We start from the raw sequence: 72,089 nt of genomic DNA, 5'->3' as shown, positions 1-72,089 counted from the left end.
GACGTAACTTGACAACATTTTGCGTAAAAGGCAATTGACTCATTATACAATTACGATTCCTTTATCAAGTTAATTATAACTATCCATTTCTAGATTAGCAACTATCCTGTGCCAAACATGTGGTATATCAATTTAAAAGCATATAATAGTAACCATAGCAGGTATTGTACTACCATATTCATCCGAACCATCATGTTCCATAACACAGTTACTACGATGTTGGGACTAGCCAAGTTTCTCACTATCCGGGAGAGACGGCGATTCGAATCGATTTCAACCAGCTGGGAATTTATTCCTAACACAAACCTAGGTCTACCAGCCACGATAGCCTTAGGTCACCTTTGGTACAACTCAGGTACACATTTCGTGGGTCCATACCACACCGCACAATCTGGAACACCAGATGCCAGGACATTCAGGCCTAGCCTGCCCTTGGGCTCAGTCTGATCGTTTCTCGGAAGGAGCACACAACAGAACGATTCCTGGCCTGAGTTGAATTACTCGGCTTCACGGTCGGAACGAGTTATCCGGCCAGCTAAGTGAGAGGCATGCGTTCAATCTTGTTAGAAGTGCCAACAACGGTACGGTCCTTAATCGACACAGACGGGGATAGATCCACACCCAAGACCTCCATGTCTTGTTGCTTCTCTATCGACTTCCTGTCCGGTCTCGATTTTCTTTTACCCCATGGTTCTGTTCCATGATAGCAAATATAGCCAACCGTGCTCAGATATCCACCTATATCTCGTAGGTGACAGGACATCACCCGACTTCTACTGGTCTAAGCATGGCTAAGCATATATTCGATCAAAGACCTATACCGGTTAAAGGTGTAATATCTGGACAAGGAATTTATATGCATCAAGTGGTTCCATTCAACTCTTATAACCTAATGCATCAATCATAAGTACTTAAGTAAACATTTGTAAATTACTAGGAGACTTAGAATGCTCCAGGGCTTGCCTCGCAGAAAGGAAGTAGGGCAGTGGTCAGGACACTCCGAAAGCTCTTCAGGAATCTACTCCACGCCTTCAGGAGCTGCGGCTTGCGGATTCTCCTGCTGGTTCCCTTCCTCTGCTTCTTTGAATTCCAGCAACATTATCTCTCCCTCCGATCCTAGATGCATGAATATGGCATAAGTATTACGAATGCATATATGTTAACAAGTGCATCACGTTTATTGAGTAGGTGCATATCTCTTCTCGATTATTTAATTAACTACTTCTACAATGCATCTACTATATCACAAAACAGCAGCAATTGGTTTCACTCATAACTGGAGTTCTACTAATCCAAATGCAGTGATCCTAGACTTTCTGGAAAGCTTATCAAATTATCTACAAATTTGTTATAAACCATTTTTACAGCAAACCTCATCCCTATCATGCAACTTATCAAACTACAGATTCTGTCCGGAATCCTTTTAAATTTGCATTTTAAAGCAACGATACTTCTACTTCATGTAATCACTCAAAATTTGACAACATAAAGCCTACCAACAGTTTAAGCATACCAAATACATTTAAGATAATATAATGGTGAAGCCCAAACTATTTCTTTATATGCCTTTATTATTTTATTTGGATACATAGGTTAAATAATAAATATATATCAAATGTGCATAAAATATTCTTAAAAATTTACAGTGCCTTACTAATGCTATCAAAGGACTACTGTAAAAGTTTCATGCCATTTTGCCAAATAGAACATCCTATACAAAAATGGCAAGGCAGCAAGGCTTGAAATAGCATAAATGGAAAACCCTATTGAAAAGTGTCAAGCAACAGATTTCCTATTTTTCTTAGCATCCATATGGTACTAGGATTATCTCCAACAATTTTCATGAATTTTGGATTCATAAATAATTTATAAAAATTCATGCAAGGATTAACTATTCATAAAAGAAAAATCTATAACTATAAATCTACACATGCACTGGTCCTCAAATTTTTACCAGAGTTCATATATGACAAGAATAGCTTACCACAAAAAATTCATAATTTTTGGAGCATAGAAACTCTAGATATAAAATAAACAAATTTGCATGCATTCAAAAGCACATTTCAAATTTCTATTTAAATCTCCAAAAATTTCTACTGCAAATGTTAAGAACATATTTTTCCTAAATACTACACTTCCTAAGGAACACTAACAAATTTATTTCACAATTTTTGAAGCTACCAAACTGAAGATACAAAAATTACAAAACAACACCAGATCTGGATTTAAATGAACTAGCCTATTCTACTCCTGTCGCTGACCGATGGGACCCGCCTGATAGGGGACCCCACATGTCATCGACTCGAAACAGGGCAGTGGCACTGCTTCGACGCTGCGCGGCCACGGCTCATCGCCGGTGAGTTCTCCGGCAAAACCACGGGCACCATCGTGACCTACTACTCAAGACACATCGGATGGTCTAGGTGGTGACAGTGCTAGTGCGGCGGAGCATGCTCGTCACCGGCCATGGCGGCATGGCGGCGCTGCTCAACTCTGTGCCGGCCATCTTCGGCCATGGGAAAGCTAGGAGAGGCACGCAATAGTACAACGGTGTCCTAGTGACTTTATTTCAGCAACAAACGCTTCACGCAAAGCTCCAACGATGCTTGACCACGGCGCGGTGGTGCGGAGGTTAGAACGCGGTGGCACGGGTTGTCGCGTTCCACGCCGGCGGGATCACTAACGAAGGTAACGTCCTAGCACCGACTAATACACGTCCTGACAAAATGCTAACGCTCAAAATCGAAAGAAAAGCGCAGACGAGCCAAGCTGTGGCGAGCTTTCCGTGGAGGTGGCTATGGCGGCCGAGGTTCCGGCGAGAGGGGAAAAAGGAAATACGCCCTCACCAAGGCACAACTGAAGCAACCAACACATCGAGGCAGTGGAGGTGGATGAGGCGCAATGACTGGCTAGATGGGGATGGCGGTGGTGCGGTGTAGCGCACGTGAGGCGACGGCGGAGGCAGTGCTGTGCTCGGCGGCGTTGCTTGGTTCCGCGGCGAGAGCAAGGGAGGGTGCTGGAGAGGGAGAGAGCTGGCGGGAGTGAGTGGAAATGGAGCGGGTGCACGTGGGGTGTTAATGGCATGCTCAGGCCTAGCGCTGCCCGGCGGATCAGAGCAGCGGCGATGCGCGGCCTTCATCGCGTCCACGTGGCGTTTGTGTTCTGGCGCCGGTCGGCCACCGAGCGCTAGTTCAGTTCGTCAATCTACCACGAAGCCGAGCCTGGCAGCGGGTTTTGCAATCGAAATAACTCCCTATGCAAAGCGATTCAGTGAATTCTTTCAGAACAAAAGTCATAGTCCTAAGTACCATCTCCAAAGGTTGTTCAATGATCTCGTGCTAATTCACAACATAAACTGAGTTACATCGTACCAAAGGTCGGGTTGATAGCACTGTCAGGGCATGACTTAGAACAAAAACGGCTAAGTGTTGCAATGAGTGTTTTATTCCTTTTTGTGAGCTCCAAAAGAATAAGCTATGCACATTATTAGTTCATGACCCAAAAATAAAAGTTGTTCCTTATGTCAAATACTACAACTTTGCTTTAGTGACCACCTCCATGCAAGGTCTCTAACACCTAGTTCAAACTTGGTCAAACATGTCACATTTAAATGATGATACACATCAAAGCATGGCTTAATGACCTATTTACCCCTAACCATGAATATCAAAGTTGTTCATAATGATACTCTAAACATGTTTAAGCCATTTGCAAGGTCATTCAATCATTTCATGTAGTAGTCACTCATAGGGCTAGCTAGTGTAATCACATGAAGCTTAAGTGTTGGTTCATGAAATGTGACCATTAACAAAGTCCTATTTGCTTAACCTAGGTGTTGCTATATGTTTGTGTGACTCACATCCACCAAGTACATGTGTCCACTCATGATCATATGCATAGATACATGGAGACATGAAATAACGAGAAAAATTTCATATGTTTAAGAAACATGCGATAACAAGCAAACATTGTAGATGTTTCAATCCAATGTTTTAGTTGTAAATGCTTGTTTATGAATGCTTGATGATCATGCTCATGTTATGCAAGTCAAGTTATGCAAGGCTAACACCCGAGGTGTTACAAAAACAGACTTGGAGGGACTTTGTAAAGTCCTTGTAGTGTGACCCCACTAAGCACCTAGGTAGTGTGAAGCATGATGGGGAAACATGACTCGTGGTGAAAGTGTGCAACCTCTGCAGAGTGTAAAACTGATATATCAGCCATGCTCATGGTCAAGAGTGGCCTGGACTTCTTCTTGATTAGATGGCTCTAGTTTAGTTGGGAGGCTTGGATGGAATCCAAGTGTTGGTTTGCTTGGATGGAATCCAGGTGGGGTGCTCGGATGGGATCTAAGTGTTGGTTTCAGTGGTTCTCTGAGGAGAAGGAAGATCTCACCTAGTTAAATAGGTGCTTAAGGTTTAAGGTATTAGGTGTGTTTCTTAAGTGCTGGTCTTAACCTCTGTAAGCCTATCCTTATTATAAGCCTCATGTCATACTTTCCTACACTTGCGGAGTACATTTTGATGTGCTCACCCTTCTCTTTGTACCCTTTGCTACCCCACCCAGTGATTCGGACTAGAAGATGGAGTTTCTAGAAGATGGCATTTCCTGAATATGGTGTCGATGCTAGGCTAGTGTACCCCTAGTCAACTGCCTAAAGGGATGGAGACCCTGCTCTGCTGGAACTCTAATGTAATTTTGTGTTTAGACCCTCTGGTCATTTTTGATATATGTAATCGCTTTTGTAATAAACATTGTAATGTATCATTTTGTCATCGCATGTATGAATAAACAGATCCTGGCATACATGTGATGTGCATTTGGTTTTGTTTTATGAAACTGGGTATGACAAGGTGGATCTGTTTATTCATACATGCGACGACAAAATGATACATTGCAATGTTTATTATAAAAGCAATTACATATATAAAAAATGACTAGAGGGTCTAAACACAAAATTACATCAGAGTTCTAGTAGAGCAGGGCCTCCATCCCTTCAGGTAGCTGACCAGGGGTACACCAGCCTAGCATCGACACCGTCTTCAGGAAAACACCATCTTCTAGAAACTCCATCTTCCAGTCTGAACCGCTGGGTGGGGTAGCAAAGGGGACAAAGAGAAGGGTGAGCACATCGAAATGTACTCCGCAAGTGTAGGAAAGTATGACATGCGGGCCAACACAAGGAAAGGCTAACAGGGTTTGACATAAGCACTTAAGCAACACACCTATTACCTTAAACCTTAAGCACCTATTTAACTAGTTGCATTTTGTGTTTATGAGTGCAAATAGTTTTGAAATATGATAGAGCGACGTTTGTCTCTCTAGGAATTTTTTTGACCTTTTCTGGAATTAAATTTCTTTTTCCTTGGGCTTAATATTTTTCCTTGATCTTTGCAACATTCTTTTCATGAGCTCAAATAACTTTAGTTGAGTTCCTCATCCTTCAATCTATCTCCAGGATTTTCTCGAGGATTTTTTTGAGCTCCGGACTATTTTTCGTGGCTTAAAAAGCAATTCTGGATGGGATTATTTTAATTTCGTGAATTAAAATAATTCCAGAAAATCCAGAATTGCTTTTTAAGCCACAAAAAATAGCCTGGAGCTCAGAAAAATCCTGGAGATAGATTGAAGGATGAGGAACTCAACCAAAAGTTGTTTGAGCTCACGAAAAGATTGTTGCAAAGATCAAGGAAAAATATTAAGCTCAAGGAAAAAGGAATTTAATTCTAGAAAAGGTTGGAAAATTTTTCAGAGAACGAGAAACATTGCTCTATTGTATTTCAAAACCATTTGCACTCATAAACACCGAATGCAACTGGCATGAATGCAACACCCTTCATATTATATTATAAAAGTTATTTAAAAATCAACATTTTTCACATTATAAATTGCAAGAACCCTAATTAAATCTTGGAAACTTTAAAAAATGATAAAAGCATTAATTTTATTCAGTGAAAACTATTCACAACTGTTTTGAAGTTATTTTAGTAAAAACAAAGTCTACTCTCTTGTTGTCTTTCTTCTTGATGCTTTGTTTCAAAGTAAAACTCTTCAACGTAACCCCTCGTGTCTCCAAGACCGATGGAATGGAGCTAGAGATTCTACATCGAGAATTGAAGATGTTATGAGGATGAAGATTCTACGCCAACATGAAGAATCATCACACTAAAGAAGATCAAAGATTTCAAGATCGTTCTACCCAATGCCCTTTATAGGAAGGCTTTCACCCTGAGCGCTTTTAATGATAGCACATTGCTAAGTTGTGTGCTAGTGTGTTTTCACCTAAGGACATTATCATGTTAGTGTGTCTTTGTGCGGTTGAATGTTTTGTCATTATGAACTTGAGTGGTTTGGTTCTTTGTAATGACTGTAGCTTCAGCGAATCTCGGGGCGAGATTCCTGTTAAGGGGGGTAGTCTGTCACACCCCAAAAATTCCATTTTGGGTTATGAATAGTTTTCACTGAATAAAATTAATGCCTTTATCATTTTTCTAAAGTTTCCAAGATTTAATTAGGGTTCTTGCAATTTATAATATGAAAAATGTTGATTTTTAAATAACTTTTGTAATATAATGTGAAGGGAGTTGCATTCATGCCGGTTGCATTTGGTGTTTATGAGTGCAAATAGTTTTGAAATATGATAGAGCGACGTTTCTTTCTCTTCGGGAATTTTTCTGACCTTTTTTGAGAATTAAATTCGTTTTTCCCACATGTTAATCTTTTTATTGAAACCTTCCAATAACCTTTTCATGAGCTCCAAACTCCACATTTTGATCCATCATGTTCATATCTACCTCTAGAAATTTTCTCAGAATTTTCTCTAATTTCTATGATTTTTCGTGGCTTAAATATGATTTCAGGAATTTCCTGTAATTATTTTTAAACAGGAAATAAATCCTGAAATTTAGAAATTCTGAAACTTTTCCAAACCCTAGGACTATATATATGCCAGTGTTCCTCTCGACGCAAGGGTTTCAGAAGTACGACCCGTTTCCGCAGCCGCCACTCGTAGCCTCCTAGATCGGACACCGAAGTTCAGAAGAGTCTAGGTTTCCGGTGAACTTCCGGCAAGCTTTTCCGAGAAAACCGTCATGTTCTGGCGACAACCACCACCACCCAGAGGTAGATCTCTTCGTTGTCTACGCCGTGGTATATCCTTTTGCATGAATCCATCACCGTTCGACCCGTTTCTCATCTCATCTTCATTCTCTGGCGAGTATCACCATGGCTATCTCTCTTTTCTGTGTTCTGCTGGCCGCCGCCGTCGCTCTCTGGCCGGCCATGCCAACCCACCATCCGGCCCAACCTTTTCCCTTAGCCGGCCGCCTAGTTTCCCCTGCATCCAAGTCCCTACACCTAGCCCCTGCATGTTTCTGCCTGCCTCCTAGCCTACAGTACCCGACCAAAGGAAGAAGAAGGACCTGATTGCAAATAAATATTTCTGGTTTCGCAGATTAGTCCCTGATTTCTCAACAGATTAGTCCCTGGTCTTCGGAAGGCCGTAACTTCTTTGTTTCAACTCCGTTTTTTGCATTCTTTTTATCCGCACGATCGTAGCAACGAGTACTACTATTTAGTATAGGTTTTATAAACTTTTAATGTGCTATGGTATACTGTTATTTAATTATTTTGTGGGCCCATGCTTGTTGTTTGTGCGCAGAAGGTGCCGACACCGTGAACTTCTACGACCAGGAATTCAACACCTTTGATCCGAACCAGTTCAAAGGCAAGTGTCCTTGACCATACTTGCTCCTACCTTTGTTTTGATTTGAGTTAGTTTAGTTAGACCATTAGTTGCATGCTGAGTCATAATTTGAATCCTATGTTAGGGTTTACTAGAACTTGATGTTATCATCCTTGTAACCTGGGTTGGTTGGGTAGCTGTCTTGCTTAGCTTGCAGTCTTGGGTTGGAAAGGTTATCATTTAATATTGATTAATGATTTATGCAACTTGGGTTGGTAATGTTTATAGCAACATGGTGAATAGGAATCTGGTAGGATGGTTGGTTTTGGCGGAGGTGTGTGCCAGATTTTGGGTAAATGTTTTCTAGTGGATTGTTGGAATTGGTGGAATGGATTGTGCTCGTTCCTGCTTAGATTCTAAGGATCGGTTCATGGACAAGTAACCCAGCTTAACAGCGCAACCTCGAGGGCTATATGGCTCTGGCCCTGGCCAAGTAATTAGTTTCCTCCAAGTTATGCTACATCGGGTTGGTTTGTGTGGCACAAGAGGGGGCTTCTGCAGTGGTGTTGGTACCCACTGTTAGTGGTTAGAAACCTTAGTGAAGGTGTAAAACAGACTTGGAGGGACTTTGTAAAGGTCTTGTAGTGTGACCCCACTGAGCACCTAGGTAGTGTGAAGCATGATGGGGAAACATGACTCGTGGTGAAAGTGTGCAACCTCTGTAGAGTGTAAAACTGATATATCAGCTGTGCTCATGGTCAAGAGCAGTTTGGACTTCTTCTTGATTAGATGGCTCTAGTTTAGTTGGGAGGCTTGGATGGAATCCAAGTGTTGGTTTGGTTGGATGGAATCCAAGTGGGGTGCTCGGATGGGATCCGAGTGTTGGTTTCAGTGGTTCTCTGAGGAGAAGGAAGATCTCACCTAGTTAAATAGGTGCTTAAGGTTTAAGGTAATAGTTGTGTTGCTTAAGTGCTGGTCTTAACCTTCGTAAGCCTATCCTTGTTATAAGCCTCATACCATATTTTCCCACACTTGTGGAGTACATTTTGATGTACTCACCCTTCCTCTTTGTCCCCCTGCTACCCCACCCAGGTGCTGGAGACGGTGAAGAGGAGTACATTGAAGATGGTGCCTTCGACCCTGATGATGTGTACTAGGCTGGTGCTGCCCCCGGTTGACATTCCTGTGAGGATGGAGTCCTTTCCACTGGAGTTTGAATAAAGTTTATATAATTTTCTTTCAGACCCATGGGTCATTTTGTAATGAAGTTTAAGTTTTAAGTTTCGAACAATGCAGTGATAGTATCATGACGTTGTTATATGTATGAATAATTGATCCTGGCATACATATGATGTGCACTCGATTTTGTCCTTAAAATTGGGTGTGACAGATGCTCAGATCTCAGATCCTCCTCTCTTTCCCATGTTGCCTCATCCTCGGAATGTTTGTTCTACTGAACTTTACACATTCTTATAACCTTACTCCTTGTAACTCTCTCAGCTGTTTCCAAAATTTTCACTGGGTGTTCTTTATAAGAAAGGTCCTTCTAGATATCAAGCTCATCCAAAGGTAACTATTCCTCAGGTACCCTTAAATTTTTCTTAAGCTGTGACACATGGAAGACGTCATGAACACTTGAGAGCTGCTCAGGTAACTCTAGCTGATAATCAACTTCTCTTCTATCAATGATCTTGAAAGGTCCCACATACCTAGGAGACAACTTTCCCTTAGTATGAAACCTCTTAACTCCTCTCATAGGTGAAACTTTGAGATAAACAAAATCACTGATCTCAAACACCAAATCCCTTCTTCTAGTGTCAGCATAACTCTTCTATCGAGACTGTGCAACCTTCAAATTCTACCTCACTGTTTGTACCTATTTTTCTACCTCTTGAAAATCTTCTGGCCCAAAAACTTGACTTTCCCCTGTTTGGTTCCAAAACAGTGGTGTCCTGCATTTTCTGCCACACAACACTTCAAATGGTGCCATTTTGAGACTTTTCTAGTAACTATTAATATAAGAGAATTCAGCATACGGCAAACTCTTATCCTAGCTTGTCCCATACTATAGAGCACAAGCTCTTAACATATCCTCTAAAATCTAATTCGTTCTTTCAGTCTACCCATCTATCTATGGATGATACGCTGAACTAAAGTTCAACTTTGTGTCCATAGACTCATGCAACTTCTGCCAGAAATGAGATGTGAACTGTGTACCTCTATCAGAAATAATCTTCTTCAGTACCCCATGCAAACATACAATCCTTTCCATGTATATCTCTGCTAACTTTGCACCTGAATAAGTAGTCTTGACAGGAATAAAATGTGCCACTTTGGTCAACTGATCTACGATTACCCAGATTGAGTCATATCCCTTTTGTGTATGGGGTAAGCCCACTATAAAGTCCATTCCAACTTCCTCCCATTTCCACTCGGGTATTTTCATAGGTTGAAGTAAACTTGCTAGCCTCTGATGCTCTGCCTTTACTCTCTGGCATGTATCACATATGGCCACATATTCAGCTACATCTCTCTTTAGTCCGTACCACCAATATCTCTCTCTAAGATCAAGATACATGTTAGTACTTCCCGGGTGTATAGAATAAGCTGAGTCATGAGCTTCCCTCAAGATAGACTCCCTAATAGATTTTACTTCTAGCACATAAATCCTTTTACCAAACCACACTATTCCCTAATCATCCATATGGAATCCTAGTGCTTTACCAATCACTATATGCTCAGCAATGTCCTTGATTTTCTCATCATCTAACTGCCCCTTACGAATCTCTCATTCTAAGGTAGGTTCCACCTCTAATTCCATACTATTAGCCACAATACTAAAATTCAAGTGTTCAAACACTTCACATAACTCCCTAGGTAATTGAGTTGCATAGGCCATGTTGACATAACTCTTCCTACTCAGAGCATCTGCTACTATGTTAGCTTTACCCGGATGATAGTGTATCTCCAAATCATAAACCTTGATTAACTCTAGCCATCTGTGCTACCTCAAATTTAGATCTGACTGTGTGAATATATACTTCAAACTCTTATGATCCGTATAAATCTCACACTTATGACCAATCAGGTAATGCCTCCAAATCTTGAAAGCATGTACTATAGCTGCTAACTCTAGATCATGGGTTGGATAATTTAACTCATGTTTTCTCAGCTGTCTGGATGCATAATCAACAACTCTACCCTCTTGCATAAGAACACAACCAAGACCTCACCGTGAGGCATCACAATAGATAGAGAAGCTTTTAGTAAGATCAGGTAAGATGAGCACTGGGGCAGAAGTCAGTCTCTTCTTCAACTCTTCAAAACTAGCCTGACACTCTTTAGACCACACAAACTTAGCATTCTTCTCCAATAGAGTAGTCATAGGTTTTGCTATCTTGGAAAACCCCTTGATAAATCTCCTATAATACCCAGCCATACCAAGGAAACTATGTATCTCACTAACATCCTAAGGCGGATTCCAACTCAACACATCTCTAACTTTCTTGGGATCTACTACTACTCCTCCATTAGAGATGATGTGGCCAAGGAAAGATACTTCTTTTAGCTAGAACTCACATTTACTAAACTTAGCATAGAGCTGATGTTCTCTAAGCTTTTGCAAGACTAGCCTCAAATGATCCTCATGCTCTTCCTCATTCTTAGAAAAGACTAATATATCATCAATAAACACAACTACGAACTTATTGAGATACTCCATGAATACTTTGTTCATCAAATACATGAAGTATGCAGGTGCATTTGTCAGACCAAAAGACATAACTATGAACTCATATAGTCCATATTGGGTCACAAAAGCAGTTTTGGGAATGTCTGAACATCTTATTCTTAGCTGATGGTATCCAGATCAGAGGTCAATCTTGGAAAACACACAAGCTCCTTTCAACTGGTCAAACAAGTTATCGATTCTAGGTAGTGGATACTTGTTCTTAATTGTTACCTCATTAAGTGATCTATAATCTATACACATTCTTTGTGTCCCATCCTTCTTTTCTACAAACAACACTGGTGCTCCCCAAGGTGAAGAACTAGGTCATACATAACCCTTATCTAGCAGTTCCCTTAATTGTTTCTTAAGTTTCGCTAGTTCATTCACTCCCATTCTATACGGTCTCTTAGCTGTGGGTATAGTTCCAAATAAAAGTTCAATTATAAACTCAATATCTCATTCAGGTGGCATACCTGGTAACTCATCAAGGAAGACATCTGGATACTCATTTACTATTCGTATATCCTCTTTGGATGTTCCCTTCAATTGATTAACCCAACTGATTTCTGAAGCTGGCTATGTTGCTACATACTCAACTTTCTCCCCAGATGGAGAGGTTAGAATCACAGAACTATTCTCACAATGTATAACTGCCTGTCGTGGCCTCAACCAGTCCATACCCAAGATGACATCAATTCTAGATGAGTCTATGACTACAAGGTTGGCTTGAAATTCTACCCCCTTATGATGAGACTAGTAGCTAAACATACCCAATTTGCTTTCATGTCCCCTCCAGGTGAGTTTACTAACATGGGTTTCTTCATAACACATACGAGGATGCCATGCTTCTTTATGAAAGTATATGCTATGAAAGAATGCGAAGCACTAGAATCAAAAAGAACTGTAGCTAAGTTTGAGTTGACCAGAAATGTACCGATCACCACATCAGGTGCCTCTTGAGCTGTCTCTGTGGTCACATGATTGATCTTTCCATGGACATAATTCTACTGCATATTAGCCAACTTCTTAGGACATCTATTGGAGTAATGTCCTGGTTCACCACAGCTGAAACATTTGTTGTCATTGATAGCATTTGGCGCCTTTGGTGTGCCATTCTTTGGTGGAGCATTAGGAACATTGCCCTTCATAGGAACATTGTTAGCTTGCTGCTGACACTGAACTAGTGCCTTGTACTGATGCTGCTGCTGTGCACACTGTGGCTGCTTGCTATGGTTGATCAGGCTTGACTGACCTTGATAGCACTGCTGTGGGTAAGCTTGCTGAGGAACAGTGCAGACACGAGTGTTGCTCCCAGACTGTTGCCCCTAAGATTTCCCCATTTGACGGTGCTTGTTCTCTACAACTAAGGCCTTGTCCACTAGCTGCTGGAAACTAGCACAGGTATGGGATAACAGTTGGTACTGGAGACCATCATTCAGACCTTCCATGAACAGCTCCTGCCTCTTATCATTATCTTCCACTTCAGTAGGTGCGTACCATGACAATTGTATGAATTTGTCATGATACTCAACCATGGTCATGCCTCCCTGTTTGAGAGCAAGGAATTCCTTCTTTTTCAGCTTCATCAACCCAGCAGGAACATGGTGAGAGCAGAAAGCATTGTGAAATTCTTGCCAAGTTATGGGGTTAGCTTCAGTACGGCCAAAGCAGAATGACTCCCACCAGTCAAGTGCAGCCCCCTGTAGTTGCCCAGCTACATACAACACTTTCTCCCTATCATCACATTGTGCAATCTCAAGTTGCCTCTCAACTGCATGTAACCAGTCATCAGCTTGGAGAGGGTCAATGGAATGCTTGAAGATAGGCGGATGTCCCTTCAGAAACTCTCCTCTCTTGTCTCTAACTTGAGGGGGGTGCATTCCCATTTCCATTCCCATTGTTCTGCATATTCTGAGCCATCTGCTGCAACAGTTCAGTTTGCATCATCATCAGTTGCTCCATAGTGACAGGGGGTGGTGGCGGCAAGTTCTCGCCCCCTTGGTTGTTCCTCCTGGTGTTCACCATCTGTAGATACATCATATAAGTCTCATATGTCCAGGATGTGATATTTAAGAGATAACAGCATGCTAAAGGTAGATGATATAGAACCAAAGTCAAGAGATATATAACGTATACAAGAAAGATAAGCAGTCTAAACTTTTCTGGCGGGTTGTCAGACAGTAGTCCAGTAAAATGAACATATCTTGCTCTTTATTTATCGTCTGAATGTGAAGTTTACATTTATAGAAAGCTTATAAAATTCTCTAAAACCTTTATTTAGAACACATTCCCAGATTCCAACGTTTAGTTAGGAAAAAACAGATGACAATCAGTACTACTCCAGATTTCTGACAGCACAGAAACATCAATCTTGCAACAGCTATATCTCACAAACCGTAACAGGTATTGAGGTGATTCCAGAGCGAAAAGAGAGATATGGAAGTCTACTCTTATCCATTTAATTTTTATCACCATTGAACATCCAGGACATGAGATATGAACTGATAAAGGTGGACTGCTCAGAATGATATAGAACGGACAGCAGGATAAAAAGAAACCCAACTATTTATTCATATTATCCTTAAGCCGTAGTCTTAAACTAAATGACTGTGGACATGCCCACAAAATCACCACAATCATGACAAAAATCCAAATCAAACATTATCCATCATGACAATCATCCAACCACTTAAGTGACAATTGTTCAACCATTAAAAAGAAAAGAAACTAAACACACTCGTAGATCTATGCATGTTTATTACATATTTGGGGAAACCTCCTATGGGTCAATGTTGGTGCTGGTGTTGGGGTCTCCATGGCCTCCTCTGTTCCTTGGGGGTGATTCAGCAGGAATACTTAGCGCATCCTCATTAGGACCACCTTGCTGCTGCTTCAACATGGCATTCTCAAGTGGAAGCTATAGGTATGCCTTCCCCATGGCATCTAGCTCATCCAAGGTCTGGTCCAAGTCAGTGTTGGTCTAGGCCAAGTTCACTAGAGTAGGCCTAAGCCTAAAGTTCTCCTCCCCAAGTGGAGCAGCGATGTTGCAGGTGGACTGATCGCTCCAACGGCGAGCAAGATAGCGATCCTCGTCCCATGCAATGTCGTTGAAGTGGCAGTCACGATTGACCACCAACGCCTGCCTGGCAGCATCTCGGATGGCAGCTACATGTGTGAGCCATGCTGTGATAGCATGGTGGATGTAGCGCACCCGACTCCCTTCATGGAAGTACACCTCCATCTCACAGAAGCTAGTGTAGTCAGGGTGAGTCCAATGCTCCATCCGGTACTGCACGGTGCACCTAGTGTGGTAGTGGCGTACAAGGGAGAGAAGCTTTGGATGGTAGTAGGCATCACCATGTAGATCATAGTGGATCTCCACTATCCACCCCTTAGCAAGTAGCGTGGCATGGTAGTCACCCTCATCGTCACCTCCACCATCTCCTCCTTCTCCACCATCATCTCCATCACCATCATCATCTCCATTATCACCATCATCTCTATCACCATCATCTCCACCATCATAGTTAGAGTTATCAAGATCATCTCCATCATCGGGGTCACTAGCTCCATCTTGACCCCCTGCTGCTCCTCCTGTTCATCCTCCTCCATGGGCTCCTCATCCAAGTCTTCTATCTCTAGAGGCTCCTCAAACATGGGCTCCTCTCCAGCCTCCTCATCCATGGGTTCCTCCATGGGCACCTCCATGGGCTCCTCAGGCTCCTCCTCGATGTCCCTCAGTGCCTCAACTAGGTGTGGGGGAACGTTCTTGCCAAGCATGAACCTTGTCCTCCTTGTTGGCATCACAATGGCGCGCTTGTGGGCTGTCAACTTGGTGTGGGCCATCTATAAGATTGAAGAGGTTGAGTATTAGGACAAGGATAATTTTTTCAACAGAAAATAGATAGAATATAAGCAATAATTTTATATTAAATTAAAAACAACAAAATCAAGGTGATATGATCCTAAAAACATCCATTTCTAACTAGGTTGATCGCCCTACAGTCAGTTAAAGCTTTGATACCAATTTGTTGCACCCAATTTTGCATAGCAAAATCAAGTACTTATATATGTGCGCCCAGGATGTCCAAACACACATATATCCTCATATTATAATAATATCAAAGTAAATTACTTTATTACATCACATATCTCATCATATTGTTATCACATGGTCATGCTCATCAGCAACATTATTACATAAAGCGGAAAACTAAGCACAAACTGCCACAAGGACTCTAACTAGTGAACATCAATCTAGTAGTCCTGGACATCTTCAGGGAACTCCTCATATATGACATCTGTTACCCATCTGGGATTTTCATTGAATGTGAAACAAGTGTAAGCACACCATGCTTAGCAAGTATAACAAAGGGATCTATGAGGCTCAAAGGCTTGACATGGTTTGACTGTAGTAAGCAATTTTAGTTGGTCAAGTTTTATTAAACCTGTGTCACTACTTTAGGGAATAAACCCACCCAAGTTGTAATTATAATTAATTAAGATTATATCATTCCCAACCATCCTAAGTAACCACTAATCATGAAGGATCCTAGACCGCTCGTATCTGTGAGCCTGGCTATTATAACAGGTTAAAGAATTTTGTAGAATTTGTACAACTTTACCCACCTGAGCCATGATTCCCAATGCTAGGGTTTGCAAAGCCCACATCGCCTCTACCAAGGAAGCGTGGTAGGGTTTCACTACATAACCCTTCACTAGTCACACTAACAAGTTGTAGCTACTAAGGTTTCAGCCGTCTAGCCATATGCGGCCCTACTCTAGGAGTGGCACTCATGGTCGCAGCATAGTACACACCCTGGCAGCAAAAGAAACATACCAACTAGTGCCCCCCTCTTGCCCTTACAGAACGCTATAGACGAGCTAGTACAATCTAGTTACCTAGGCTAAAGTCAGAGCCATTTGACACTCGAGGTTGTACTGAAACCTCCTAGGGTGGCCGCTTCAGGATTGAGTCCTTATGGAGAGGCACTAGAGCACTCAACCCAGTACTCTAGCCCCCTAAAAGTTGCTAAAAAGTACCATTTTCACATGTTGTATATACCTTTAATCATGTTTAATATTTATTTTAGGTTATGTGCTGCAGCAACTATCCAAAATGCATCCCAAACCATAGGTAACAAGGATATGTAGTACAAGAAACAATCTAGGTAAAGTCCTTAAGGGTGATTCAATTTTAAACACATGCATATATATGAATTATAGAGTTCATAGGTACAAGAGGGCCTTTGCTACACTTGCCTTCCTCAAAGTTTCCTTCTTGGTACTACTGGTCACCCAACTGATCCTCTGCAACCTCAAACTGATCACCCTCTAAACGTGTTCCAATTCACCAATCAAGCATCTATTCTGGTCATCACATTCATACAAATATACTTCTATTAGAACAATACACCAAATAGTAAAAATAGAGATTGAAAAAGCTTATCAAACTAATCTACGTACTACTGCGAACACATGAGCGAAAGAATCACTCTAATCGGCTTTAAAATGCAAAAGTTATGTATAACACAGGTTTCAATGGCATTTCTGTAAATAAACTAAAATAAATTTTGAATTTAAACTAATTAAATCTGAATTCTATCGTGTTCTAGACGACGCGTACTATTATTCAAAAATACAGGGGCTAAAACAGATAAATACAGGACTAAAAGTAAATGCTTTTGAATTTATGCTGCGGGTTGATTTTGAGAAAACAGAAGGGCTAAAGCGCAAAGTGCGCATGACTGACCGCGTCGTCGCTGACTGGGTGCAACATGGTGCGTGCTGGTTGGTGTGGTGCACCACCATGTGCGGTGAACTGGTGATGTGGGCGTTGTGCTCCATGTCCATGGGTCCACGATGGACCGACACTTAACCTTGGAGGGGTATCTAATCCACACCGTCCGTGGGAGGGCCGATGGCACAGATGAAAGGGGGGCATTTCCCCCATCGGCTCACTGTGTAGCGGCAGCGACGCCATTGATGTCGGTGACTCGAGCTCGCCAATAATCACTAGAACTGCGGTTTTGACCACCTCAGACCAAACCAAGGGCACGGGAGTAACGAGCATGACAGCGCAAGTTCGACATAGCATAATGAAAAGGTGGGGAAGCATGATGGAACGACCGCCCCACGGCGGAGCCATGGCTGGTGAGATTCGGAGCTAACCATCATGGTGTTCCAGTGTACCATTCACAAAAGTAAAGGGGCGGGGAGCACGAGAGGTATACCGTGAGTACAGAGGAGGTGATTGCGGCATCCGAGGAGGTTCCAAAGCAGCCGGTGATGAGCGGATGTGGACTGGAAAGAGAAGCCACCGTCGGTGAGCTCAGGAACGTCAAACCCGTGACCAAATTAAGAAGAGAAAGGTACCTATGGTTGTGGTGGGGTACGGCAGAGCTCTTGAGCGCGACTGTGAGGACCGATGAGCTCCGGAGCAGTGATTTCATGGGCGGCAGTGCGAGCTTAGGCGATTTACGGAAAGAGAGAGGAAGGGGCTCAACAGCGAGCTTTATAGGGCCAGCAAGTGCGGTAGAAGAGGATATGGGCGTGACACAATTCACCCGGTGTTATTGTGGCTTGATGGAGCCCTTGATGGCTCCCTTCACTCAGCAGGTGAAGCCGCCATTGAAGGCAGGCACGGCATCTCCAGTCAGTGAGGAAGGAAGGGGAAGGCGGGCTGCTGATGAGTGGGCCCGACTGTGTAGTGGGAGAAAGGGGGAGAGTGGGTGTGGGTGTGGCTTGGATGCGGGCAGGCCGCCACTTGGGCCGAGCGAGGCACCAACACTACTAGAGAACAGACCTTAGAACGATGTCCCAATTTGGCATTAGCCTCGGCATTTTTTGCCCCCGGGACTAAAGGATCCTTTAGTCCTGGTTGGTAATACCAACCGGGACTAAAGGTTCCTACCCAACGGTCATCCGCGGGGCAGGGATCTTTAGTCCCGGCTGGTATTACCAACCGGGACTAAAGGTCAGCCGGGACTAAAGCTTTTAGTCCCGGTTTGGGTGATGCCCCGGGAATAAAGATTAATCTTTAGTCCCGGTTTGGCCCCATAACCGGGACTAATTATCCTAGCCTATAGACCAGCTTATTTCTTCCTCCCCGAGCCCGAGCCATTCCATTCAAACTCACTGCCTCTGTTCTTCAGCTTGCTGTTGTTCTTGCTCTCTCCCCCTCCATTGGTGTTGCTCTTCGATTTTGGAGGTAACAAACTTAATCCGCTTATGTTTTATCAGTAGCTTATCTCTTTTTTTGATGTAGATGCATGTGTAACTTTATATGTTGGACTTTATTATGATTTTATATGTTAGTTTTAGCTCAAAATCACATGATGATTTGCATATATGTTTGGATAAACAAAAGTTAAATTAGTTCATCAAAATCACGCCTCGCTCATCCTTGCTGGAGCACGCGCCATCCTTGTCCCCGGTGGCTTACGTGATCTTAGAATTAATTTTTCCATGAAATGAAAAACTTAGAAAATAGTTAGAAAATTGTAGAAAATTCGTACTAGTTGAACTTGTGGACCGTGTTTAGCTCGGCGAGCATGTTCTCTACTGAGCGGTAATGGACGTCAAGGAGGAGCTTTGATTTTACGAGGGAGAGCGGCAACGGTCGTGGAAGACCGTGTTCCCTTCCTCGTAGAATCGGAGCTCTTCCTTGGCCAAGTACGGTGCCGTCCGGTGGAGAAATGCTCGCCGAGATGATCACGTAAGCAAGGTCAACTAGTACGGATGGTTATTTATTGAAACATGTTTTTGAGCTATAATTTAATGGATATTTGATAACTTCAGACCTACAAATATTATCTACAAATGTTACTATCCTCGGCAACCTAAACGCTCGTGAGCTCGCCGATATCGAGCATGTCACTTAGAATTATTTTTTCCATGAAATGAAATACTTAGAAATCATGCCTTTTATTTTTTAGAATTAAATTTTCCATGAAATGAAAAACTTAGAAAATAGTTAGAAAATTATAGAAAATCCATACTAGTTGAACTTGCGGACCGTGTTCATCTCGACGAGCATGTTCTCCGCCGAGCGGTAACGGACGTCAAGGAGGAGCTTTGATTCTATGAGGGAGAGCGGCAACGGTCGTGGAAGACCGTGTTCCCTTCCTCGTAGAATCAGAGCTCTTCCTTAGCTAAGTACGGTGCTGTCCGGTGGAGAAATGCTCGCCAAGATGATCACGTAAGCAAGGTCAACTAGTACGGATGGTTATTTATTGAAACATGTTTTTGAGCTATGTGATTTCTATGTCATTTTTAGCTCAAAATCACATGATGATTTACAATAGTAAAATCACTTGATAGTTTGGTATTTTACTATTATACATAGTACATATTTCATGGTTTAGTTAGATAAATAAATAATTTTAGTTTTGTTTAAATATATTATTTTAGAAAATGTGAAATTTACACTACTTTGCAAAAATAAGTATAGAAAGTAGATGACAACTGGTATCGGATCCTCAGCCTCTCGTTCGATTGCGAAACGACTGAGGCCAGAACTCCCTCTCATTATCTGCGGCAAGTGTAAGCAGAAGATTGTGATGGAGTACTGAGTCAAGAGATAGGGACCCAACAAGGGTTGTGTTTTCTACAAGTGTCCGGATCGTGATGTGAGTTTCTTACGCATTTGATTATTATGGCTAATTGACCTGCTTTTCTTGAATATTTTTGACTAAATATTTTTTGGCTTTAATTTCAGTAGGAGGGCATTGGATGCGATGGTTGGTACTGGGAGGAGGATTATGCTACATACGTGCAGAATTCGGGTGCGCTTGAGGTAGCGGCTGCTGATGATGAGGCAGTGAGCCAGCAGGAGAAGCTTATTGATATTCAACAGAAGAATGATTTGTCTGTTTTAGTTGCGTACAGTCACGAAATAATTATGTTACTAAAGTGCATTGTAGTTTTAGTTTGTTTAGTGATAGTTGGGATTGCTTATGTTGTAGCCAGGCTTAGTTAATTAATCAGCCATGTGTGTGTCATCTATGTTGTGTAATAAAATACTTAATTATGTTCAAGGTTTTCATAATTTGTCGTGTAATGCAGATTATGTTACGCCATTGGATGTACAATGCCGATCACTGCTCCTAAGACTTTATTGAGGGCATGCACTATTTCTTAGGTGTGGCCGAGGCAAATAAGTGGGATGGTTTCATGTGCTGTCCATGTGCCATATGTAAGAATTTAAAGGAATATTCAAGCTCAATGAGTCTTCATTCACATTTGCTTAAGTTAGGTTTCATGTCAAACTATATATGTTGGACTAAGCATGGAGAAAGCGGGGTCATGATGGAAGAAGGTGAAGGAGAAGATTTAGACATTGATGACATTATTGCTCAGTATGGTGCCTTTGATGATACTACAATGGGGGAGATGAAGAAGAGGTAGCGGCAGAAGATGATCTCGGTGATGCTCTTGGCGATGCCATTCGTGATGCACAACAAGAATGCGAAAGTGAAAAAGAGAAAGTTAAGTTCGAGCGCATGCTTGAGGATCATAGGAAGTTCCTATACCCGACGGCTGAAGAGGGGCAAAAAAAAGTTGGGTACAACACTGGAATTGCTACAGTGGAAGGCAAAGAATGGTGTATCCAACAAGGCATTTGGGAATTTATTGAACCTCATAAAGAAGATGCTTCTGAAGCCAAATGAATTGCTCACCACTACGTACAAAGCAAAAAAGGTTGTCTACCCTTTGGGATTAAAAATCCAGAAGATACATGCATGTCCTAATGACTGCATCCTCTACCATGGCAATGAATACGAGAATTTGGATGAATGCCTGGTATGTAAAGCAGTGCGGTATAAGATCAGGCGCGATGATCCTAGTGACGTCGAGGGTGAACAACGTCCTAGAAAGAAAATCCCTACCAAGGTTATGTGGTATGCTCCTATAATACCATGCTTAAAACATTTATTCAAAAATAAAGACTATGCAAAGTTATTGCGGTGGCATAAAGAAGACCGTAAGGTAGACAATATGCTGAGACACCTAGCTGATGGGTCCCAGTGGAGAGCGATAGACAGGGAATTTCTAGAGTTTGCAAATGAGGCTAGAAACTTAAGGTTCGCCTTAAGTACAGATGGTATGAATCCTTTTGGGGAGTAGAGCACTAGTCATAGCACTTGGCCACTTACTCTATGTATCTACAACCTTCCTCCATGGTTATGCATGAAGCGGAAGTTCATTGTGATGTCGATCCTCATCCAAGGTCTGAGGCAACCTAGCAACGACATTGATGTCTATCTGAAGCCATTAGTTGAAGAACTTCTAGTTTTATGGAACAAACCAGGTGTACATGTCTGGGATGAGTACAAACAAGAATACTTTGACCTACGAGCAATGTTGTTCATAACAATCAATGATTCGCCTGCTTTAAGTAATCTTTTAGGTCAGACAAACAAAGGATATAATGCATGCACACATTGTTTTGATGACCTTGACAATATATATTTGAAAAGATGTCGAAAGGTCATGTACCTTGGCCATCGTCGATTCCTTCCTTTGAATCACCAAGTAAGAAAGAAAGGTAAGCATTTTAAAGGTAAGCTAGACCACCGGAAGAAGCCTCATAACCGAACCAGGGAAGATATACTCGCAATGGTCAAGGATGTGAAAGTAGTATTTAGAAAGGGACAAGGCAGCAAATCTATTCCCAAAGATGCTAAGGGACACGCACCCATGTGGAAGAAGAAGTCCATCTTTTGGGAGCTACCCTATTGGCAAGTCCTAGAGGTCTGCAACGCAATCGACATGATGCACCTAACAAAGAATCTTTGTGTGAACCTATTAGGATTCATGGGTGTGTACGGGAAGCCAAAGGATTCGCTTGAAGCACACCAGGACTTGCAGGGCATGAAAGAACGAGACAACCTTCATCCAGAGAAGACAGATGATGGACATCATTACTTAAGTCCTGCTAGCTATATGCTTAGCAAAGAAGAGAGGGACAGCATGTTCGAATCTCTAAGCAGCATCAAGGTCCCATCAGGATTCTCCTCCAATATAAAGGGTATAATAAATGTGCCAGAGAAGAAATTCCTAGACTTAAAGTCCCACGACTGCCATGTGCTTATGACACAATTGCTTCCAGTTGCTTTAAGAGGAATTCTACCTCCACATGTACGTCTAGCCACCGTGAAGCTATGTGCATTCCTCAATGCAATTTCTCAGAAGGCAATCAATCCAGTGGAACTAGCTACTCTATAGAATGATGTGGTTCAATGTCTTGTCAGCTTTGAGTTGGTGTTCCCTCCATCCTTCTTTAATATCATGACACACCTCCTAGTTCATTTGGTGAAGGAGATTAGTATTCTTGGACCTGTGTTCTTACATAACATGTTCCCCTTCGAGAGGTTTATGGGAGTCTTGAAGAAATATGTGAGAGTCTGTTCTAAGCCTGAAGGAAGCATCGCCCAGGGCTATGGAACAGAGGAGGTCATTGAGTTTTGTGTTGACTTTATTCCTGACCTTGCCTCGATTGGCGTTCCCGAATCATGACACGAGGGGAGACTCAGTGGTAAAGGAACTTTAGGGAAGAAAACATATATTGGCATGGAAGACGATTATTTTAATAAAGCACACTACACAGTTCTTCAGAACTCGTCATTGGTGCATCCATACATCGAGATACATAAGGAGTTCTTACGATCCAAGTTTCCAGGGAAGACTGAAGCTTGGATTAGGCATTAGCACATGGAAAGTTTCAGTGGTTGGTTACGAAAAGAATGTCAAGGCGATGACAATATTGATGAGCAATTGTATTTGTTGGCTAGGCAACATCATGGCATATCCTCACATACCAAGGGTATGAGATAAATGGGAATACATTTTACACAGTTTCCCAAGATAAAAGGAGCACCAATCAAAATAGTGGTGTTCGCATAGATGGCACAGATCCAAATGGGAATATACAAACATATTATGGCCGCATAGAAGATATATGGGAACTAGACTACGCACCTAATTTTAAAGTCCCTTTGTTCCGGTGCCAATGGGTGAAGCTGATCGGAGGAGGGGTAACAGTCGACAAAGAGTATGAAATGACAACAGCGGACCTCAACAATATTGGGTACAAAGACGAACCATTCGTCCTTGCTGCCGATGTGAGTCAGATGTTCTATGTGAAAGACATGTCTACAAAATCAAAGAGAGGAAAAAACGAAGACATCAACTCAATGATCAATGAGCCAAAGCGCCACATAGTTCTTTCTGGGAAAATAAATATAGTGGGAATTGAAGACAAGTCAGACATGTCAGAAGATTATGAAAGAAATGTCCGAATTCCACCCTTCATAGTGAAGAAAGATCCAAGCATCATGTTAAATGATGAATATACTCCATGGTTATGACAAGATCATAACCAAGGGTCATACGTCAAGAAGAAATTCACTGTTGTGCCCGCATGATATAACGATGCACTGTTGTGATATAGTTTTAGAAAGTCTATATGAGATTCAAGAATTTATGACTAGTGTTTGATAAAACTTTCTCAAATGGGAAAATAAGCTATGTAACAATTGTAGATCTTGCTGAGATGATCAAACTTGGTATTCAGAGATTTTTCATCTGAGGTCATTTAGTGTCTCATTTGAGCAAGTTTGACCAAGTCAAATTTGGTCAAATGAAAAAACAACACTTTGACTCTAGTATTATGAACTCTAAATGATTTCAAATTGAAAAGTTTTGAATACCAAGTTTGTTAAAATCATCAAGATCTACAATTGTTGTTTTGGTCAACTTTCCATTTGAGATAGTTTGGACGGTTCAAATTTGTGATTTTTAAATTTCAATGCCTACAAACTAGTTTTCGGAACCCTAGATTGTCTCAAATTGAAAAGTTTTGAATACAAAGTTTGTTCAGCTCATCAAGATCTACAATCCTTATATAGGCCATTTTTTCATTTGAGAAAGTTTGAATAAAATATAGTTCAAATTTCACAAGTGTGTGACATAGTTTTAGAAAGTCTATATGACATTCAAGAATTTGTGACTATTGTTTGATAAAACTTTTTCAAATGAGAAAATAAGCTATGTAACAATTGTAGATCTTGCTAAGATGATCAAACTTGGTATTAAGAGATTTTTCATCTGAGGTCATTTAGTGTCTCATTTGAGCAAGTTTGACCAAGTCAAATTTGGTCAAATGAAAAAACAACACTTTGACTCTAGTATTATGGACTCTAAATGACTTCAAATTAAAAAGTTTTGAATACCAAGTTTGTTAAAATCATCAAGATCTACAATTGTTGTTTTGGTCAACTTTCCATTTGAGATAATTTGGATGGTTCAAATTTGTGATTTTTAAACTTTGACGCCTACAAACTAGTTTTCGAAACCCTAGATTGTCTCAAACTGAAACATTTTGAATACTAAGTTTGTTCAGCTCATCAAGATATACAATTGTTGTTTTGGTCAACTTTCCATTTGAGAAAGTTTAGACGATTCAAATTTGTGATTTTTAAATTTCAACGCCTACAAACTAGATTTCGGAACCCTAGATTGTCTCAAATTGAAAAGTTTTGAATATTAAGTTTGTTCAACTCATCAAGATCTACAATCCTTATATAGGCCATTTTTTCATTTGAAAAAGTTGTAGAATAAAAATACTACATTTTCTTTATTTTTATAGGTTCAACAAAAATTTCTTGTCATTTTGGTCAAAAAACTGAGAAAAAATTGAAACATTGACGTTACAATAATGTGATAATAAATTTCCTATTGAATAATATTAGTTTTATTAATTTTAAGTTACAAATATATTTTTGCATTAACAAAATACTTAGGATTAGTAACATTTATATTCTATATTCATAAAAGAAATTAAAAACTTTAGGTTACAAAATTTTCCTATTTACAATAAATAATTATTTAATCAATAGTATTTTTTAAAATAAATATTGCAAAGTATTGAAGTTGCTATAGAATTAATTAGTAGTAAACAAGGAGAACAAAATCAAAATCCTAGGCATTTCCAATTACTTTGGCGGGCTGCCAAAATTTTTAGGCCTTCAGTCCCGGCCCAGGCCAGGAACCGGGACTAAAGATCCTTTAGTCTCGGCTGGTAAGCCGAGCCGGGACTAAAGGGTTGGGCGGACTTGCCCGCCCAAAAATACCTTTAGTCCCGGCTGGTAACACCAACCGGGACTAAAGATCCTTTAGTCCCAGCTGGTAAGCAGAGCCGGGACTAAAGGGTTGGACGTTTAGTCCCGGTTCGGCTTACCAGCCGGAACTAAAGGATCTTTAGTCCTGGTTGGTGTTACCAGCCAGGACTAAAGGGTCCTAGCCTATATATATCGAACGGTTCCTCTGTTCATCTTCTACTTTTCGATCTACAACATCGATCTCGTCTCTGCCGCGCCCGGTCGCGTCGAGCTCTGCCGCGTCGCCGTCGTTGTCTACCCCCGCCCGGCCTCGTTGTCGAGCCCCGCCCGGCGGCCGTCGAGATCGTCACCGCCGTACGTCGTCCTCGCGCGGCTCAGCTCGGCCCCGTGGCCGACCAGCATGCCCGCCATGGCCATCCGCCCCTAGCCTGCTAGCTATAGCGCTCGGCCATATTTTTTAGATACTTTTTTAGATAGTTTTTTTAGGTAGTGTTTGATATATATGTTAGATTAAAATGTATTAAAATTTAATTAGTAGTTTATTCTTAGTTTTTGATATGAACCCGCAAGGGTTTGTGGTCGATCTTTCGATGAGAGGCGTGAGATAACTCGATTGGTGGATGGAGATGACGTTCACGGCCGACTACAGCCTTCCAAGACCGCGCCTTAGCGACCGATACACCACTTCCCAAGGTCGTCACGATCTTGTGGAGCACGACAACCAGCCCCTAGGGCTCCCGTCCTGTAAGCAATCAAAGAACTAGCAAGAACGAGGAAACAAGCACTGAAATTGCAAGATAAAATGAGTGGGGTTCCGAAGACAAGGAGACGGGCGACTGGATCAGCACGTGCGCCTACAAGCAAGTAGCGATGGCTAAACTTGATCTAAACAAAACCCAAGTGTTCCTGGTGGTGGCTAAGGGGTATATGACGTGTGGAGGACGACCACAAGAGAGTTTGGGTCGTGCTCTAACCCTAGGACGCGTCCCTACTAGACTCTAAACGATACAAGCCCATTGGGATAACTTAAGGTGGCGCAGCACCCTGGACAGAATAGACCTCTCGGTGATTTTTTGGACTTTTGACGCCGCTTCTGAGCAGGTATGAGTACGAGGTTAGATCCGTATGAAAGTAGACTTTATTAGCTTTCCAACAAGTCCAGAATCACCCCAATCCGACTCCGTATGTAACCGTGGCGACCGTCGCTAGTTGGAGGTGTGCTATAGTCCGAATCCAGCCTACGCGAGTCCTTTTCCCTTTCGGTCTTCTCCTTGATTCCTAATCAAAACAAGAGTGCACATGTCTCCAAGATCTAAACAGGATGGATAAGAGCTCAAGAAGGAACTCACTTGATGATTAAGTTTTCGAGCACGAGCACGAGTAATAGGACCAGCAGGTGTCGGTGTGGATGGCGTGGATGTATGATCGGTGTTGATGTCCTCATCATCCTCCCTTTCTTGAATTTGAGTCGTCCTCGACTCAAGCTCATCTTCCTCACCCAAATAAGGCTTCAAATCTACAATGTTAAATGTGGGACTAACCCCAAAATCTACAGGAAGATCAAGCTTATATGCATTCTCATTTATTCGTTGCATCACTTTAAAAGGACCATCCGCTCTAGGCATCAATTTAGATTTTCTTAATTCAGGAAACCTATCCTTTCGCAAATGCAACCAAACCAAATCTCTAGGTTCAAGAATCAATTCCCTTCTACCTTTATCTCCAGCAAATTTGTACTTAGCATTCATGCACTCTATGTTTTCTTTAGTGGTTTCATGTAGTTTTAGCATCAATTCAGCACGTTGCTTAGCATCAAAATTCAACTTTTCAGAACTTGGCAATGGCATTAAATCAATAGGAGCACATGGTAACAAGCCATAAACAATCTCAAAGGGACACATCTTTGTAGTAGAATGCATCGAACGATTATAAGAAAACTCAATATGAGGCAAACAATCTTCCCACATCTTAATATTCTTCTTTAAAACAGTCCTTAACATAGTAGACAAAGTTCTATTCACAACTTCAGTTTGACCATCAGTTTGGGGGTGACAAGTGGTGGAAAATAAAAGCTTGGTCCCCAATTTGGCCCATAAAGTTCTCCAAAAATGGCTAAGAAATTTAGCATCACGATCAGAAACAATTGTATTTGGCACACCATGCAAGCGAACAACTTCTTGAAAGAACAAATCAGCAATATTTGTAGCATCATCAGTTTTATGACATGGTATGAAATGTGCCATTTTAGAGAATCGATCCACAACCACAAAAACACTATCTCGCCCTTTCCTAGTCCGTGGCAATCCCAACACAAAATCCATAGAAATATCCTCCCAAGGAGCACTAGGAACAGGAAGAGGCATATACAAACCGTGTGGATTCAACCGGGACTTAGCCTTTTGACATGTTGTGCAGCGAGCAACAAATCTCTCCACGTCTCGTCGCATCTTTGGCCAAAAGAAATGACCAGCAAGAATGTCCTCCATCTTCTTCGCTCCAAAATGCCCCATCAAGCCACCTCCATGCGCTTCCTGCAGCAACAACAAGCGAACAGAGCTAGCTGGAATGCATAGCTTGTTAGCTCTAAACACAAACCCATCATTGACGATGAATTTGTTCCACGTTTTCCCATCTTTACAATGCAGCAGCACTTCTTTAAAATCAGCATCATGAGCATATCGGTCTTTAATTGTTTCTAACCCAAAGATCTTGTAATCAAGTTGATTCAGCAAAGTATATCTCCTAGACAATGCATCTGCAATGATATTATCCTTCTCTTTCTTGTGTTTGATAACATAAGGAAAAGATTCAATAAATTCAACCCATTTTGCATGTCTACGATTCAGTTTTCCTTGACTACGAATATGCTTCAAAGATTCATGATCAGAATGTATAACAAATTCTTTGGGCCACAAATAATGCTGCCATGTTTCTAATGTCCACACTAGAGCATATAATTCCTTATCATATGTAGAATAATTAAGAATAGGCCCGCTCAATTTCTCACTAAAGTATGCAACAGGTTTGCCTTCTTGCAACAAAACACCACCCAATCCAATTCCACTCGCATCACATTCAAGCTCGAAAGTCTTATTAAAATCAGGGAGTTGGAGTAGAGGTGCATGTGTTAACTTATCTTTCAGCACATGGAAGGCATGCTCTTATGCTTTGCCCCAAGAAAAGGGCACTCCCTTCTTTGTAAGCTTATTCAATGGTGCAGCAATGGTGCTGAAGTCCTTCACAAAACGGCGATAGAAACCAGCAAGTCCTAGGAAACTCCGCACTTGTGTGACCGTCGTGGGTACAGGCCATCCTTGTATAGCTTCCACCTTGGCTTTATCAACCTCAATTCCCTATGGAGTGACAACATAGCCAAGAAACGATACTCGATCGGTGCAGAAAGTGCACTTCTCAAGGTTACCAAACAAACGTGCATCACGTAGAGCATTGAAAACAGCACGTAAGTGATCAAGGTGTTCATCCATGGATTTGCTATAAATCAGTATATCATCAAAGTAGACGACAACAAATTTCCCAATGAAAGCACGCAAAACCTCGTTCATTAATCTCATGAAAGTACTAGGTGCATTAGTTAACCCAAAAGGCATGACTAACCACTCATATAGACCGAACTTAGTTTTGAAAGCAGTTTTCCATTCATCTCCCAATTTCATACGAATCTGGTGGTACCCACTACGCAAATCAACCTTTGAAAACACAACAGCACCACTCAATTCATCAAGCATATCATCTAATCGTGGAATAGGGTGTCGATATCGAATGGTGATATTATTAATAGCCCTACAATCAACACACATGCGCCATGTTCCATCTTTTTTAGGCACTAAAATCACTGGAACAGCACAAGGACTAAGAGACTCACGCACATAACCTTTGTCTAGTAGTTCTTGCACTTGTCGCTGAATTTCCTTCGTTTCTTCCGGATTGGTCCTGTATGGCGCACGGTTTGGCAAAGATGCTCCAGGGATAAGATCAATTTGGTGCTCAATCCCGCGTATTGGTGGCAGCCCCGCTGGTATCTCAATGGGGAACACATCAGAATACTCCTGCAAAATGTTAGCAACAGCAGGGGGCAAAGAACGTTGCATATCCTCAAATGAAATCAAAGCATCCTTGCATACCAAAGCATAAGCAACAGAGGTGGATGCATTGAACTCATTAATATCAGATTTTGTAGCAAGCATACAACGTCCTTTCAATTTTATCTCATCTTTGTCATCAACAACAGATTTGTCATTTTTATTGCTCTCGCTCTTTGCTTTTGCAGCCTTAGTAACATCAGATTGCATAATAGCTTCAGGAGACATAGGATGCAACACAATTTTTCGATCATGGTATAGAAACGAATATTGATTTGATCTACCATGATGCATCGAATCTCTATCAAATTGCCATGGTCTACCTAGCAGAATATTGCAAGCTTGCATAGGCACAACATCACATTCAATAATATCTTTGTATGATCCGATGGCAAAATCGATTCGCACAAGTCTCGTTACCTTTGCCTTACCACTGTTGTTCAGCCATTGGATGTAGTAGGGATGGGGGTGTGGTTTGGTGGTGAGGGCGAGCTTCTGTACCATGTCGCTACTTGCTAAGTTGTTGCAGCTACCTCCATCAATGATCATGCGGCACGAACGCTCCTTGATGACACACTTTGTTTGGAATAAAGTGTGTCACTGATTTTGCTCCGCCTTCTCCATTTGTGCACTAAGCACTCGCTGTACAATCAAGCTCTCATAGTGCTCCGCGTCACCTGCATTAATGTGTTCTTCTATGTGTTCCTCACTACCTGCATAGTCAGCCGCAAGCAATGCAAGTGTATCTTCATCAAAATCACTAGCAGATGAACACTCACCATCATCTTTGACAATCATAGCACGCTTGTTTGGGTAGTCACGCATCATATGGCCATATCCCTTGCACCGATGACATTGTATGTTGCTTGTTCTACCTGTCGATGCCACGGATGAAGTACTCGCAGTCGGCTTTTGCGCTGTCTTTGCTACTGAATTGGTGGGGGCAGCTCGAGTCTTGTCACTAGATGATGGCGTAGGAGTACGTGTAGATGGAGTTGTAGACGTGCGCTGCTGCCATGAACTAGCTTTCCCTATAGAAACATTAGTCCTTGCGCTAGCACGTCGTCCCTGCACTTCCCGTTCAGCTTTACAAGCAAGATGAAACAGTTTGGTTACGTTATTGTATTCTTTGTAAGCGAGGATATCCTAAATTTCCTGATTTAACCCACCTAAAAATCTAGCCATAGCAGGTTCCTCATCCTCCTCTAATTTACAACGCAACATACCCATTTGTAATTCCTGATAGTATTCTTCTACACTTTTAGAACCTTGTCTCAATTGCTACAACTTATTTATCATATCACGGGCATAGTAAGATGGAACAAATCTAGCTCTCATGGCTCGTTTCAGCGCATCCCAAGTTTTAGGTATGTTATTAGGATTTTTCTTGCCATATTCGATCCACCAAACAGAAGCAAAATTTGGGAACTCACTAGTAGCAGCCCTAACACGTGTGTTCTCAGGAAATTCATGGCATGCAAACTTTTGATCAACAACAATCTCCCAAGTAATGTATGCATCAGGGTCATATTTACCATCAAAAGGAGGTATTTTAAATTTAATCTTACTGAAAGCATCATCATTATTGTGTACCTCACGTCGGCGGCGGCCACCCATACCTCTACGGTTGTGACGTAGGCGACGTCGATCACGAGTGTCTCGATCATCATGTTCAGTATCACCTGTGTATTCTTCATCATAACTACCATCCTCTCGATCTTCCTCCTTCTTTTCTTCTTTATGCTGGTCTTTATCATTGTTGTGGAGGTTATCAAAACACCTCAGTAGAGCAGCAAGGCTTTTGTCCACACTAGCAATGGACTTCTCCAAACCTGCAAGCTTGTTGTTTGTGGCAATCTGCGTAGCCTCTAACTGCCCAAGTTTGTCATTTGTCACCTGCAAGTCATTATCAAGTCCCTCCGTGTGCAACTTCACTTTCCTTTCAAAATGTTGTATGACGCCCTTTGTGCGAGGTGAATGTGGAATTTGGTTATCTTCGTCGAACCCTGGCATGGTTCAAAGACAAAGACAATAAGAAGACAAGTGAAGAAATAAAAGCCCTACAACTACTAGGATGTAGCTACAGCAAGTCGCTCACTCTCCACCTGTTACACAAGTTCTTACCAGTTCTTACCTTGCTCGACAGGAGGGGTCGTCTACCAACAAGTCTGCAGCAATGGATGAAGTGTATCGGTGCTGCAGCATGAGACCTGTCAAGCTATAGAATATGTGGAGCTATAGGTGGGCTGAAACAAGGAACGAACTAGCACCACGTTAGTTACAAAAAGCAAGCTGAATAATCGTTCAACCGGCGGTACTGTGTTGGTCCTAGTCTAGACCGTGCTAGAGACGCGAGCCTAGACACAAAGGAGAGCACAACACACCACCCAAAGTGAACGAAAAATCTCTAAGATCAGCCCCTTTCTCTTCTTTTCTTTTGCTTCTTTCTCTCTCTTTTTTTTCTTTCTTTTTTTTTTGAATATATATATATATATATTCAGGGGGCACTCAAAACTGATTATATGAACAAGAACACTCCCAAAGAGTAACTCAGCACACACACTTTTTCCGAAAGGGCAGGGGTATTCCGGTAAAAAAAGATACTCGCTCTCTCTCTCTCTCTAGAGTAAGCCACTCGTTTAGATATGAATACTTGCTGCGTGGTTAGTTTGATATTTGTAGCACAGGAATAGCCGATTCCTTGTCCGATTCAAACTTCAAACCCTACTTGGATTCGGCCAACAGAGAGACTATATGATAGCGCGTGTTGTGATAGGAAAGTGACAAGAACTCGAAACTCTAAGGGAATAAACTAAGACCAGCAATCCGACACACCCGATGCAACCGAATATTCAACAAGCCCTAACTAGGTAGCACTAGCCATGGCTCAAAGGTCTATAGGATTGCAGGAAACTAATCTACTATTTTTTTGGCTTTTCTAGACTATAGGAAAAATAAAACAGTGAAGGATTGGAAGTCTCTCACCGATAAACCTTGCTCTGATTACCAATTGATATGAACCCGCAAGGGTTTGTGGTCGATCTTTCGATGAGAGGCGTGAGATAACTCGATTGGTGGATGGAGATGACATTCACGGCCCGACTACAGCCTTCCAAGACCGCGCCTTAGCGACCGATACACCACTTCCCAAGGTCGTCACGATCTTGTGGAGCACGACAACCAGCCCCTAGGGCTCCCGTCCTGCAAGCAATCGAAGAACTAGCAAGAACGAGGAAACAAGCACTGAAATTGCAAGATAAAATTGAAGGTTTCACATTGAATCTTATTATGAGTGGGGTTCCGAAGACAAGGAGATGGGCGACTGGATCAGCACGCGCGCCTACAAGCAAGTAGCGATGGCTAAACTTGATCTAAACAAAACCCAAGTGTTCTTGGTGGCGGCTAAGGGGTATATGATGTGTGGAGGATGACCACAAGAGAGTTTGGGTCATGCTCCAACCCTAGGACGCGTCCCTACTGGACTCTAAACGATACAAGCCCATTGGGCTAACTTAAGGTGGCGTAGCACCCTGGACAGAATAGACCTCTCGGTGATTTTTTGGACTGTTGACGCCGCTTCTGAGCAGGTATGAGTACGAGGTCAGATCCGTATGAAAGTAGACTTTATTAGCTTTCCAACAAGTCTAGAATCACCCCAATCTGACTCCGTATGTAACCGTGGCGACCGTCGCTAGTTGGAGGTGTGCTGCAGTCCGAATCCAGCCTACGCGAGTCCTTTTCCCTTTCGGTCTTCTCCTTGATTCCTAATCAAAACAAGAGTGCACGTGTCTCCAAGATCTAAACAGGATGGACAAGAGCTCAAGAAGGAACTCACTTGATGACTAAGTTTTCGAGCACGAGCACGAGTAATAGGACCAGCAGGTGTCGGCGTGGATGGCGTAGATGTATGATCGGTGTTGATGTCCTCATCAATTTTTTAGATAGTTTTTTATTATAGTTTTTGATATATTTAGTAATTATTATTCTATCTCTCTCTATATATGTGTTAGATTTAATTTTGATTTAGTAATTCTATCTATGTATATATGTTAGGTTTAATTAGATTTAGTAATTAATTCTATCTAGAGATTCTATATGTATACATATATATATATACTTAATTATTTCTATGTGTATATATACATGTACTTAATTATTTCCATGTGTTGAGAGAGAGAGAAAATTGTATCTAGAGAGACATTCTATGTGTTATCACATGCATATCTAGAGATATATACATATGCACTTATTCTATGTGTTGAGAGAGAGAGAGAAAATTGTATCATTCTATGTGTATATATACATGTACTTATTTCCATGTTTTTGGATGGAAAGTATTTTTTATTCGATTTCAAAGCCTATACCTTATTATTGTTTATCCTTATGAAATATTATGTGTTATTATATTTAATTGGATTTAGTAATTCTATATGTGTTATCACATGTACTTATGTTATGTGCCATAGTAATTCTATCTATGTGTTATCTTGAAGATACAAATGGCTGCTCCGGATGATAACTTGAATGATGATATAATGGCGGATATTATCAATGCCGGCACCAATGCGGATGTAGATGACATGAGTCAGTACTTTGTTGATTATGAGGATATCCTGAATATCCCGGTGGTTGAAGATCAACAAATTGTCGAGCAAGAAAATACTGGCGAGGTATATTCGATTATCTATCATCTCTTATAGATGCATGCGTACATATATTTGTTGTTAATCGTTGTGTTTCTACTCATGTAGCCGGTCTCTAGATCTACATCAACCACCGGCAAGAGTAGGAAAGTCTGAGGGCCAAAAAAGCAATTAGAGGGCCGTTTCATAATATCAGAATTCGACATCGACACCAGCAAACCATTGGGACCACATGCTCAGACATATGTCAATCAATGTAGGTTCATTGTAAGGGATAGGATCCCAGTTAGTGCTCATGAATGGAAGCAGAAGATATCCACTCCTAATGTTAGTTTTGTATCTGATCGTGACAAGAACCTAGCTTGGAGAGATATCACTCAGCATTCACATTACAAGCAGATGATGCTTTGAAGGAGCTAGTGAGGGATTGGACAATGAAGAAGATGGCAACATTGTTCCAGAGTTGGAAGAAGACATTGTATAAAAAGTTTATCTTGAAGAATGAAACACCGAATTTCAATGCTAAGGCGTTTGTCAAGTTGGAGTCCCATTGGGATGACTTCATACAATACAAGACATCTCAAGAGAGTGAGGAACGTGTGATGAGGAATCAACAGAATGCTCGACAGAAGCAATACCATCATTGCATGGGATCAGGTGGTTATAGGAGTGCTATTCCCAAGTGGCAGAACCTAGAAGCAGAGATTACTGCCAAGGGAATCATACCTGAAACAATAGAGAAGAACTGGCCTCAACGCACGAAGAATTAGTTCTACGCTCATGGGGGAAGCCTAGAGCCAGACACTGGCAAGCTAATTTTCGGCCAAAAAATTGAGAGAGCAACATAGAGACTAGCTCGTGCTAGGGAAGAAGCTGATAGTGGTGTTTTCAAGCCCAATAGAGAAAATGATGAATTGACATATGCCCTAGAGAATCCTGAACACGGTGGTCAAACAAGAGGCTCTGGGGTGGTTCCGTGGCTACAAGCATTCCCAGCAGATAAGGATACCCACAGAAGCCGCCAGAGAAAGAAGGATGAGGAGGCAGACCGAATCTGTGTATTGGAGCAATTTATTAATGAGTCACGACAAGCATTGCTTGAATCACGTGAATGAGAAAAATCTCTTGAGGCAAGAATGCAGGAGGAGATCAAGAGGCAAGTGCAGCTAGCAATGAGTCAAATGCAATCGCAATCAACGCCGGGAGTCACCATTAGCCCTATTGGTCAGATGAAAAGCAGTTGTGCTTCCACGGAGCTACCAGTTATTCAAGGTGACGCTAGGTTGCGCTTCCCTATTGATGACATTACCGAGCCTCTAACAACATGTGAGCTACATATTCCAGATGGTAATAATGCATCAATCATGGTGGCTGTCAGGGTTGTATCTCCAATAGACCGAACGAAGACACCAAGAATCCATGGGTCAGTTATTCAACCTGGATATGCTAGTGTCTCGGTCGATAGAGTGCTCAAAGGTTACAGCAATGTTCCTCTTGACATTGAAGGCGGTGATGGGAAGAAGACACTAAGAGAAGCAGAGAATACATTTATTCAATGGCGCAAATGCTTCATCATCATTCCTAGGGCGCCACCGCTTCCCCTACCTCACCCTAGGTACGAATGAAAGTGAATGAAATATTATTTTCTATTAATTTTATATTGGCTTCAAAAATAATTGACCCACAACTTGTTTTTGTAGCAGGGTCTCCCCCCAGCCTAGCCCAATCATTCATTCCCCATCTCATCACAGCATTGTGGGGGCGAGATGACTTCATCCCCATGGCGATCTCCAACTCCTACACCGGCTCCATCGCCTCCACAATGATCTCCAACTCCTACACTGGCCCCACTGCCTCCACAACGATCTCCAATGCCTCCACGCCGGACTCCAACACCAGCCTCATCGCCTCCACGCCGGTCTCCAACACCGCCCCCACCCCCTCCACAGCGACGCACTACAAAGACGTCTAAGGTCCCGGCGGCAAAGAAGACCCAAAAAAAGAGTTATTTCTCAAGAAATATTTCCTAAAAAGACTGATGAGCAAATAGCAGCTGAAGAAGACAAAAAAGTGAAAGATTTTTTTATAGATATCCAAAAGCAGAGACAAGCGAAGCTTAAGGAGAAGTCGTACTTTTACATACCATGAGATCAGCTGAGGCAGAAGGTCGAAGCTCACAAGAAAAAGATGCTTGAAGTTCGTAAGCCTCCGCCACTATCAGACTATGACCGCTCCCTCGTGAAGTCACATGATGCACATAAGAAAAGGAAAAGAGCATCAGGGAAGGATGTCCCACAGCTCGGACAATAGAAGCAACCAATGCAAAATCTTGTTGTTGCTAATGAATATGATTCCAACATAGAAGTCTATCGACCAGACAACTCTGGAGAAGTGTCGGTTCAAGACCTTAATGCTTTTTTTGAACAAACTGGTTTAACCTTGGATCAATTGACGGGCAAAGCTCCAATCCAGAACCTAGAAGTTGATACCTAGAAGACTTATAAATTTGGCAAAAGTTTGTACAACCCTGCGGCTCTGAATGAATTGGGTACGCAAATGTACTTGCTCAACAAGTGGTACATGCAGGCGTGTGGCAGGCGTGAGCAGTGGATCTTTGTCAGATTTATAGACCATCATTACTTCTGTGGCGATGACATCTTACATATTAGTTTCGAAGAATTGCATCAACTATACCACTTGGACGCTCTGGACAAATCAATCATTAGCTCCTTTTGTTTGTAAGTGATTCTTACTTTTATTTAATAAACTCACTTTCATGCGTACGTGTATATAATTATCCTCACATGTAACTTATATTTATATACAGATTCTAGATGTCAGAGCTCCAAAGAATACAAGACACCAGTGTTGGCTTCATTGATCCTTATATCGTATTCAAAACCGATATTATTGTTAAGGAGCACTGGGTATCTGAAGCACAGACGAATATCATGAAGTTCTTCATGAAGCAGCATGACAAGACAACAATACTTTTCCCGTACAACTTTGAGTAAGTGTTAATAATAATGTAGTCTACACATTTTATGTAATATCAATACAACTTATATGCATGTACGTGTGTGTATAAACCAATGCAGGTTTCACTGGATACTCATTGTCATTGAGTCAAACTCAAGTCGGTTAGTAATCTTGGACTCATTGAGAAAAGAGCAGGCACTATACCAAGATATGATAGACATTATCCAGGGGTAATTTCGATCTCTCGCGCACAACTATTATTGAATAGACTTTGCCATAATTTATTAACGATCATACATTATTGATCGCATAGGGTTTGGAAAGAGTTTATTCAGCAACACCGCAAGGATTGCAAGGCACCACTTAATGTAGTTGAAATACCAGTAAGTTGTACTATATATACTTCCCCATGTGTTTAATTACTATATCGTACTTCAATTTATGTGTGAAATGATGAGAATAATCTTCTTCTCATACAGTGGTGTTTGCGGCAGCAACCAGGTAATAACTTATGTGGATACTACGTTTGTGAATTTATCACCACACACATAAGAAGAACTCCTGAAGATGTCCTCAGAATACGTATATATCAATTTTTTATTTATTTTTAAATGAATATATATATATATATATGTATTAATACTTTTTCTTTTATTTCAAATGCAAGACTGAATGGTTGAAACGAAGAGTCATGCAAAAAGACCATCTGAAAGCAGTTCAAGAGTCAATAGCAGGATATCTTCTAGAAAAAGTGCTAAATCCCAACGGCGAGTTCTACTTTGATCCTAAGGAACTAATGATGTAAATTAAATGTTTATTGATATCGTTATTTTCGAGAACAAGATTATGAAAGTGTTGTATATATACATATATATATCTATAATATATATAGTTTCATACTTTATTCGAATATAATAATGCTCGAGATGAGAATTAGATGTAATTATATGCGTGTGTGTATTTATATTAGCAGCGTAGAATACATACATAAAAACATATTATATATTAAACAAATATGTGTAACTGAACTGAAAACAAATTAAATAAAAAAAAGAAAAAGAAAAGGAACCTTTAGTTCCGGTTGGGGTTACCAACCGAGACTAAAGGGTGCGGCCACGTATGCTTGGCTGGAGGGCCTTTAGTCCCGGTTGGTAACACCAACCGGGACTAAAGGTCCCTCTTTAGTTCCGGCTCGATAACCCAAGACTGAAGGTTCCACCTTTAGTCCCAGGATCGTTGTCCCAATGCGGTAACTAGGACTAAAGGCCGTTACCGCCCGGGACAACAAGTCCATCCTGTAGTAGTGCAAGTTGGGCCACGGCTCGCGTGCGTGCGAATAGGGAAAGGCGCAGGAGGGGGCATAGAAGCGGGCCACGCTGCTAGGCCACGTGTGTGAGATAGGGGGACCGAAGGGGGAAATGGGCCGCCAATGGTCCAAGGCCGCAAGGGCGCATAGAAAAAGAAAAACAAGAACGGGCTGGCTTTGGTTGCTGGGCTAGAAAGGAGAGAGAGAGAGAGAAAAAAACTTTAAAAGAAAAGTCTTTTCATTTTTAAGACTTGACAATTGGATCATATTCAAATCAAATTTGAATTTAACCCAATCAACCTAGACCTACACTCAACCAAAAACATATGCCTTGGCATGAATGCAACAAACAAGTTTCTAAACCTTATGGTTAATTTTAATTTAATCAAAAATTATTATTTAGCTTAGGTTAAAATGCATAGAAGATTAAATAAATACCCAATTTAATCTCTAAATTGTAAATAGAATTTTTAGGGTGTTACAATGGTGGTCAGCCTGTTGTCGAAGCAGTGGTACTCCACCTGTTGATCATGGTACCCCTAGCCAGAGAAAGACATGCGTCCTCCCTGATGACCACTTGAGACTTCTTCATAATGTTGTTGCCAGTAGTTATCAAAATTCCCATGTTGCCACTGCTCACTTGGAGCTTGCTGCCAAGAGCCTTCAGAGTGATGAAGAGATGGCTGGTTCCAACTAGCATGCTCGGGCTGGTACCCACAGGAAGATCCTGGTTGGTCCAAGCCGGCATAGCCAGTGTAGGTTGGCCCTTCTAGAATTGGGTCAGCGCCACAGTATCAAGGCTACGGTACATGGGACAGTCTCGTAGAAGCACTCCTACAAGGTGCTATCTCCCTAACCTACAGATCAAAGGTGAAAGAATTCATAGTATACAAACCGAGATTCCGATTAGGTAACGAAATCTTAGTTATATACCCAAGATACATCATGACAAGCTATCCATCATCTCTCTTTTTTAGCATATGGGCTTGACGAAAATATTCAATCAATGTACAAGCGCTCTGTATCAATATAAGAAAGCAAAGCATTATCCAACAGACCCAGATTTCAAGCAATCCGAGTGACCAAAAAGGTGCACTCAGCATCACCCATAAGAATAAAAACTTCTTTCCACTGGTGCATCATGAATTTGATGGGAGAAACCTTTCTCCTTTTTACTAAGGCATACAACAATTTAAGATCATCTACTCTTACCGTATGAATATCTGGTCTAGGAAACAATGTGAAACCTAGCCACTTATGCATGAACTGTAATGTGGGGTGATGGATATCATTGGTACGAGGACGGAATATTTCAATTTTTCTAAAATTTCTCTCCAAAATTTTAACTTATCAAAATCTTGTAGAGCATGGTCTACATCAACTACGCACTGCGAATTTGAATCCCAGGAGCAAACTTAGATCCTTCCAGGGAGAAGAAAATTCTTTCCCAAAGAGTCTAAATTTGACCCCGGTATCAGTGATTTGCAGAGTGGATAAGAATTCTAATGTTAAAAGTTTAGACCCTTACTCAACAACATTCCAAACACCTTCCCATCCAACAGCTCTGAAAATGAAATCAAATTCAACGTCCATACCTATGGCTTGCAGCAAGAGAGGATCACATGCAGTAGTGCGCATAAACCTTTGGGTTTTCAACTTCTTGAAGGCTTCTTTGTCTGTCTTAGATCGCTAGTGGATGTGTGTCTCCTCCTGTACGATGTTGGTCGTGGAGGATGATGACTGCGGCAGTGCTCTAGCTCCGGGAACATTGACTTGCATGTCGGCACTCATCCTGGAAGAAGAGCTTCTCGTAGAGCGGGATGATCCCGACCGGGTGAGTTTGCTCACTAGCTTGTTCATGTTCCTGCAAAAATTGATAGAACAACAAAAACTCATGGAACAGGTTAGGAAATAAAATAGTTATCGGTTAGCCATCCAAAAGTTAGTTGTCCGAGGGTTAGTTGTCCTGCTTGCCAATAATTTTCTAAGCAATATTTTAGCAAAACTTCTACTCTAATATTTTTGGTTTTTCTTGTTTTCTGTAGCACTTCTATTAAGTGATCTACTAAACTTGGGATTGGAATTTGAAATTTAGAACTCAAAGCCTGGATTGCAGTTGTGTTTGAGGCAGAGAGCGGCCAAGAGGGTGGCCATTTATAGGAGGCACATCAGTAGGCCAGCCGGCCTAATGGTGGGGCCGGTTGGCCCCCCATGGGGCCCACTTGAGTTGATCTTCCACCAGCTGATGCTTTACTTCGAGAGGCTAAGTGAGCTCGGTGCTCCTTCAGGTGCAGATGCACCAAATTCGATGGTGGAGAGTGCTTGAGGTGATGCAGGTGGGTCCCAGGTGTTTGCAGGTCTGTATGCCTGTATTTCCCTCGTATACACATATATATATGCTATGCAAAAATATTTTATGACACTGTGAAATATTTATATATGCATGGTATTTTTAAATTTTTATGCCTCCACGATAAATAATCTTGCGGGGTTTTACACACCGTAAAAAGTTATTCACATGAGGCTTGAAGATTTTATAATGCAGTTACGAAATTTTATTTTATTTTCTAATGCAAAAGTTGGAAAGTAAAAATGCTAAAGTGAAAATAATTTATGTAACATAAAAAGTAAATATGGATAACTACCAATTTTACCTCCCGGCGAGGGTTCGGAATTTTGAGTCCACCGAACCGGACTTCTGATCGTTTTTATTCCTCGGGTGCGTCAATTTGTCCCAGGGATGGAGACCTTGATGGTTGCTCTTGCTTCTCTTGCCACACCAATTTAGAGCATTGTTTCGGTCTTGGCTTGAAGGCGAATCAGTTCTCCCTTCCCATTGATATGGAATTTGATTTCTCCTGCTCCGACATCAATGTGTGCATTTGTACTACTCAGGAAGGGTCTCGCAAGTATGAGGGGTGTCTTCATATCTTTCTACATGTCAAACACTGCAAAATCCACTGGACAAAGGAGTTTCTTATTTTTACCAGAATATTTTAGGAAATTCCTGCAGGGTAGCAGATCGATTGGCTGGCTAGTTGCAGGCACATTGATGTTGGTGTGAGTGTTGAATAGTTGAGCTTGTCGAAGACAGCTTTGGGCATGACACTAATGCTTGCACCAATATCACATAGCGTATTTTCAAAGTTCTAGTTTCCGATCGAATAGTCGATAGTGGGGCATCCTGTATCCTTCTTCTTTACAGGAGATGTGTTTAGGATTGCTGCACTATGCTCTTCCATTAGCTTGATTACCTCAATGGTGGATAGTCGTCTCTTGTTGTTCAGAATGTCTCTGAGATACTTCACATAGGTAGGTACCTGTATGGCATCTAGCAGAGGGATATTGATATATAGTTTTTGAATTACCTCTACGAAATTACCAAACTGCTCATCTACTTTGGGTTTTTCGATTTCTATGTGGAAATGGCAGGAGCTTGGTGTCATGAAAATCTTGTAGCAATTCCTATTCTAGTGGCTCAACTTCTTCAACTTCATCGTTCTTTTTCTCTTCTTGTACTACTGCTGGTGTCTTACCTATCCTTGTTGGATATGGAGGATCATGGGTAGACTTGCCACCTCTTGTGGTTATAGCATTGACCTTTTCAAGGTTAGTGGCAAAAGGCAGAGCCGTGGCCAGCTGAGCTATTTGTAACTCTATCTTTTTATTATAGTTAAGTTAGTCCTTTATAGCAGAAGAAAAACTTTCCATTTTAATGTTTATATTTTCTAAAACTTTATCATTAGAAGCAAGCTTTTTAGAAATATTCTCATTAATCTTAGCCTGTTCTAAAATCAATAGGATTAGAAGAATTATAGTAACTACCTGAGTACTTACCTTGATAATTTGACCGTTGTTGTTGTTGCCCCCATCCTTGCCTTTGTTGTTGTGGTCCGAAATTGTTGATGACCATGTTTATATCCTCTGTATATTTGGGGAAATCAACTCCTAAATATTCTACACATATATTTTGGGCATTATATGCATCTTGAATGGCCTGACAATCTTTCTTGTAATTGGCTTGTTCGAGCCAATTCATCAGTATATCCATCTTGGTTGAAAGTGCAGACACCTCTTCTGGTGCTTCTTCGCTCCTATTGCATGATTGGATATTGCATTGAGACTAGCCTTGATTAGAGGCTATCTTTTCCATGAGAGTTTCAGGTTTTCCAAGGGTGAGTGACATAAATGCTCCTCTAGCAGTAGCATCAAGTTGTTCACGAGCTTTTTGGATTAATCCATGGTAAACTCCTTGCATGAGTAACCAATCTTTCATTCCATGACGAGGACAATCTAAAATATATTGTTGGAAATGTTCCTATGCCTCTAGAATGGTTTCACCTTTCTATTGCTAGAAGTTGGAAATTTTTCCTCTTCAGGCATTGGTCTTACCTATAGGAAAAAACTTTGCTAGAAAGGCCTTCGAACATCTTGCCCAAGTGTTGATGTTATCTTTGTTGGTGTAGAACCACTACTTCGCCCTTCCCACTAATGAGAATGGAAACAGGTGGAGTAGTATGATGTCTTGAGCGACATCCTTGATGACAATTGTGCTACTAATCTCTAGAAAATTCTAGAGATTTGCACTAGCATCTTCATGTGCCTTTCTGCTAAATGGGGTAGCTTGCACCATGTTGATGAGGCTTGGCTTGAGTTCAAACTCAAGGTTGTTAGTTTTGAGTGTTGGTGTAGTGCGAATGTTCTCAGTGCTTGGAGCAGAGAACTCACGCAGTGTCTTGTTAGCCATAGCTTTAGGAACTGGTGTTGAGTTGCCTCTTGATCGGTTTGATTGTGATCGATGGAATTTATTGATGAATCAAAACCGATCCTGCAATACCCTGTATAAGTTATGAACAAAGACAAACAAGGGTAAGCCTGCTAAAGCAGAGGTGCATAGTTATGATTTCATCAATAAGTATTTATTTGATCAATTCTCTTTTAGCCTTGTGCCCCTCCCCAGCAACGGCGCCAGAAATGCTTATTGACATTTCTTAACATCACTTTTACTAAGTTGTCATCCCTAGCAATGATGCCAGAAATGTTTGTTGGTAATTATTAATAACATTTGTAAATTTAGGAAAGAATATATATATATATTAAAGTAATCCGCAAGCACACAGATAATATACCATTGTAGCATTTCACTCGGGAGTATACCAAGTATCGTTATTTATATTTTTATCATAGGGAGGACCGGTGGCTAGAGATATTGAAAGATATGTATACTTATGATGAGATCATTAACCAAGCATATGCTCTAACAGGGGTAAGCCAATATATGAATAATAATTATAAGATATTGATAATAATCAAGAGATAGAAATAGATACTCATAAATGTAGTTTGGCTAGGCAGGAGATTAATTAAGGGAAAAGATTCCTAAGTCATTTCTAATTTACTAAGTTTTTTGTACACCCTAGTGTATATACTTTCATCTATACCATAATTAACTCTACATCTAGGCATAAGGAACATTACTAAGGAAGATCAAGAATAGAGCTTGATTCCCTTCGCAACCAGGTCCTACTTGCCCTACAAACGGGGAGTGGACTACAAAGGACTCAACGAGAGTGTCACACTCATGATATACCACAAGGCCTAGAATATAGAGTGTATCCATAGGTAAACAATATTTAAGAACCACACTTACATAATGTCGACCACTTAACTCACTCAAGTATTGAGCTAAGTGCTTTGTGAACTTATGCATAAATTCATCATCAATCATGACTATATCAAGCATACAACCAAAGCAAACTAGGAACATAATAAATAGAAATATAGTATTGATAAAGCATAAAGTCATGAAATATAGAAGATACAATGGCTATACCAACTTCCAGATGATGAATCCAAAATCTGAGCAGTAGCCCAACTCTACTTGAATCTTGCTAGCTAGCCTATACTAGAACTTGAAGAATTGGAGATCTATTCTATGCTCTAGAAACCCTAATGATGAAGACTATTTGATATCTTGACTTATGCCTCAGGGAGGGTGGGGGCTGATATATATAGGGGGTAGCATCAATTCTGGAACCTCGGATCAAACTGACTTAAAACAACGGCGTAGATGTGATCTTCAAGGCGGTAGAGAACCGACGTAGCAAGGTGGGGCTACCAGGTGGGGCCAAGGAGGCCGGTCGGCCTATAGGTTGGGCCGGCCAGCCCCACCTATGATCCTCCCATGGTCTGCTTCGGTGGGATGCCATCTGGTGCCTTCTAGATTCTTCTGGAGTTGTTTTCATCGTGGATAATTACGATTAATTCTGACAATTGGGTCCACCTTCACGGTTTTCTAAATAAATCCTGCTGAAAACACAGATTCACCAAAACTCATGGAATTTGTTAGTTTAAACCCCTAAACATATGTTGGTGATCATAGTCTTGCATTTTTACAAGTTTTATTGATGGTTTACGATGGATGATAACTGCCATCAACATATGGCATTCTTACGATCAGATCATCGGCAAGCACGGCAAGACGACGGTGCATAAAACAAAAGAAATCAAGAAACATGAGCTGGGAAGATTTCTTTGTTAAAAGGCCCTAGGTGATAAGGACATGAGATCCATGCATACGACCATGCTTGGAGATAGAGGATGAGGAGATCAGCCTGGGTGTCCTAACCGAGAAGGAGGCCTGAAGCTCATCCGGTTTGAGTCACCATGGTGGAGGCCCAAATCAAGTTCGAGCCCATCTCAGGTTCTAGGACCAGTCTATCATAAAACTGGTCACACGGGTGCTTCTGGGATCCATTTTCAACAATCCATATATGGATGGAAAGCTAATTAGATAAGGAAGCCAATGCAAGTGGTCTCACATCAAAAGCCCTTCAAAATCAATAGGAATCAGTCAAAACAAGTCAGCATCCAGAATCTGCCATGGTGCTACGACACCGTCTTTTGGGCCGTTGGCCCGTGTATCATGTTGGAGCCCATAGGGGCATGTCTAGGGGAGTCTCCATGACCTAACCCTCATATATTCAATAGCCGTCGCCACATTAGGGGGGGTTTTGTTTAGTTCTTGATTTCCTCATGAAACTAGACGTCGTTTTGTTGCAACTGTACCACCAAGGCTGCTTGCTGTGAACCAGGGCCCCAGTTCTTGATCTTTTTTGCCTATGACGATTAGTCCTTTCGAATAAAGACTTGAATTCCTTCTCATTATCATAAGCCTCATATTTATTTGCAATTTTAGATTGCAGTTCATCTCGTCCTTGCTTGTGTTCTCGATTCGCTTGCAGGAAAGCCTTCTCGGCGAGATCAATCGCGTTCGCAGTGGTTGATAACCAACGGAGCAGTGGTGTAACGGTTGCGGGGGTCCGAATCAATCTTTGTTCGAAGCCTAGATCATGAACGTTGAGTCTCCATCAATTGATGCTATCATACCTTTCGGAAGATCGGGCCTTGTCTACATCAAATGGTATCAGAGACCTAGTTGCCCGTTAGGTATATATCTATTTTTCCCTTTAGATTGAATCTGTTTTTGCATTACCTAGAGTCCACAAAAGCCAAAAAAAAAATTTATACACTGCCACATATCTCTAGTCCTATAGCCCTGTAGTGCTGTTGCAATATTTTTTAATTTTAGTTTGCTTTATTGAACGGTCATCCCTCGCGTGTCGTGTTCGTCGTGTCTAGGTCTCCTTCGTGTTCCATGGTACACTAGTTCTATTATGCTATACGAGCAACAATTTAGAGCATAAACATATTGTAGATCGGTTTTTACTATTGGAGATGCCGTCATTTTTCTTTCCAAGAATATATCGTGCCTCAATCAAAGCAGTAAAGAGCATAGCAGTTTAGGCGTGATCTGTGGCTGAATATCCTTGTTTATTTATTTCTGGCCAATCAACACAGGAAAGAATTATTTCCCTTTTGATTTTCACGTGACCTTTCTTTGCCTTGAAGGAGTCCCTTACGGCGGTCACGTTGATAGTAGCACACCACGTACAGATTATGTGCATATATTTGTCATCTACTACACTATAATATTTGTCGAAGATATCTTAGTGCATTGAAGCTAGAAGATTTGTTATCCTGTGATCACTTTTCCAGTCGTGTATCATTCAGTTCTATTTCTTGTTCCTTACGGCACATTATCTGAGATTAAAAAAAGGAAAAGGCAAAACATGCAAAAAAAAGCCACACAAAAAAGGCAAAGAGGTGCAAAAAAAGAAGAAAAACAAAAGAGCCGCACCAAAAAAGAAAAAAAAAAGAAAGTGAAAAAATTAGAAGTGCCTACATCCTTTGAGTCCTCATGCCGAGTTGTATTATTACTTGCTTGAGCTAGGTCTAGGACGAGTCTAGGTCGGTGACATAGACTAGCTTGGGACTACTTTTTAGTTTTGCAATTTTTGAATTAAATTATTGCTATTCCTTGCTACTATATTGTGCCTGTCCAAGCTCCACTTTATTCTAACCAAGTACAGGTTCGCCTTGCAACTGTTACACTCAAGCTACAATGGTATCACAGTCACCGACCGATTGCACCGCCTGTTGCTTTGGTAAGAACACTTGTAAAGTTGAGTGCCTTATTTTTCCTTGTCCACAACCTAAGTAGTTGATAGGGATAATACTTTTGTGTTGTCTTTTGTTATCTTCTAACAATGATAGGTTGTTTGTATCCACCTGACTTATGATGGTATAGGTGCTAATGAGTACATGGAGTGGGAAATTGCCATCGATAACATATTTGCTACTAGCTTTATGTGTCCAAGGAGGAAGGTAAAAATATAGCTAGTGTTTTGCGACATTCTGCTTTATCTTGGTGGGAGTCTTTAGATCCTTCTAATAAACCTCAAACTTGGAATGATATGAAACTTCTTATGTGAGAAACCTTTGTTAATCCACCTCCTGTTTTGACTTCATATGATGAGGTGCACCATTTAGAGGAAGAGTCTATTGTTATTCCTCTTGCTATAACTAACCTTCTGCAGGATAATGTACATAAGCAAGAGGATGACATGGAAGAAAATGAGGAGCTCACAACCTCATATGCAAATTCAGAACCATCATTTCACAATGCACCTATTACTCCTGCTGAGAACATTGGTAATGCCCATGGTGCTACACTCACGGAAGGTGAAAATTGTCTTAATGTACTAAATTTTTCCACAAACCATGCTATCATAGACCAATTGTTAGTGGAACCATCTCTTGATTTATCTTTGTCCCATGATAATTTGCTTGATGTTCCTTGTGATAAAGATGAATTGGTTGATGATGCTTCAGTTTTACATGTTTTGGAACCTAGTTACTTGTGCTAAAAATTAACATGTTATTCATATTGCTACTAAAACTGATCAGCTCAAACTGTTGTCTTCTTTACATACTTTGGGTTACATTGAATTTGATGTTTTGTGTAACCTAGATTGTTTGGAGGAGAGCCTTTTTAAATATGCTGATTTGCCTTGGTTTTCTAAACACACATATCATGTTATTGGCAAATATAACAACAAAGGACAATATATGATACATCGAGTATACGTTCATAATAATATGAATTCTCCTTTTGTTGTACAAGATTATGATCATTTAGAGGGCAGCCATAATAATACAAACATTTTCTCATGTTCCTCAAAGAAACAAGTTCACTTCCAAGAAGGGGAGCATTAGTTGGTTGCTACCTATGTCTGCTAGACCATCTATTCATGCATTGTCTTTGGTTAGTTCTAATCTTTTGTAGGATAGTGTTGACATACATCATGTGCATTCGGATCATGGAGTCTACATGCTTGCTGAAATTTTTATGCGAGATGACATGCTAGAAACTTGGAAACATGGTCACGTTCCTTCTCACAATTATTTTAGTTCCCTTTGTCTTCGCAACCCCGTTCTCCTTTGTGTTGTGCAGGATCAGTTTCAAGCACAATCGACGCCGAGGATGGCTTTTCATCAAGAAAGGGAGGATGATGAGGACATGAGATCCATGCATACAACCATTCTTGGAGATAGAGGACGAGGAGCTCAGTGAGGGTGTCCTAACTGAGAAGGAGGCCCGAATCTCATCCGGTTCGAGTCACCAAGGTGGAGGCCCAAATCAAGTTCGAGCCCATCTCAGGTTCTAGGACCATTCTGTCATAAAACTGGTAACACGGGCGCGTCTGGACTCCATTTTTGACAATCCATATATGGATGGAAAGCTAATTAGATAAGGAAGCCAATGCAAGTGGTCTCACATTAAAAGCCCTTCAGAATCAATAGGAATCAGTCAAAACAAGTCAGTGTCCAGAATCTATCAGGGTGCTGCGACACCGTCTTTTGGGCCGTTGGCCTGTGTATCGTGTTGGAGCTCATAGGGGCATGGCCAGGGGGTCTCCATGAACTAACCCTCATATATTCATTAGCTATCGCTACATTAGGGGGGTTTTGTTTAGTTCTTGATTTCCTCATGAAACAGACGTCGTTTTGCTGCAACTGTGTCGCTAAGGCTGCTTGTTGTGAACCAGGGCCCTAGTTCTTGATCTTATTCACCTGTGGAGATTAGTCCTTTTGAATAAAGACTTGAACTCCTTCTCGTTATCATAAGCCTCATATTTATTTGCAATTTTAGATTGCGTTCATCCTGTTCTTGCTTGTGTTCTCGATTCGCTTGTAGGAAAGCCTTCTCGGCGAGGTCAATCACGTTCGTGTGGTTGATAACCAATGGAGCAGCGGTGTAATGGTTGTGAGGGTCCAAATCAGTCTTGGTTCAAAGCCTAGATCGTGAACGTTGAGTCTCCACCAATCGACGCTATCATACCTTTCAGAAGATTGGGCCTTGTCTACATCACTAGGTACAACCTAAGGCCCATGGCCACTGCCACAGAGAATGTCCTCCACATTCATGGTGGCCACGATGGCAGCCATGGCTGCGGCGAAGTCACTGACCAGCTCGACCCATTCCACCTGCCCAGCATGGCCCTGAGAACCTAGGCTCCACCTGACAGAAGTCCTGGCCATTGCAGGAGCTATATGGCGCTGAGGGCGATGTCAGCTGCCTGCTAGATTCCCTGCCCCCATAGCCTGCTCGTGGTCCTCCATCTAGAGAAACTTCTAGAGGTGGGCTTCCTCCGTCTCATCGCGAGAGGCCGCTAGCTGCTCCTCCAGCGCTGGCAACAACACTGACTGAGAAGATCAGAAGCTACTGAATGTCAGATAGGACGACAAGATGGAGAGAACCCTCACCCACTGATATAGGCATGGGCATCGATGGTCGCCACCTACACGGTGGCAGTCACCCTCTCTGAGGCAGCGAGCACCACCCTGACAGCATCTAGGCAATGCTCCAGCCAGCCCACCTCATAGGTGATGAGCTCACAGAACTCCCATCGATCATCTGAGGAAGACAACGAGGAGGAGGATGAACTTGACCTCACCGTCAGCGGGGTCACAGGCATGGGGGCGCTGGCAGCCCCTTTGGATGCAGGTGTGGGAAACAGGGCCTTGGAAATGTCACTGATTAGCATAGGTCATTGTAATCTTGAAACATTGCTCGAAAAACTTACCCTTGCCCACGTAGGTTGGCTTAGAGACTGAGGCAGTGGCAGCCCTCGGACCTCCGGTGACTTCCTCTCAAGGATGCTTGCCGCGATCCATCTCGGCGGGCAGAGAAGAGGATGCAAGCGCACTAAGAACAAGAATGAGGAAGTGGCAGAGCAGGTGACCTAAAGTGAATGCCTCCCTCGCCATACCACTCTAGCGGTATATAACCATGACTAGACACCTAAGGAAGGTGAAGCGATCGGAGGGAAGGCAGAGCTGATGGTTGCCCATGCAGCGGCGCGAACCAAGTAAGCCTTACGCATTCCCATCTTTTACATACCATTTCGATTTACATGCCCATATTCCGCGGCGCATGACTGCGCATGGGTGGGAACCATTAAGCCACAATGTGACTAGCAAGGCCAACCGCCCATCGAATCTGTGCGCAGAATGACCCACTGCTGTAGCTTTGCCTCAACGCCGTGCAGACAACGCTTGGCGCGTTGGAGCGTGAAATGGCCGTGGCAGAGGATGCGGCTGCCGAGGCCTAGGCGTGGCTCGCTAGTAAGTCATATTGGGGACGATCTTGCTCTTTCACTTCATGCGATGCGATGTCATGTGTTCAGTTGTAGGGTTTTCTTGTCACCTTTTTCGGCCATCGAGGAGCAGCTCAACGCCGTGTAGGCCGAGGCGATGGAGTTGCGTCAGGCCAGTGATGACCTGGCCCTATAGATGGTGGAGGCAATCCTCCTTCACTGGGATGCCGACGACAACGCTCATGTCACCAGCCTAGTTGTCGATGGAAAATAGCTGCCGCTTCGATGCCCTGAACCAGGCAGCAGTCGCCACCGTTCGCGTGGTGGCGCCAGCATGCGGGGGCGACAATGGAGCAGTGTCTTTGGCATGGGGGCCTACATGGGCTAGAGCCGAGGTTCCCGCCATGGTCGTCCTTTTGCGATGGAGAGGATCTCATCATCTACTTTCAGCCTGTGGCCGTGGTCAGTGATGGATGTACCGGACATCATTCTTAATGCCCCCCATGAATAGTTGGATTGTAATCTGCATCTGCATCCTATACAAAAATTGTTCATACTACTAGTTACTTTGAGTTTGAACTTTGAACATATCTATGTTTTCTGTTGCCTGGAATGTTCCATTTGTGCACCTTTGACATGTATGGCACTGTATGACATGGCTCGTCGTTATTAGATGCTAGCATCTTTGAAGGACCCATTCACCACCACTAGTAGCCTTCACCGCCACCTACAGACAGTGTGGATGGTAACACTTTCATGTCAATTTCCAAGCCCGCAACTCACATTCCTATTTTTATTCTATGCATTAATTAAGGAATTGTGAGTTACTATGAGACAACTTAATAGGACAACCATTGTACATATAGTCTATTAAGTCATCTTAAGTTCTAGGAGAAGCTTGCTCCACTAAGATCGCGTGGGAGACATGGCCTATTTAATGAAAATGAAAGTCCCAATGAGACTGGCCTTTAGTAGATGAGTATGAAATGTGCAAGTGAATGTAAACTGCCTCATTTTCCACTTCCTGTCATCTTCACCACGCCGTCGCTCATGACCCACATGGGTGACCATGCAAATCATGGATCTTAACGATTCCTTTCCCGCTCATGTCTTGAGGTGGGGCTATTTAAGCAAAGGTAAGGCGAGCTTATTAAGCATGCTCTGATCCCAACCTTCTTCCTCCCTTACCATTGGACAAACCAGTTGCTCCTAGTCTCCCATCGCCATGGCTACCCTAGACCTCCATCTACTCCAGCATCGCTAGGAGAAGGCCTTCAAGATCAGCTTCTGCCATCACCTGGGCGCGGCTATGTCCACTCGTCCTGGGTGTTAGAGGATGTTTCGCAAAGGTAGGGAGGAACACCTCCATGGTAAGGTCCTTCTACTAATCGCCATCCACAGTTAGAGCAAGTAGAATCGAAACCATGGAGAGCTTTGATTGGAGAAGGGCCCTAGCACCGGTGGATCTTCCAAAGCTTTCACTAGAGCAAGGGTCCGAGCATCATCTGGATTGCATTTGTGAGCCAGAGCAGTTCTGGCTCATGAATGCAATCTAGATGTGGGAATAGATATCCTTGTTGCTCTGCTTCTCCTCTTCCTCCCACTGCTCCTAGGGGGATGTTAGAAGAAAGTCTCATGAGGCTGTTCCCCATCTCCATTCTCCTATTTAGTCAGGTATGGGTTAAGGCAGATAGATGCAAATGGATGAATGTTGTTGCATCTTGATCAATCATTGATTGAACATATTAAGGAGATAGATGCAAATGACCCTCATCCAAAGCAAAGCAAGTTATGAGGATCGTTGTAATGCCATATTTCTTGGACCCATAAATTGTATGTAGGGTATAAGATATTAATGAAATCTTTAGATTTATTGTTAAATGTGGGACTCAGTTCTAGTTTATTTCATCCTTAATCTAACATTTTCTAGTTATAATCGGGTAGAACGAGTGACTGGTTTACAGTCAGGGTAGAACGATTGATGCCCTTAACCAGGGGCGACGACAGTGGTGCGATGGCTCCTAGAACATCTTCATAGGACCCATTCACCACCGCCAGTAGCCTTCACCACCAGCCTACATACATACCATCTAGATGGTAACACTTTCATCAATTTCCAAGCCCGCATGTGGAGTCCCACGCATTTTTACAAAGTTATGCACAATTTCCATTCCCGTGTCTAAAATGGTTGCTTACAAAGCACGCTCCCCACCCTGTGTCTTTCTCCTCACCCATAGCTTTTGTTCCTCATCACCACTCCTTGTTCCCTATTGATGGTACTAACATCAATTATAAACCATCAACATAACCTATATTTATATTTAATTCCATCACTAAACATAGGTATAGGGGTTTAAATTAATGAATTCCATGAGCTTTGGTAAATATTTGTATTCAGGCAGATTTATCCAGAAAGTAGCTCCCAGGACCACTGTCATAGACTCCAAACAAGCAAACCAACGACAACAAGTGATTCAACCTATGAAAACTATGAAAGACAATTCTAGAAAGTTCCAGAAGACACCATGCCAAAGCTTGGGCCAAACTACCACGAAAGTGGGTTGGCCGGCCTAGCACATAGGCCGGCCTACCTGCCATGGAGCCCGTTCACCCTTTGCCACCTCGTACTCCTTCCTATGATCTACACCATTGATTTTAAGGCAGTTTTAGGTTGGTTCATCCAACAGTGATTGAGGGAGTTGACACAGGATCGATGACGTGCTGATTCCTTGCCCCCTACTCCACCTCGATTCCTTGCTCCCTACTCTACCTCAGCTTATATATAGCAGCCCCTAGCCCCCTCCCTGGAGGCCATCCTGAAATCCTAATTTATATTCTCCTCGTCAGGATCAGAGCCAGCTATCAAGAGAAGATTAGTCCTCTTTAGGATATCGTCTTGTAAATAATAGTGAGATAGAGAGTGAGGGAAGAGGTTGGAGGAGGTGTCGATCTATCGGTGCTCTCTCTACGGCTTGTACCTTGGTAGATCCAAGTTCTATTTGAGCTTGCCTCTGAGATTTCTCTGGTAATCAACTTCTGATTCAAGTAAGCTTCTTGTTTATATTATTTATCAAGGTGACAACTTGTTTGAGTGCTTTATTCTTTATCTAGGAAGAGTAAAGTAGTAATTGTAGTGTAAGCATCGTGGTTAGACTTTGGTTACATGGGGATGTATCTTGCATTCCGGATTGGTGGTAGCTCGCGAGGGTGACTCTTATAGCCTCATTGAATCCTCTCTAGTCCACCTCTGTTTGTAGGGCAAGTAGGACGTGGTTACTACAGAAAGCATCCTCTGCTGGTGTCTTTTCTTATCTAATGTCCCTAGTTGAATAGTAGATGACATAGCTTACCCAAGTCAAAATTATAGAACCTTAGTTTTCCTCTCTATGCTCCTATTTATCCTAACCTTGTTGCTACCCTTAGTTAAGTTAGACCATAGTTAGTCTCACACATTTCTCTATGGATACGATACTTGAAATACTTTTGGGTGAAAGCTACAGCGGTATCTGTGCGCGGGATTTATCTGTGTGCATTAAAATATACAAACAAGCTTTATGGCGCCGTTGCCAAGGACACGGTTGCTGAATTAACTATAAACCTAGCTTAACCTTTTATCTTTTATTCTTTCTTTTGTTTTACTTTTTCTTTTGACATGGATTCCACTCCTATCTATCAATATGCTAAACCCACAAGCGCAAGCCTAAAACCACAAGACTCTTCAGAGCCTATCATAACACCTGGTTATGAGCTGCGCCTAAGTTTAATAAAATTGATTCGGGATAAATCCTTCTCAGGATAAGGCAACAAAAATACATACTCACACCTATGAGAGTTTGAACGAACTTGTGCATGCTTGCATATTGCTAACATGTCTGACAGGACCTTAAGATGGAAGTTGTTTCCATTCTCTTTGACGGGAAGAGCTAAACAATGGTATAGTCTAACCATAGGAAGTATGCAAGGAGATTGGGAAACGCTATGCTCTAAATTTTATTTATGTTTCTTTCCCATCTCTAAAGTGGTTAGCCTTCGAAAAGAGGTTCTAAATTTTAGACAACTAGAAGAAGAATCTCTTGGCATATCGTGGGATCATTTTAATGACCCCATCATCACTGGCCCGGACCTTGCCATTCAAGACCCTATACTTCTTCAACATTTTTACATGGGTCTTAGCAAGGATTCTAGGGAATCCCTTGATGTAGCCTCTAGAGGAGATTTCCTTCATTTGTCTACTAGTGAAGCAAGGGCTATGCTTGATAGAATTAGTGGAAAGAGTCTCGGCACTAGCATTCCTAATAAACTCCCTGAGGAAGAGAAGGAATCCTCTCCGAAACAAGAAGAGGAAGTTTTGATAGCCAAATCACAACCACTCCAATCCCAAGATGTAGCTATCAATCCCTGAACCACCAATACCCCAAAATCCCCCAAAAGAAGAAGGAATTTCACCTTTGCAAATCTCTGTTGAGATTAAGGATGACCACTTTGGTGCTGATTTTGGGAGAGCATTAAATTCTCATAAGAGACCTTCAAGCGAATATAATTCAAATCCTCTCAAGAAGGGATCTCTTAGAAAGCGTCCTTATCCCCATGTGGGACATTGGGAAGAATTCAAGGATAGCATGTCTAGTGATGCCATAGAAGGAGAGCCTAGCCATTTAGAAGCCACTCCTATCCCCTCCCCTTCTATGCCCACATTAGATGTCTTATTTGAACCCATCTCTCAACCCATCCTTGACCCCTGATGATCTCTCTTATGCTCTTTCTCCTAAGTCTCATGATGACCCTAGAAATCCATTAAGACAACCGAAGTATAGGAATCATGAAGACCGCAAGGATGACCAAGAAGAGCAATGACAATGGCTGGTATGTATTAAGAATTCATATGCTATTGCTAAAGATTGGATGGACAAGGACGAAGCCTTATGGGTAGAATCTAAACTTGGTCTAGATTCAAATAGTGAGCTTAAATCAATCTCTTTTACAAACATGACTCATTTAAGTTTGGAGGAGGCTTTAGAGGAGATCAACCCAAGAGCCATCAATCCATGGGAAATCTTGGACAATAAAACATCCAATGAATGTCATAGGCATGGAATGATGGAGACAATGTTTCCGCCTATAGACATTCATGAAGAAACACCCTTGGAGATTGAAAAGGAAGATGACATCGATGAGCATGGAAATTATTTCGTGAAAACCTCATCAAATCCATGCTCACATGAGAAATCTCCTGAATTAATTAGTCTCTCCAACATTGCCACACACAAGATCTTCAACCCCTCGTGCTTCCTGTTCATAAAGACTTTGAAAGGGTGGTTGTAGATGCATATGTTTATCATAAATATTGCAAATCTCATTGGCATGAATCTTGAGACAGATACATGAAGATTGCTGTTGGAGGGGAAAGCACTTCACCAATAAATGCAATTAGAAAGTTTCCCAAGGACGAGCTTTTGTCCTAAAGCAAGCACTTTTGGAAGACGATATGAGTGTTCACCTTCTGTTGTGATACCCTTGTGAAATAAGCATAGAAACATAATTATGGAAACATTCCTTCGGGTATTTTTGTTAGTAACCATTCTAGGTTTGAAGCAAAAAGAATGAAGGATGACGACGTAAGGTACGCCCAACCAATTATCATGCAACATTGAATCACATTTACACATGAGAGTTCTATCCATCCAAACTTGATTCTACCCTAGAAAATTCAAGTGTGGGGGATAAACTTCTCTGAAAAATCTTATGCCATACTGCTAATTTTGGTTGTCTCGAACTTTAAGCCATGCTCAATTTTCTAAACAACAATCATGCTCGTTCATCTCTATTTGAATAAATCTCTACAATACTTTCATGCTACTTTTGTGTTACTATAGTATGCATAGGTTTTTGAAGTATTTTTATACACCTTTTAAATTAGGCATGGTGCTTAGTTTAAACTATTTTCCTGAATCAAATTTGACGAGGTGTTTAGTTTGATTTTGGAACCAAGAGGTATGTTGATCTTACTTCTAAAGGCTTTTTAAATTAAGCATGGTGCTTAGGTTAAAATGCCTTCCTAAATCAAATTAAACGTGGTGTCTAGGTTGATTTTTGAGCTGATAAGTATGATGTAGTAGACACTTGATATTTTGTTAGACTAACCCCTATAGGAAACTCTCAATTCAATTTTGGGTAAGTCACGAGATGAATTCAAATCAGAGATGAAGCAAGGCACATGACGAACTCCAATAACATTGCGCAAAGAAGACATAGTTCATTCATCATGGATGGAAGAACTATAAGTATCAAAATTCATTCAGCTTGTCTTCTATTGCAAGTTACCTTTGCCTTGAGCCATGCTTGTATAGATCATGATAAACAAAAACTATGCTAAAATAATTCTAACACCATCTTTTCATTAGCATAGATGAAAACTACAAAATCCTAGACAAACAACCCAGTGTTTCAAAATTGTATATTCCTTCAGGTATGTGTTGTCTACTAATCCTTTGTAGGCATAAAATAATGAGTGAGGAAAAAGGTATAACAAGGTGTTAAAAAATCAAAGAGCAAAAAAATGGCATGACAAATGGATGAGAAAGAAAGGGTGCAACCTAGGAAACAAGAAGCTCAAGAATAGCTTAAGCTACGAGGCTAGCCGAACAAGGAAAACCTCAAGCAAAAAGGAAAGGACCATCACAAGACATCTACCCTTCATCATATGGTGCTACCAGGCCCCTAATGACAAAGATAACATCCAAAGGTAAATGGCCATTATTTAAAAAAGTTTTCCCTTGATTCTAGTAGGCACATAAATAATAAACAAACAAGTTTGAGTCACAACTTACTCGATCCAATTTGACTAACTCAACATGTTTAGTTCTTCGATCTTGTTCCTAGCACCATTTTTTGATCTCATAGCCTTAACCAAATGATCTAAAATTTTGCATATCTTACCCTTGGAAGATAATAGTCATAATCATGTAAAGTTTGATACATTATAAAGATAGGCAATCCTTCCATAGGTTAAGCAACTTTACTCTTTTTGCCAAATATCCTTAAATGCTACACTCATGCTCAACCTTTTGATCTTATCACCCATGACATAATTGAACAAAACACACAACATCATCTTCATCTTGTTCAATGTGCCTAAGGTTAGAGAAGAATAAGTAAATTTTTGGTTCTATTGGTGTTTTCCCACCAACAGAGCCCATGCACTTGATCTCTACCTTGTTTTACAGCAGGACACACTTCAAGCAAAGTGTGGGGAAATCGATTCCCCAATTTCTATAAGTGAAGGTCCTGAACCTATCAAACCAAAATCAAAACTCAAAACCAAGACAGGTGTGGCGGAAGAAGGTGACATCACCGTTAGAGGCATTATCATAAGAATCTTCGTCTTCAGAATAAACCAAGATATTAATGAACTTCACAAGGAGACGTCCAGTTCGAAGGACTTACAACACTGAACCCTCACTGAAACAGCTAGCTTGGGGGAGAAGCACCTCCGTGTATCCAGGTAAGTATTCTTATCTAGGTAAGTATTCTTTCCCTTTTTAGTTTTAGTTTCTTTTTAATAGTTAAGAAAATGATGAATGAAACAAAATAAAAAAATTATCTTTATAATAAATATATATAGCTATAGTAATAATATGTGATCTAGTAAAATTAAAAATAAAATAAAAGGTGTGTCTAGTTTGCTTTAATTTATTTTTAAGAGTTGAATAAATAAAGAGGACTCAGAATAATCTCTTAAATAGAAATGATGAAAATTTGCTCTATTGTAATTCCTTTTAAGTACCTAGCTTTCAGCCTCGAATTCACCCGAGTTTTGGATAAGATTGTTTTGACATAAGGGTTTACTCTGAACTTAAAACTCGTGGGTAGCATATGCTTGATCTAAGTCTAGGTAATTGACGGATATGATATGAGAAGGTCTGAGCTGCTATTTATCTTGTTCCAAGTGACACTAAAGTTCTGGAGACTTACTTTTTAAAACACAAAAATACTACAAGATGAGTTCCTGTATGACAAAGCTTGAATTCCTACCAGAGCCATACATGTTATTTAGGCTAGGAAAACTTCCACATATATGTTGCTTCCTTTTGCATTGAGTTTTGTCAAGCTTTGTTGACCCTTATGAGAGGTTTGTCATGCTCTTAAAAATCAAGATCACGTGCACACCACCCACATACGCACTACTCCTACATTAGAGGTAGGCGCAAAAACATGCCTTCCATCTAGATCCACCCAAAAATATTCTACTCCTACACTGGGAGTGAACACAAAAACATGCTTGATAGGTTTTCCATCCACCAAATAAATGCTCCAAGTTCTTGTTGCTATCTCTCTAAAGTTTTGTTGCAGAAAAAAGGCATGGGGCTATGCAAAAGTTATTCATAAAAAAGGGAAGACAAAGAAAAAAAGAGTTGAGAAAACAAATGGACAAGTGTCTGAGATATCTAAAATAATGGGTACTTATATGCCCGCCTGAAAAAAAAGAGATGAATAAGATAGCCCCTGCTTTCTAGCAATCGTTTCCAAGTTTCAAAAGAGAGATAAGCTTTTAAGGAGCAAAGTAGAATTAGGATTAGCCACCACTATATATCCACCATATATTCCACACACATGCACATCTTGATTTGATTGTATGACTCAACTTTCTTTGGATCCAAGGTTTCACTTTACAATATATGCATTGCAACTGTGCCCTAGCTTTTTCCCTACCTATGAAGTCCACATAAGCCTTAGTGGTAGGAAGAGAAAAAGGCATAACATCTTTATTGCCTTGGTGATGATCCACAAATACCACATATATTGAGAGACTTGAGAGTGTCATACAATGGAATCTCTTAGTTTAATTTTGAAAATTTATAAAAACTTCGGAACAATGGTTGAACAAAGAACTTGAGACATAGTGCTTGACTTGATCATTCTGTCTTTCAATTGCTCAAGACCTAAGTGAAGGCTAAGAAGCCCCATGGTTGAAGGTAATTTGGGTAAGTTTGAAAGTTAGATTAGTTTATTCTAATCTAGAGAAGAATTTTTGATTGCACGCATGTGTACTTTTGAGGCATGAAAACATTGTAGCAACTCCTGATCCATTGCTGAGTTCAGCTTTGCTCAGGGACTGGCAAAGGTTAAGCTTGGGGAAGCTTGTTGACGGTCACTAACTTTAATTATAAACCATCAACATAACCTGCATTTATATTTAATTCTATCACCAAACATAGGTATAGGGGTTTAAACTAATGAATTCCATGAGCTTTGGTAAATATTTGTATGCAGGAGGACAAACAAGCAAACCGATGACAACAAGTGATTCAACCTACAAAAACTACGAAAGACAATTCTAGAAGGTTCCAGAAGACACCACGCCGAAGCTTGGGCCAAATGGCCACGAAAGTGGGCTGGTCAGCCAGCCCATTGGCCGGCTGTCCTGCCACGGAGCCCGTTCGCCCTCCGCTGCCTCGTACTCCCTCCTACGATCTACACCGTTGATTTTAAGGTGGTTTTAGGTCAGTTAATCCAATAGTGATCGAGGGAGTTGACGCGGATCGATGATGTGGCGATTCCTTGCCCCGTACTCCACCTCGGCCTATATATAGCAGCCCCTACCCCCCGCTCTGGAGGCCATCCTGAAACCCTAATTATATTCTCCTCGTTAGGATTAGAGCTAGCTATCAAGAGAAGATTAGTCCTCTTTAGGATCTAGTCTTGTAATAATAGTGAGATAGAGAGTGGGGGAAGAGGTTGGAGGAGGTGCTAGCCTATCAGTGCTCTCTCTATGGCTTGTACCTTGGTGGATCTAAGTTCTATTTGAGCTTGCCTCCGAGATTTCTCTGGTAATCAACTTCTGATTCAAGTAAGCTTCTTGTTTATATTATTCATCAGGTTCACAACTTGTTTGAGTGCTTTATTCTTTATCCGGGAAGAGTAAAGTAGTAATTGTAGTGTAAGCATGGTGCTTAGACTTTGGTTACGTGTGGATGCATCCTACATTCCGGATCGGTGGTAGCTCGTGAGGGTGACTCTTATAGCCTCGTTGAATCCTCTATAGTCCACCTCCCGTTTGTAGGGCAAGTAGGACGCAGTTACTACGGAAAGCATCCTCTACTAGTGTCTTTCCTTAAGTAATGTCCCTAGTTGAATAGTAGAAGACATAGCTTACCCAAGTCAGAATTTGAGAACCTTAGTTTTCCTCTTTACGCTCCTAATTATCCTAACCTTGTTGCTACCCTTAGTTAAGTTAGACTGTAGTTAGTCTCACACATTTCCCTGTTAATACGATACTTGGAATACTTCTGGGTGAAATCTACAGCGGTATTCGTGCACTTGTGGATTTATCTGTGTGCTTTAAAATATATCGACACTACCTATTGCTAAACTGCATGACTGCCCCTACTCAGCGGGGTGCAAGCCGCCACTCACCACCAACAAGCTAGTACCCCACACCGGTACGCCTCACCGGCAAAGGCCCACACAGATCCACCGGTGACTAGGTTGGTACTCATCACCACCGTGGCTGCTCCAGCTCAATCCCACAAGATCCAAAGTCAATGGTAATGCTTTTGCACTTCTCTCCAGCTTTCTTGGATTTTTCCCATCTTCACTCATCTGAGTACGAAGCAAGATTCCATCTGTTTACTAAGGAGCTCATGATCCAATCTCCACAGGCACTCCTTCTCTGATTTAGGCGATAGCGTCACCGCTTCCATTGCCGGCCTCGCTCCACCAGATCCTAGTCAAGAACTCAAGATGGAGGAGGAGGCCCCCAACAAGAGGAACAAAGTGGTCATTGTCACATACCTTGTCTTCAGTCCTCATCCTCCAATGCCTCACCGCCTGCTCCTTGTGCAGCTGCAGGTGTGTCTGTCGCTTCTGGAACCACCTCATCTCCGAATCCGAGTACCGTAAGGAGCTGCCCTAGATTATCGCTGGATTCTTCTATCGCGGCTAGAAAGGCAAACGCAACTTCACTAGCATCAACGGTGAATACCCCTCCTTGACCTTCTTTGTAACACCCTAAAATTTGCATTCTTTTAAAATAGTAAATTTGATTTATTTATGTTATTATGTGTGCATTCAAATATAGGAAAATAATATTTTTTATGAAATTAAAATCCATCATAAGGATATATACATGTTGATGCACTCATGCTGGAGCATTGTATTTAATATGTTGAGTGGTTTTTGATTTAAACTCAAAAGGATTCAAAACTCATTTGAAAATACATTTGGAAATTTGATTTGGAAAAAGAAAAAGGAAATACTTTTCCCTCTCCTCCCTTCCTCATGTCGGCCTGTTGGCCCAATTTTCTGAGTCAGCCCACTCGCTCCTTCTTCTCCTCCTCCCCCTCTTCCCTTCCTAGGCCGGCCCACTCGGGCAGCAACCACAGCTACGCTGCCTTCCACAACTGACGCCGCGTCTCAGCCGTTGACGGCTCGGGCCCGTGCATCAGCGTCGTCCCCCTCCTCCCACAACTGCACGTCCCACGCCAGTCAAGGCGCAACCGCCGCCGTGCCCACATCTTTGATCGTGGGAGTGCCCCTCCCCATGCCCCGCCTCTATAAAACGGCGCCGAGCCCTTCCCTGCTCCCTCTGCGGTCTCCTTGCTCCCTCTCGCATTGCCCGTGCCCAAGGTAACCGCCGCACCGCAGCGCCGGGATCCACCGTTCGCCCTCCACGCGGTCAGTCGTCCTCGAGCCGCCGTCTCCGCCCGTTTTCCCCGTGGTGAGAACCCCTTTCCTCCCTCTACCTCCCCATGCTGTTATTTTCAATTTTCATGCCTTGTATGGTAGTTTTCGGGGATGACGACCTCCGCCTCGCCAGCCATGGCGACCGCCGTCTCGGCCCTCCCCTCCGGCCGCCTTCTCGGCCTAGACGAGTTCATGAGAACCCCCGCTACTCCCCGGTGCTCTCGGTTCTTTGAACCGTGGACCGTAGCCCCCGAACCGAGCACTCCGGCGAGGTTCTTGCTATCGGCCATGGCAGCGCCGTCGCCAGGCCACTGTTCCGGCCGATGCTCCCTTCTCTCTGTTTCCCTCACTAATCCGAGCCCTCCATTGTTTGACCAACGGCTCACAGAAGCCGATACCCCTTTGCTGGTAACTTTGCTAAAGAGACCCCCAGGTTTCATTTTATTGAACCCGCCATCCCTAGCACAATTTCTAGAGTACGCTTTCTTGTTTTGAAAACGTAAAGTATACTGTTTTAGTCCAAAATATATTTTCAGTATTTATAGAAATGCCACTAGATTTGTTTTGCTTATAAAAACTTCATTTTAGCTCCGAATTGACCTGTTCAAATTGCGTTAGTTTCGTATTTTCATAATCTATGTGTTAGTACCATTGTTAATCATGTTTGCAACTTTTAAATTTCATGGTTAGATTTAATTAAATAAATTGCTATAGGAAATCTCGTTTAAATCATAACTTTCGCGTAATAGCTCCGTTTTTCGTGAACTTCGCGTTGCCGTGATCGTAGCGACACATAGATTCTTTTCATAAACATTTTAATTTGTTTTCTATACTGTTGGTGTACTGTTCTAATTGTAGTATTGTTTGCTTTGCATGAATGTTCCTGGAATGTTGTATGTTGCTGTGTTGGTCGTGTTCAGACGGTGAGGAGAACGTTGGTGACTAGGAGTACTTTGACGACCAGCAGGATCAGCAGGAGTTTGCTAACCAAGGCAAGTATAGCATGGGCCTACCTTGATGTCCTATTCACTTTAATTATTCACTCATGTGCATGTGTCTAAATTTGATAACCATAAGGACATCCTAGTTATTGGATGACATGTTTCCTTGACTCCTATGGGTTAATTGCATATGGGTAGATTGCTATTGCTCTAACTGAACATGGTCTATACAATGGTTAATGGTTCTATGGAACTAAAAGTAAAACATGATTTATAACAACTGATCCATAGGGCAAAGGTGCAAATGACTTTTGATCATGTTGCTCCCGGCCCTCCATAAGGACTTATCTGTCGGCAAAAGCTGGGACTGATAGTGCAACCGTGAGGGTCATATGGCTCTGACTTTAGCTCAGTAATAGGACCTTTTCTAGCTTGTTAGAGGTTACCTTTATGGTGCAAAAGGGGCTTGCCACGTTGGGTATAGGACTGCCTCTGTTCCTATGTGTATAGCCGCGATGGATATGTGCCATAAGAAAGGGGGGTTCCTACATCTGCCTATCGAGGAAACCTAGCGGCCCTAACTTGTTAGAGAAACCTATGAAATGGCTTCATAGTGTACCCTGCTCGCTCACCTTAGCAGTGATATGGGAGTAATTAACCCGGGCATATGGGAATCACGACTCGCGGTGAATGTGCACCACCTCTGCAGAGGGTTACAAACTGTTATAACAGCTGTGCTCACGGTCATGAGCGGCCCGAAAAACTCATAGAATGATTGGTTACTCATTGTTGATCATTTATGATGGTATACGATGATAATATGATGCAAATGATTCTAATATCTGATTATGTGGGTATAAATGGGAGCTTAAGCATAACTTGATAATACTTGATAATAAAATCTTGACTTACTAAAAGTGCTAACTACAGTAAACCAGTGTCATCCTTTTTGAGCTACATAACCCCATGTTATCTTGTTCAGTACGGGAAGTACTTACGCTTGTTTACTTTCAATATTTGGATAAAAATCCTAGATGGGTAACAGATGTCAATGGATATGAGGAGTTCCCTGAGGACTTTTAGGCTCGTGGTCAACTAGTTGACCATCCCTATGATGGAGCTTCCATGAGAGAGCTATCTTTTTATATTCCGCTGTGTTGTGTAAGACTATGTGATGTTAATAATCGTGTTGTAAGATACACCGTGATGATACTTTTGTAATTTGTCAACTTGTGTGTGTGACTGATCTCTGGGCACATATGAGTTTAGTGCATTCAATTTTATCCTTAAAATTGGGTGTGACATTCTTGCGCTTCCCCATTCAGGATGTTGTGATCTCAGATTGCCTACGGGCTCATCCGCTACTAGTGCATTGGGTTTCACTATGTTGTCTGCAATCCGATGACTAACAAATAGGTGGTCACTACCGGATAACAACCGTTCTTTTGGTTTAGCTTGCTTGGGGTTCGATTCAACAGTCTCCTCGCACTTCCATATGATTGAATAAGGGAAGAAGAGGGCGGGTGAGTCCGTAGGTGTGAGCATCTACTCATCTAAGAGTGCAGCATGGATGTTTAAGGTATCTAAATGGGGCGAGGGGTGTTGTATGCACATATTCGACAAGTGTGTTCCTTAATGGTTCTATGCACTGGCTGGAGTTGTCCCAGATAGTTGTTGTTGATATGCAGGGAAAGACATGGAGGAAAATTCGTAGGCCACATGGTGAAGCAATCTCCATCCATGAAGCTCAGGGTTAGTTGTGTTTATGTACTGCTAGTATGTTCAGGAAGTATCATCTTTCATTCTGGATCCTAGAAGACTATGGTACTAATAACTAGACATTGAAGCATACGGTGACCATGCTGGAGATATTTGGATGGGACAATATTCAATTTGGTTACGATGTTTGCGATGCGGACGACTAGAGTGATTGCAGTTCACCTGGAATGGAATTTGATTTTCCTTGTTGGCAAGGACAGAACACTGATCGCATATGACATGAACCTCAGAAAAGTTCTTGTCCTCCCTGCCCAGGTCGTGCGGTATCCTAGACCTACTTGAAGGATACATCCGAAGGGACCTCACTATCTTCCTTATGTTCCCTTGTTCATAGAGTCAGTAGGAGAGCAGTAAAGTTGCATATGATGTTCTTTCTTCAGGTAGGGAGTTGTTTTGATTCTATATATAGTCCAATTTTGCCTTGGTAACTAAAGCACTTGTATGTTGAATATTATTAATGCTGCTGCTTTTTGTAGGTTGTGGAGTCTGAGTGCTTTTGAACAATTTTCCTACAATGGCTAAGGGAGGAAGAAGATGGGTTCCATGGTGCACTAGCTACCAAGCTGAAGGAAGCTTTGCCTTGCAAGCAGGAGTGCCAATCTGAAGGAGTGGAGCACATCTACCTCATTTTTGCTACGTAAGTCTATAGGGAGCAGAACCTTTATTCTCCTATCTATGTACCGCTTGTGTTAATTCTTGAGTTGACATAGTTGTTATATTAGTGTCACTTGTTATTATAAAAAGTACTCTTCATTGTGGACACGATCAATGATGTGTAATGATTATATCTTTATGGTGTCTGTATAGTAAGTTTTTAGGGCCCAGCTGAATTAGTAAATACATTGTGAAAACTAGACGCAATTCTATCACCGTCGAATGTAAGGGCCGTTGGTTGTTTTGTCATCACGGCCGTACCACTCACCATTGGTGAAGCAGATGACCATCACCGCCGCTATTTGTCTAATACGGCGGGGGTCAATAGTGTATCACCGCCGCATCATTTAGTAACCCGACATCGACTAAAGGATCATCACGAGTGGATCATACTGCAATGCAACGGTGATCATGCCCTATGACTAGACGGTTCATACGCTAAAGCGACGATGATGTTTGCCTCGACACAGGCAGGTCATGCTCCAATGCGACGGAATAAGGATCTGATCACAGATGGATCATAAGCCATGTGGTGGTGTTAGTGCATACCCACACGGTCGGGTCATGCTCCAATGTGACGGAAGTAATGACCTTATCACAGATGGATGATAAGCCAATACAGCGGTGTAGTGTGCACCTCAGTTGGTCTCAGATGCCGACGGTGATGGCTATGACTATCACTGCCGACAGCTTATTGTAGAGGCGGAAATTGGACTATGATGGGGGTTACGACATGGCTGCGAAAGGTCCAAGTGTAGTAGTGAAGGTACTCATTGACATGGGCAATTTACTAGAGTTGCATTTGGCGCTCTGCCGGGGAAGGCACAACACCCCTCACAATCAATTAACTGATCGGAGCCGGAAACAATCACCACTTCCGCTCAATGATCCTCCAATCTCTGGGCTGTTTAGGTGTCGGCAAACACTAAGAGTAACAAGAGAACGACCAGCCAAATGCGCTCCACTAGTGCCACAAGATGCAACAACTCAATGCAATGCATTAGAGGCTCTCCAATCTCACTCAAAAGATGAAATCAAGTGTGCAAGTGAGTGGATTGTGTTTCTTCAGCTCCCAAAGGGTACTCAAGTGTGTATGGGATTCCAAGAGAGTGACCATAGCCAGCCAAGGGGGCTATTTATAAGCCCCACCACAAAATAGAGCCTTTACCCCTTTAGAGCAAATTTCTGCGTGGTCACGGACAGCAACATGTCACATCGGACAGGGGGTGGTGCTGCCCCAACAGTTGAATTACAATGGCTAGTTCAAACTAGCCATTAGACATTTTGGCATTGGACATAGGGGGCGGTGCACTACCCTAGGGTGGTGGTGCTACCACCAAGGCACAGCGGAGCCCGATCACGTTTTTGTCCCACTCTAAAATTTTAGGGTGGTTCCACTGGACAAGAGGCGGCGGTGCCCATTTTAATGAAGTCCCAAAATCACTAGTCTCTAGAAAAATAGGGCGGTGCCTTGGTGGTGGCACCAGACAGGGGGTGGTGGTGTACCGCCCGCACAGTGGCGGTGTACACCGGACATGGTGGTGCCACCCTAGAGATCGACAAGGCTACGTGTGGCTTCAAGTTTGGTTGTTTTCAACCCATGGACAACCCAAAGTACTCTTCGCAAGCGACGCTAACTCTCAAGATGTTTTTCCAAAACATGTTAGAGCCATATTAGCATTTCCAAAAAATATTTTTCATAAATATTTTCGCTTGCTCACCGATGTGCACTAGGCCTAAATGCAATGCATGAATTCCAACACCTAGTGGCACTACATGACCGAATTGCCTAATAGAGCTCCCCTCTTAATAGTACAACCATCTATTCTAAACCTAGTCACACTCTCTATAGTGTCTTGACCGGTGAAACAAAATCTATATTTATACCTTTGCCTTGATCTCCATAGGGTTTTGTTTTTATCTTTCTTCTTTTCCAAGTTGGAGCACTTGATCATCATCTCTTGGCCATCTCTAGTCCAATAGGTTTCATCAATTATCCAAAACTAAACTAAGGCTTTCAGAGCATTCCTGGGCGCCCATCAGTCGGATCCTAGGATCCCATCGGAGGGGCTGGTGTAGCACCCTAGGCCATCGTGGGCCCTCTGCGTAAGTGGGCGGATAGCTTTTGACAAGCGCTGGTGTAGCCCCTGAGGCCACCGTGGGCCCTCCACATCAGTGGGCGGATAGCTTGTGACAAGGTTGTTGTCTAAGGATTCGCTGGTAGTTCCGAGTCATGCTCCCCAACAATCCAGTCGGTCGGGCCTTGCTCTCGATCCCTCAGGGGGGCGATTCTTGGGTTCCAGTCGAGCCGCTTGTCTAGATCCTGAGCCCATTCTACCGGGCCCATGGGTTCGTTGCCTTCCTCAATGGGCCACCATAAGCAGCTCGAGGCTGGTATTTGGACATTGTTTGCTAGTGTAACACCTCGACGTTTAAAACTGCTTATATGGCCTAGCTCCGCACGTGGAATGGGCCTGCATACGCGTAGCACCTCACTTACACTTTCATCCTCACTTCGTGTAAAAGGATTAACTCAGAGATGCTACGTTTGGAATGACAAGACTTATAAGCTGGCCTTCACCCTCCTGAACCTCCAAGGTGGTACTAAACCCACCAACCACAACCACTCATGAGCCACTTGGACCACATGGGCCAACTTCACAACTACTACAGGCTACTAACGGGCTGGGGTGTTACAGCTAGGATGGCCGTTGCGCTTCGGGGCACACCGGCTACGGCCGCTTGCTATGCAGCACAGATATGGATACGCGTATCGATATCGGAAGGATACATATACGTAGATACGGCAATTTCCTAAAAAACCCGATACGTGGATACGTTTTACTATTTTTTTAAAATAAATAAATAATGGCACATATTAAAATTGTGAAAGTAGTTCTGTAACCACTAATCAGTACAAGTTGCAGTTCAGTACATCACTTTGAACTCTGAGGTAGAAAGGAGAGGAAGAGGACAAAGGAGCAAACGTACAGCCGCAGGCCCACAGCCCACAGGAACAACCGAACAGGACATCAAATTCACAAATCACAAGTGTCCAGGTTGCCCCACTCTGCCATCGGCCTTATCCTCTTCGCAGCCTCCCAATGATAGCGCATGTCTCCCCCGTCCTCCCACCCAATCCAGACACTTCTCCCATACCTAGGTCCCTAGACATCTCCGCCGCTCCCATCACGCCACTGCCTCCGTGTCGCCCACCCTCCTCCCCTTCATATATCTCTCCGGACATTAGGGCGCAGCGGGTGGCCGCCTCTTGGCACCACGCTGTGCGGGTGAGCAGGCCTCATCGCCGGCGAGCAAAGGCTCGTCGCAGGTGGCCAGCGGCCGACGAGCAGGGATGCGGCGTCACTGCGTGGGGATGCGGCGCGAGACGCAGGAGTGCGGAAGTGCGGGCATCCGAGGCAAGGGCGTCGGGGATAGAGCCATAAGGGAGTCAACTGTTGTTGGGCTGGGTCATATCCACAAGCCAGATACGTATCGACTGTCGTATCCAATATTCACGAAAAAAAAACAAAAAATCAGATACTCCGAGGATACGTATCGGAGGAGTATCGGATATGCGATACGCGCTCCCAGTGACGTATCCGTGTAACATAGGCCGCTTGGCCCATCCCGGATCATCCCTCGCACTTTTGTTTTGCCTTGGGCAGCCTTGAAGCCTTATGGGGGCTTTGAACCCTTAGCAACGCTCCCTTTTTAAGGTTGTGCTTTGCCCGATCGTAGGGCGGAGCTTCCTGTCAGGAGGTTAGAAATATGAAAAACGGAACGGGAAAGACAAGCTATGGGTAGAAACGATGTAGCTATTTGATGTTCCACGCGTTGTCATACTCCTTCCCCACGAGGTTGCTGATCTTGTAGGCCCCTGGGCGAATCACGCGCGAAACGTGGAATGGGCCTTCCCAGGGCGGAGTCAGCTTGTGCGTCCTTTTCGAGGGGCTGCTTTCTGGAGGACGATATCACCTACAACAAAAGATCGTTCCCGAACACGCTGGGCGTGGTAGCAGCGGAGTCCCTGCTGGTACCTGGCGGACCGTAGGACGGCGGTGTTCCTGACCCTCGAGCATGTCGACGTCCGCCTGGCGTTGAGCTTGGTCCTTGTCATAGAACCGGGCCCTCAGAGCGTTAAAGTCGAGGTCGGATGGGATGACGGCTTCGGTGCCGTAAACGAGGAAAAAGGGTGTGAAGCCGGTCGATTGGTTGGGACTGCTCCTGGAATCCGAGATGGACTCCAACTCGAGTTGGACTGGGTCTCCACCATGATGTGGATGAGTTAGACGCCCACGCTGGTTTTCCTTGTCTCGGTGGCTTGTACTTGAAGGAGTGATGTCCTCGTCAAGTTGTTTCTTGTTACCTATCAGTACCTTAAAAAGATGAGGACTGCAGTGTCTAATTACTGATGGGGAACTTCTGCAGATAATAGGCATATGCATTGGATGAGTGGAGATCACCTAACCCGGCCAAAATCGAAAGGCGGTATGAATTTCCATGGTCTTAGGTCTTTCAATGTCGCAATGCTTGGCAAGCAGGGCTGGAGATTAATTACAAGACCTAAATCCTCAAAGGAAGGTATTTTCATGATCCAGAGTTCATGCAAGCTAAAAAAAAGAAACATGCGAGTCGGACTGGGCGAGCCCCTTGGTCTTAGAACTAAACAGCCTTCAATTTAGGAATCGCCATCTCATGTCTAACCATCCCACCAACCAAACACATGTCTAGTTCATAAACAAGTAATAAAAAGGTTTTCGTTTGATCTCTACGTGAAGATCACGAATCAAACAGGTCAAAAAGCAAGTACATCACCAAATAATAGCTTGGCCCTCGGGAGCACTCCATGCGTCATGCTAAAACATCAGCCTATGTCCACGTGTCGTCTCCTGGCCGGCAACTGCAAGAAAACTTGCGAAGTGTTAGACATTGCCGGCAATAATAACTGCACCAGATATGGCTAGGCGATTATTGTCTCTTGGTTCTATCAAAAATCGAATATTCGTACCCACCAAATGGTTCCTACCTATGACGAAGAATTGCAAAAGAGAGAAAAAGAGAACATAGTTTTTGCATTATGCGTGTTGGTGTGAGTTTGACTGTCAATATAATACGATCGTCATTGCAAAAGAAGAAAATACAATCTGATGGGATTCCTGCTTTAGAATCGAAGAACCACTTGATTTCCGAATAAAGGCCAACCGATGTTGACACAATTGACTTTTCAAACTTCGATTTATGGATGATCTTATCGGTAGGCTGCAGTAAATGAAGAAAACCTGCCGAGTCAAGCATGAAAATAGTATAATACTGTGAGGTTTGTTACGGTGCTTGGGAGGAACCACCAGTTCCTCTCTAAATAAAATTTTTCAGCCGTTTGATGTGATTACGTGTAATTATGGGTAGTCTAGTCTTTTTACCGTGGATCTTCCTCTTGTTCCTTCACATGAACTAGGGCTAGTACCTGCAAACACGGAGCGCCACGGCGACGGCCGCCTGTCCTGGTCTCCTCGCCCGACGCCTACAAGGGCTCGACGCTGACCATTTGCAGGTGCTCGCTGGCGCCCGTGTGCAAGGGCCTGCAACACAGTCGGTTGCTGGTATAGCCGCCGTCACCCGCCTTCACGGGGCGCACCACCAGCCACCTTGGAGGTACTGCCTTCGGCCGCCGGAAAACCTGTAGGGTCTCGACGGTGCTCGCCTGCAAGGGCTTGCTGTGGCCGGCTTGAGGGGATCGGCACCACCGTGCTTAGCAGGAGTTGCCCGCCCAATGAGTAACCGGCAACGAGATTGCATCCACACCCACAGCGACCGTGTCAGGGCCAGGGGAACCATCTTTGCAACAGATTGATGACCTGGGATTTACTTTTGAATAACCTAAACGGATATCAATTTAGACCTGTTGAAATTTTGAGGGATGTAGTGTAGTTATTAGATGCTCAACCTCATACGTGTGGATTCAGACATTTCGAAAGCCTGATGAAAGTTTTATGACATTCAGTATAAGGAAAATTTCAGTCTGTCTGTATTTTCAGTTTATAACTTCTTTGGTTACTTTGAACCAAATTTGGGAATGGCTTCAGTTTGCTTCCTCTACTGAACACAACTTCAGTGTGCTCCACCTCCACTAGATGAAAATCTAAAAGGGAAAGCACAAACCTGAAATCGTTTTTATACTTATGTTTATGGACTCAAGAGGAAGTGCTTGATGCCAAGAACTGTGATCTGTCTGCTTGACGCCTGCTGTTTCACTATCCTGAGTAGTGTGTTGCAATTTGAACCTGATTCTCTGTTGAATTATAAACCTGGTGTGACACGAGCATAATTATGGATTAATTTGCACAAATATTCCATGCCGACAAGCCATCAACTCGTCAAACGTCTCCTCTGCAGTCGAATCCATTCACTGGGCTTCATACTTCACATCACCGAAACAACTGAAGGAAACTGTAACAGTTTAGGC

At 42.4% G+C, this 72,089-nt stretch overlaps 1 non-coding gene across 1 annotated transcript; it reads left to right on the top strand.

The window, feature by feature from the left end:
- Positions 1-42,840: 42,840 nt before the first annotated feature.
- Positions 42,841-42,947, top strand: LOC136461999 (small nucleolar RNA R71). Its single transcript, XR_010760529.1, has one exon. It is a non-coding gene; the product is annotated as a small nucleolar RNA R71 (small nucleolar RNA).
- Positions 42,948-72,089: the final 29,142 nt, after the last annotated feature.

The sequence above is a fragment of the Miscanthus floridulus genome, chromosome 6 (assembly GCF_019320115.1).
Source record: "Miscanthus floridulus cultivar M001 chromosome 6, ASM1932011v1, whole genome shotgun sequence".
NCBI lineage: Eukaryota > Viridiplantae > Streptophyta > Magnoliopsida > Poales > Poaceae > Miscanthus > Miscanthus floridulus.
Note: the sequence above shows the minus strand (reverse complement) of the source record. Positions and strands in the feature narration are given on the sequence as shown.